Genomic DNA, 60,948 nt, shown 5'->3' on the forward strand with positions numbered 1-60,948 from the left:
CCCTTCAATTCCAGCAGTAATTCTCATATTCAGCCCAATAAAACTTGTGTTTGGCTAAAGCACATCTTCAAGAAAGGCATCCAATTTTTATCTGAAGACATCAAGAGATGCAGAATCCACCACTTCCCTTAGTAGTTTGTTCCAATAGTTAATCACCCTCACTGTACAAAATTTGTGCTTATTTCTGATTTGAATTTGTCTGGCTTCCAAACACTAGCTCTTATTATGCCTGTCTTTGCTAGATTAAAGAGCCCCCTAGTACCCAGTATTTTCTCCTCAGGAAGGTACTTATACACTGCAATTAAGTCATCTCTCAATCTTCTTTCTGATCAGCTAAACAAATTTCCTAAGGCATTTTCTTGAGCCTCAAATAATTTGTATTGCTCTTCTCTGCATCCTCTCCAATTTTGCAACATCATATTTTTTTAAATGTGGACACCAGAACTGTCCACATTACATATTCCAGTATCAGTCTCATCAATGCCATATATAGAGTTAAAATCATTACTCACTACTCCATTCTTGATCATACATCCAAGGACTGCATTAGCCCTTTTTGCCATAGCATGGCACTGGGAGCTCATGCTGAGTAGCTTCTCTGCTATGACCCCTAATTGGCCCAATTTTAGTTTGCCTTTGACTTTAAGAAAAACATCAAATGTAGAGAGACTCACAATAAAATGGTGAGAGTTGGCCACACTGACACCAGCTCATCACCATGGTATTTGAAGGTCTGCTTGGCTCCTTTAGAAAGCAGGCTGTGTCTGTCCCCCAAATCTCTGCCTAAAGTGGGAGTGTCTCACGTTAGAGACCTAGCACTCAGTCCCCTCAAGCCTTCACTTCCCACCAGTTTGCTCTCCTCTGCTCCCTGCATAGCTGCCCCTGCAGAGTCTCCTTCATGTGGGGTGGACAACACAGCAATAGACTTTGATGTGAATTTGACGACCTTAGGTACCTTTCACTTACCTCCCTGTGTGGTAGGAACATGGCAGTGATGAGCTCTGAGGGCTGTGAAGTGAAAATAACTAAACCCAGTCCATTTCACAATGGAATCTGTTGTGGTGCTATAAACCTAGCACAAAACAGACTCTGTTGGAGCAGACTCTGTGAAAGGGAAAGCAACAGAAAAAGTAGAGAGGGAGGAGGTAAATGGGGGAGGGGAAGGGATAGCTGGGGGGGGGGCGTGTGCAATAGATCAGGAAGAAGGGGGCACATGTGAGTCAGCAGAAAGAAGAAGCTGCTAAGAATATGATCTTTTTTTAAAAAAAAAAAGAAGAAGAAAACAGAAGTATTTGCAGGCAGACAATAAACTAGAGCACTGCCAGCTAGCTCTACCTAATTAATACCCAGTGTTTGCTAGTAGGGAATGTCATGATTTGAGGCTGCTGTAGAAGGAGGAATTTCCTACTACTGTGGCATGAAACCTGCTGCTTGAGATGAACCAGTGGTAGGAAGTTCAGAGTGTGTACGGCTTTGGGTTTTCACCCTTAGAAATTCATTAGATGTTTCAGGTTTGTCTGAAACTGTGTTCTGTTTGAACCTGGCAAATTTTGATGGTTTCATATACAAAAGTGAGAGTTTTGCTCCTCCAGTCCCTTCCTCTTTTCCCCAGCTTCACCTGCCTTCCTACTTACCTTTTTATGTCTCCTTGTAGTAGGGCCAACAGTCTTTCTATGTACGTCTGTCATTGTCTTTGGAATGGGCCGGCTAGCCTCCACCCAATGCTAGATTTTCAGGTGACTGCCCCACCTGTACTTTCCAAGAAGTTGGTAAACTCACCCCAAACACAGATACACACACTATCTTCTAGAGGTAGTTACGTTTCAGCTCCTCTCCTCCATCCTGAAGCAGAGTGTCTGAGAAATGGATTTCCAGCCCCACTGTACTGCTTCGTTCTGACCTCTTTACTTCAGTGTTGAGATATGTACAAATGCACATGCTAATAGGTAATCCCTTCCTGAAAAGATGGAGGGATGAACTGTATCCACTACTTACTGTTAGAGAGGAACTAACTGAAAATGTGAAAATACAAGGAAACTTGGAATCAGTGTCCACAGTGTTCTTTCATTTAGCACAGGAAGGAAAGCAGCAGCGCAAGGTATTAGATTCCTTGAAAGCTAATTCTAGAGAATTAAGAAAACCACTGAGTAAACTGCAATGGGGAAGAAGCATCTGCCAGTGTAAAAGAAAGCTAGAAAGCATCTTAGACATTGGTCCAGATCATACACACGCCCAGAGAAGACCCCTTTTATGTGGCTCACTTCAGCCTGGATGGAACTGGGGGTCAGAAGCTTCCATGATGCTATCCCCCTGGTTTCTGTGGAGGAATGGAGAAGGGAGGGAGGGTTGGGGAATGTTTATAATCCCATCCATCAACCTGCAGAATCCACTGAACAGTTAATATTCCTTGAGAAGATTTCTTCAAGGAGACTGGAGGAGTATTTGACAGTGTCGCTCCAATGGAGCTGCACTGCCAGTAAGGGGAAAGGAGGTACCTTCCCTAGAACTGTTTTAGTGGCACTTAAATGCATTTAATTAGAAAAGGAAAAATCAACAAAACAACAGAGACAGTTAAAGCTCACAAAGATGGGTGCCAAAAATAAAATGGTTTGAATGAATGTTAACCAAATAATTGAAGAAAAATTAAAGTATGTATATTATTTGTAAGCCTTGTGGCCTGAAGCCCTAGAGAGCAGGGAGATCACTATTGACACCTGTTGGTTAACAGGGTGAAAAGTGGCCCAGAGCTGCTTGCGAACACCAGGTTGACCAAGCCTCTGCAGGGAAGAGAGTTCTCCGCTGCCATCTATTGGCAGGCAAGGGGAAATTACTGAATGGGCCAGGCCTTATTTGCATTTCTGTTATGTGGCAGTTTGGTCAAAATTCAGTTAAGTTCTGGGTTTGAGGGTAATAAAACGTTATTATCCCTGTCAGATAACGAAAGACAAGACAACCACACCAACTGTGCCTGGGGTGGAGGGGTCACCCTGACCAAAGCCACAGACTGGTATGATTGGGTAGGAGAGCCTGGCCAAAGCTATAAATAAATCAAGAAAAAAAATTAATTGTTTTGTTACAATAGTGTATCCTAGATGGCAAGGATTCTGTTTGGGTCCTGAATACTGCTGATTCTTCTCTGAAGATTTTATAAAGGAGGGGTATAGAGATAGTTCTTTGCTAAAGCTAAAATAGAATCTAGTAGTATAACTGAAGAATTCCACTGAGAGCCCTTTTATGTAACAATCAATAACAGCTGTGATTACTACTATTGGATTAGGTAGTAGACTAGCATTTACCTTAGAGGCTGGAGACAGACCTATCCAAATTCTGGACTCCACAAACCTTGGACAACAAACAGTGAGTGAGGGGTGGAAAGTGGCTCTTGCAGGAATGTTTTACCTGTTGAATGCTTACAATCTGAATAGATACATACAGATATTGTTGATTAATTATTATTGGTTTTCCCAAGTTTATTCTATGCCCCTTTTCCCCCAGTGAAATGTTCTTTGTTTGTACAACATACTCAGTGCTTGTGCAGGGGAAATATTGTCTATCAAGGATGTTTGGGGAGGGGAATAGGGGTGGAGAAGATATTTAATTTTCCCAGGTTTAGGGGCCAGGGCTCAAGCCAGTGTTGTTCATTAAGTTTTCAGACAGAACTACTTGATAATTGAACCCAATCCTTTTTGCTGTTGACAACAGCTGGCAGAAGAATTTTAATGTCATGATAAAAAAACATACAAACAACATACAGAAAAAGAACATTGTGGTTACAAAATCAGGCACTGAAAACTTACGAAATACCAGACATAAGGCTGCCCCTGCCCTAAACCTTAATTTCCCCCCGCCCCCGTTTGTATGCATTATGATACAGTCTTTAGTTACATGCTCACATATTATTTTCTCCACAGGACTCCTACTTTATTCATTGAACGGGGGGTTCAATTTTTTTTTATCCTTAGTCAATGTGTGTGATCTCAGGACTTAATTACCACATAATATTCAAACCTTCCACAATGCAAAATTATTGATTTCCTCCTGGATGTTGCTATTGTGTTCTCACCATAGTGTCTGAGCGCTCCACAAACATTCATCAATTTAGCTTCACAACAGTCCTGTGAGAATAGCTGGTGTTATTATCCCCATTTTACTGACCGTGAACTGCAGCATTGAGGGCTTGATTCACAAAGGTGCTTTGGCATCTAACTGCCTCTTCAGGGGCCTCAGTACAAAGAGAGGAAGAGATTGACTTTATAGCCCAGTGGTTATGGCCCTCACCTGGAATGTGGGAGTCAGGTTCAAGTTCCTGCTCCAACTAATATTTAATTATTTATTCAAAGTGCAACAGCTCGAACAGGAGAGATTGAGCGAACTCGCCCAAGAATAGCCAAGTTTCAGAGTAACAGCCGTGTTAGTCTGTATTCGCAAAAAGAAAAGGAGTACTTGTGGCACCTTAGAGACTAACCAATTTATCTGAGCATGAGCTTTCGTGAGCTACAGCTCGATGAAGTGAGCTGTAGCTCATGAAAGCTCATGCTCAGATAAATTGGTTAGTCTCTAAGGTGCCACAAGTACTCCTTTTCTTTCTTCAAGAATAGCCAGTAACTCATTCACTCACCTGGGATGTAGGAGACCTGAGTTTAAGTCCCTCCTCAAATCAGGTAAAGCAAGAATTAAAATCTAGGTCTCTCACATCTCAAGTGAGTATCGTAACTACTGTGCTATTGGCTATAATGGGGTAGGAGTCTCTCTGTTTATTCATGAGAAGGGACTGACCTAGCTTAAGCACCTATCCCCAGGAGAGGGGTCCCAGTTGAGAATCCCAAGCAGAGATAGTAGTCTGCCTTATGCCTGTCAGTCAGGTGTCTAAGGCCCTGATTAGTGGGAATTAGGCACTGAAGGGCCTCTGTTGATCTGGGTCCTAAGCCCCATACTTTTCTTTTGCATTTCTTACTGGTTACATTAGGCAGCTCCCCACTCAGCTTGCTGGCTTCTGAGAATCCCTTTCTTGAGAGTCTAACTCTCCCCATACATTGTATAGAAAGCCTGGGCACCTAAACTGAAGCTGAGAATTCTACTGGGTAGTAGGGCACCTAGAAGTTAGACTGAAGTCCCTTTGTGAATCTAGCCCAGAGAGATTAAGGCTAACTTGTTAAGTGTCCACTAATTTTGGATGCCCAATTTGAGACACCTAGTCTCTGATTTTCCAGAGTACTTAGCACCTTATGTTCAAAGCACAGCTCACATTGACTTCAGGTTTAGTTGTGAGCACTCAGCACTTTGCAAATCTCGCTCCAAGTGTCTCATGTTGGGCACTGAGAAAATGACAAATAGACAATTAGTGGCCAACTGTGAACATTTTGGTTTAAGCAACCATTATTGCCAACCTCAAAGCGATCAAAGATAATGAGTCAGAACTCCAGATTTTTAAATTGGGTTTTTGTTTTTATCTTTTGATTTTTGAACTCCACATGTCCATCCCTAGTGTGCGTGTGTGACAATAAGTGTTGCCCACTTTTCCAAATGTATAGGGTAAGATGATTTTGGCCACTGCTGAAAAACCTCTCACCCTCACAACTGGCCATCCCCTGCCTAGCAATTAATCCTGTCCCCCCAGTCGCACCTACCAGTTCTGTCCCCACCCCAGTCCTCCCCTCCGTCCAACCTCCCCAGCTCCCATCACTTCAGTCCTCCCCACAGTCCCTTTCAGCCCCCTACCCAGCCTCACCTCTGCTCCTCTTAAGGTTCTTCAATGCCCCCCCAGGCTGGTGGGGCAGCAGTTGTGTCCCCTCTCCCCCTTCCCAGGCTGCTGGGCTCTTTGCTAACTCCTCGTCCTCCCCTCCCTGCTCCCATGAGAATGGGGAGTGGAGGAAAGAGACTCTGCTGGCTACTAGCAGGGCTGAACTTCATGAGGGGGCCGGAGCTCCTCACATCATCATGAGACAAGCCCCAGCCCTGTCTGAAAACCCATTACTTACAAAAAAAACCCCAAAAACCAAAAACCAAAAAAAAAAACAAAAAACCAACAACGCTGTGAGAGTTGGCAGTACTGAGTGACCTGCCCAGCATCACCCAGGAACTCTGTGGCCGAGGCAGAACCCAGGATGGCATTCTATTGTCTTAACCATGAGACCATCCTTTCTCTTCCTCCAAATCCCTGCCTCATTCACCTTCCAACTTCTCCAAGAAATGAGTACATACAACAGCTTCATTCATTATACAACCCTGATTAAATCCCAGATTACTGTCCATCCTCTGCACTGAATGAGGGAAGAGTCCTGTAGAAAAGAAGTATGGGATCATGTAACTGACTGTGTCACAATACACATGTACAAGGGGGCAGAATTAAGGTTGCATGGACAGCCTTAAGTCTAGCATTTCCTAACTTTCCAGCACTCGACTTTGCAACCTTCACGTTCCTTTTAAAATAAGGGTTTTTATGTAATTTCATGAAACAAACCAAAACACAGAATACAAAGCTGGGAAACGGAAATCCATCACCTGGAATGATATTAACTCCCAAATGGGGTCATCAGCAGTGTTTGCATGTTTAGCCACAACACAGAGCTCTGCTACTTGAGGTAACTGGTAGCAGTAGTAGACTGTGTATGTGCATCAATACATCTTGCCAGTGGGTTTCACAGCTACTTACTGACAGCAGAGGAATGTAAATGCTCAGCACTCCTTGGGTTCAATTCCAGGTTCCAGAGGGGAGCATGCTGTAGTGGTAATATATTATTATTAATAATTATTATTATTTTGTATTTCTGTAGCATATAGGAGCCCCAGTCATAGACCAGGACCCCACTGTGCTAGTCAATGTACAGATGCAGAAAAAGAAGATGGTCTATGCCTCCCAAGGACTTAAAATTTACTCTTTACCCCTGACCTCCACCCCCTTCCAAAACTGTCTCTGTTCCTTTGTCCTCCTACCCTCCCTACCTGCACCCCAGCTCCTGCCCACCTCCCACTCTGCCCCTATCTATCCGCTGGCTCCTGCCCTCTTCCCCTTATTTGTGCCTCCCTATAAACCTTCCAAACCCTTCCCCTCTCACTGCCTTTTACCCAACTCTCGCCTGTTCCTGTACCTTTCTCACTCTACTGCCTTCTGTTTCACACTGCTTCTCCCCATCCCCATTGTGGCTAATGCTCCCCCTGCATCCCCCATCCCCTCTGCTTTTCTTCACCCCTTGGCTCCTGCAACCCCCTCTCCCCATATTCCTTCCTGCCTCACCCCACTTCATTCTAAATCAGGCTGCTTCTTCCTCCTCCTCACTGCCTCAGCACCAGCAGGAGGAAACTTGAGAGCACAGGAGAGATTGTTTGGCCTGCCCTAAATGTTGTTGGTTGGTGCTACAGTGACCCAGAGCAGCCAAATCCAAGGAAAGTCCTGCTCAGAGCCCTGGACCAGTGCTCTCTAGGGATGGCACCTATACAGTCTAATCAGCAGGTAGGAACTGAGAGGGGCTGAAGCATGCTTAATACAGACAGAATCGTCAGAGAATTTAACAGCCAAACTCTAAAAAGTCTCTACTGAGCACCTACAAACTGATTTGTCAAAGGATCATAACTTGGCCAACTCCCCTTCCCTTCCCTCCCCCTCCCCCCCCAAAGGAACTTCCCTTGACCTTAGGATGACTTTCCCCTGCCAAATTTCAAGTCCCTGCTCCAAAGCATGGAGGCACTAGAGCTTCTAAAATAAATTCTTACAACCAATTCATTAATTTGAGGAAAATAACACATCTCACTCTTGGAAACAGCTCAACAATTTTTGCTGAAACTTTCCAAAAATATTCAGACACCCAGCATGTAAAATTTCAGCCTAAATGGTTAAAGTTTGGCAAAGTTATAAGCAACTGAATACAGGGTTCTATAATGGGAAATATCTGGCAACCTTAACTGCATCACCTATAATATCAGGGGAAAGCAACTGATGTACTATTGGCAATTTAGGTCTACCAATGAATATAGAGAGGCATGAAATTAATGACTTGGATATACCTAAGAGGACAAACTTATTTTTAAAAATTCATCTTCAACAAGAAGAATAAAGAAACAATTAGAAAATTGACTTGGAGGAAAACCTTATTAAAATAGTTATTCATTAAAAACTAGGAAGAAGACTGCTTGGAAATATAAAGATACAGACATCAGCCTCCACAAATATGTATCATAATTTATTAAGGGAGTTAGGAAATTAATTTTCTGTAGCGCAAGTAATTGTTTTTTGACAAGTCATGGAAGACTGGTGAAAAGGAAATGTACCAATCTTTAAGAAAGGGAAGAAGAATGATGCTGGCAATCACTTCCCTGATACTCTTATTTCCCCTATTAAAATAATTTGACTAATATTAAGAGGAAAAAATTTAGAGAAGAACGTAAAAGCAGGAGGGCTTATAACTGTAGATTTTCCTGGACAGATCTAAGTTGTTTTTTAGACAAAACTGCACAATTAATGGAAGGAAGGAAACCAGTAGCAACAGGTTTGGATTTTAATACAGCATTTGATTCAGTGTGTCCCAAAATCGTACACTCAAAATTAATACAAACTGGCTTGCATGTGAATACTCATATGGATTGAAAATTGCAAAGGGCTATAACATAATTATATGTTATATAACTTCTGCCAAGTATAGTATAGAGTTGAGGGGTGTTGTAAGCTCTTTGGAGCAGAGATCATCTTTTTGTTATCAGTGTGGTCAAAGACTAGCACAATGGAGACTACTGTAAAAATCACCATCATCTTCATGATTTAGAAAAGGGCAAAAACAATATGCTAATGAAATTTGTAGATAGACTCCAGATGTGAGTTGGAATATTGATGTCTGAGTGGTCAGCAATAATGTAATATTTAATGATGCATTAACTCTGAAGCCTAATGAGAACATTTGCATATCAAAAGAGTTCACTGTTTCACTACTGATCATTTTAGTAGAAACAACTGCTACTTTGGTATTGTGGATTTAGTTTGTGATTGAGGAAAGGGCACTATTACATTTTTTTCCCTGCTCTGACACCTGTGAAGTCCAGAGCCTTCTTCAAGGTTCACAAAAAAATTCAATGCAAAATTTTGCAAAGTTCAAACCAGTACCAAAGTGTTCACTGGCAGAGAATGCCTCATCTTAGAACGGAGGCATGTTATCAGTACCTTGGTACTCTTCAGCAGGGAATGCTCTTAAAAGAAATTAACTGTTTGTTTGCCAGAGTTCTCAGTGAGTTGAGGTGTAGCTGGACATCAGATAGGAATAACAGGTGTATAGGCCAAGAAGAACCACATTCCAAGTGGGTCAGGCCTTGAAGTGCAGAGAGCAGTGGAGGGCCTGAATAGCCCACATCTGGGATACGTTAGCGGCTTGATACCTGGGGACAGGTGGCAGCAGGTCAAAGTAGATGTAGGTTCACACTTCTACCTCCTGGGGAAGTAGAGACATAAGAAGGGGGTAATGAAGGGAAGGGGAGACACGAGGACCTTGTCTTCACTACATGGTTTTGTCGAGAAAAGTCAGCTTTTGTCAACAAAACAGTGGACGTGTACATACTTCTCTCACCGATGTCACTCTCCTGCTAAGCCAACATAATAAAACCACCTTGACAAGAGGCATAGAGCTTTTTGCGACATAGTTAGACTGATGCAGTGTCAGTATAGATACCCCAATTGGTTATGTCGCCCTAATAGGCCTCCAGGAGGCATCCCACAGTGCTCATCATGATACCTCTGGTCAGCGGTTTAAACTCTGCTGCCCTGAAGCTACACAGGTATGCGCCCCTCCACCGTTTAAAGGTCCAGGAATTTTTGAAATTCCTCTTCCTGTTTGCTTGGCCTGAGAAGTTCGCAACGCGTCTTCCCAGTTGACCATGCTGGCTTTCTGCAGCAGATGCGCTCCTGAGTGGAGCACACCAAAGTTGTTGGATCTGCTGAGTATAAGGGGAGAGGAGGCTATGCAGTTGCAGCTTCGCACCAGCCATAGGAATTTTGATACATGAGCAATGACTTTGGACGTAGTCAGCTGACACAAGGAGCATTGTGTGGACATGCTCCACAGATGTTATTAAAGCAACTTATGATCATCAACAAAACTTAAGTTGATTTAACTCTGTAGTGTAGACATGGCCTAGGTGGCAGAGCAGTAAGGAGGAAGTGGTGGGGAGTGAAGTGATATGAAGAGTAGGTAAAGGATGAGGATGGAAGAGGTCAGCAAAGTGGGAGACAGAAGCATTGATGCAGGGGCAACAAGGACAACACTATAAGGATTTGGGGGATGGGGGCAGGAGAGACAGATGGAAAAGCTCAGCAAGGGGGAAAGGAGAGACATGAAGGATATGTCTACACTGCCCACGTTACAGTGCTGCTGCAGTAGCGCTGTGACATGGTCAGTGTAGTCACTCTTTATCGCCAGGGGAGAGCTCTCCCGGCGATAAAAAATAACCACCTTGAACGAGGGGTGGTAGCTTTATCCCACTCCTGGTGACAAAACACTGTCTATACGGGTGCTTTTCAGGGCTAAAACTTTTGTCACTCAGGGGTGTGTTTTTTTCACACCCCTGAACTAATAAAGTTTTAGCGCTGAAAGTGGCAGTATATTCACAGCCAAAGACAGAAACAGTGACAGTAGGAAGCTGAGACAAGAGATGGGGCAGCAAAGGGTTAAGAAGAGGCAAAGAGAAGGCAGGAGAGAAGGCAAAATTTGTGGATAAATTGGAGAGAGTCCAGCGAAGGGCAACAAAAATGATTAGGGGTCTAGAACACATGACTTATGAGGAGAGGCTGAGGGAGCTGGGATTGTTTAGCCTGCAGAAGAGAAGAATGAGGGGGGATTTGATAGCTGCTTTCAACTACCTGAAAGGGGGTTCCAAAGAGGATGGCTCTAGACTGTTCTCAATGGTAGCAGATGACAGAACGAGGAGTAATGGTCTCAAGTTGCAGTGGGGGAGGTTTAGATTGGATATTAGGAAAAACTTTTTCACTAAGAGGGTGGTGAAACACTGGAATGCGTTACCTAGGGAGGTGGTAGAATCTCCTTCCTTAGAGGTTTTTAAGGTCAGGCTTGACAAAGCCCTGGCTGGGATGATTTAACTGGGAATTGGTCCTGCTTCGAGCAGGGGGTTGGACTAGATGACCTTCAGGGGTCCCTTCCAACCCTGATATTCTGTGATTCTGTGATTCAGGCAGTGAGGAGGGGCAATGAGAGGGGAAGCAACAGTGAGATAAAAAGAGATATAAGGGCAGGGAGTGGGAAAGAGACACCTGACACAGGAGCAGCAAGGAGGAGGGGAAGGAAAGAAGGAAAAGTAGGCAGAACATAGAGGAGAAAAAGGCCTATTTATTATTACATGACAAAAAACCCTCCTATCAACATTGCCCTGAGTGCTGTACAAACACACAGGGCTTTCCCTGAATAACTTAATACATTGGCCAAACCGTACAGTCTCTATGTAAAAGAATAAATGGACACAAATCAGATGTCAAGAATTATAACATTCAAAAACCAGTGGGAGAACACTTCAATCTCTCTGGTCACTTGATTACAGACCTAAGAGTCACAATTCTTCAACAAAAAAACTTCAAAAACAGACTCCAATGAGAGACTGCTGAATTGGAATTAATTTGCGAACTGGACACCATTAAATTAGGCTTGAATAAAGACTGGGAGTGGATGGGTCATTACACAAAGTAAAACTATTTCCCCATGTTTATTTCCCCCCCTACTGTTCCTCACACGTTCTTGTCAACTGCTGGAAATGACCCATCCTGATTATCACTACAAAAAGTTTCCACCCCTGCCCCCCGTTTCCTGCTGGTAATAGCTCACCTTAACTGATCACTCTCGTTACGGTGTATATGGTAACACCCATTGTTTTATGTTCTCTGTGTATATAAAATCGTCCTACTGTACTTTCCACTGCATGCATCTGATGAAGTGGGCTGTAGCTCACAAAAGCTTATGCTCAGATAAATTTGTTAGTCTCTAAGGTGCCACAAGTACTCCTGTTCTTTTTGCAGATACAGACTAACACGGCTGCTACTCTGAAATTAATCTAAACTATTTATTCTTATTTAGTGATTTCAGTCGATGCTACCACGAGCCTGTGAGAATGGTTAAAGGAGAGAACAGAAGTTGATTTTCTGAAGGACTGGGGCTCATGCAGCTCCTATTGTCCACGTAGGGAGCAGCTGGGTTGACAGCATTTTTGAAAATCAGGCCACATAGTTAGGTGCATAAATGTGATCGCAGAAGTCTAACTTTATGCACCTATATTTTAAAAGCTTGGTTTTTGGGCACAGTCAGTTTCACTCTTTTCCCAGTGTAGTCAGTCAGTTTCCCCTGTTTGTGAAGGTTTTTTAAACAGCAAGAGGAATAAAAAAAAAAAAAAAAAAAGTTTTTTCTAACATAGGAAAATGCGGATGCAAATACCACAAAATTTGGCAGGATGACCCACGGGCATGGGTAGGACATCAAAGTCCTTTTCTCCCCCCCCTCCCTTTTTTTTTTAAAACATTGATTAGATTTCAACTCGTCCTTGTTTTAAGATAGTGAAAGTTAATGTAAGTCACAGATGGTTTTTATGTTTTATCATATTCTTTTAGCAGAAAAAAATGGGCCTGGATCTGCTCTCCCACTGGTGCAAATCAGGAAAGAAGCTACTGAAATCAGTGGATTTACACTCGTGTAAAACTAGGCCCAAGTTGCCCCTGTGGTGTCAGTCAGGCAGGACGCGGGGGAGGGTGTCCCTTTACCCCCAGCGGATTGCAGTGGGTGTGTGGGGGGAGGGGCCAGTACACGAGCGCAGAACCGGGCCCCAGGTGGGGCAATAGCTCTTGTCCTCGTGGGCCCTCGGGCTGGGTCAGTTCCGCTGAGGCGCCTGGCAGGGGGACGCGCGCGGCTCGCGCACTCCCTCCTCTGTAACTTTCCCTGCCCCGCGCGGAGCTGCCCCCACGGGAGGCGGGGCCCGGGCACTCCGGCGGCGCGGCCCCTTTAAATGCTAATGAGGCCGCCCCGGGCTCGGGGCTGGCCCTCGCTGACTGTATTAAAAACTTCGGCGGGGCCATTTTGGGGGCAGTAAGACCCAGCGCGGAGCCCGAGCGACCCAGCCCGAGCGCGAGACACCGACCCACCCGACGCGCCACGCGCCAGCACGCGGCCACCACCGACCGCCCCGGAGAGACGCAATGAGCGAGGCGGCGCAGACCAGCCCCGCGGCGGCCGCGGCGGCCCCCCCGCCTCCCACCGGCCCCCCCGCCGCCGCCACGGCCTCCCCGGCCCAGGACGCCAAGCCCAAGAGCCCCGCTAGCCCAAGCGCCCCGGCGGGCAGCGCCAGCGGAGACGCGGCCCCCGCCAGTGACAGCAGCAGCGCGACCCCCGCCGCGGACACAGAGAAGAAAGTTCTGGGTGAGGCGAGGCCCGGCCCGGGGGGCGCGCGCGCAGGGGAACCCAGGGCGGGGGGGCCGCTGACAGCGACAGAGCGGCCCGGCCCGGTCCGGCCCCGCCCGAGCGCTCCGCCTGGGGTGGGCGCGACCCTCCACCCGGGGCGCGGGGGTCCCTGCCCGGCCGGCCGACCGACCCGGGGTGAGACCCGCGGCTGGGAGCTGCCCCCCCGGGGGTGAGCTGAGCTGGGCCGGGCCGGGCCGCCCTGCGCACGTGTAGCGGGCCGGGGATCCCGCCTGGCCCCCGCGGCTGCTGTGGTGTCCGAGGCTGGAGCGCGTGTCCTGCGCCCCGGCTGCGGCGGGTTCGCTGAGCGGACGGGTCAGCTGCGCTGCGCTGCGCTCCGCCCCTGGGACTCGCGGCCGCGACCTGCCCCGCTGCGCGGCCAGCCAGGCCCTGTCCTCTCCGCGGCGCGGCCGCGCTTCCCGGGCGGGGGCGCTCACGAGAGCGTCGGAGAAAGTCTCCGTGTAAACAGGGCGCGTCTGAGGCTGAGCTGCGCAGCGCGCGCCGGGCCCAGAGGCCAACGCTCCGCCAAGCTGTGGGAAGCACAGTGCCCTTCCCGGGAGCCGGCTGCTGCGCCCGCGCTGCGCTGTGGGAAGCCTCATGCTGTCAGCAGGGACCGGAGTGAACGCCACGGGGGCGGCTCTACCTGTGTCTGAGATCGGGCGGGGGAGGGGGCGGCGCTACAGTTGTTTGCTCTATTGTTGCAGCGTGTTGGTCTCAGGGTATTACAGAGGCAACGTGGGTGAGGTAATAGTTTTTTACTAAACCAACTTCTGGTGAGTGGGACAAGTTTTTGAGCTACCCAGACCTGAAAAAGAGCTCTCTGTCGCTTGAAAGCTTGTGTCTTTCACCAGCAGAGGGGTCCAGTAAAAGATATTACCTCAACACTTCAGCGTTTATAGTTGATATTAAACATCCGTTTGCTAATGGAGACAGACTCGTGTAAAGGAGGTTTCATGGTGGGAGGAAAAGATTCTGGTGTTGGGAGATCTGCTACTTCCTCTCACAAGTAGCTTCTGTTGCCCATCATTCCTTTCAGGAAGATAGTAAGTGGCCTGCCAGTCACAGTGGGCATCAGAAGTGACCCTGTGGAGATGCATGCTCCTGTTTCACTTGACTCACCATGATCTGACACACTTGGTCACGGACTCTTGTCTGTTGTTTGTCAATAAATTCCTTAAGGACTTCTGAATGTCCTACGTGAAGGATGGTGATTCCCTAGCACCCTAGTGCTGAGAGAGGCCAGTACTGAGAGAGGACCAGGAGCATGGCCTGGTGGGTGGGCTTTTTGAGGATATTAAATGTGGTGGTAGCAGCGGGGAGAGAAATAAGGAGCAGGTGGAATTAAAGCCAGGTCATTTGGGAGGTCAGCTACTGATATTGGTCATCAGCTTCCTAAACTTTGTTTTTCAGTATTCTGTGTTTCCTTTCATAGTACTATATTGCATCCATTTTGAGTAGATCAGCAATATAGTGTGGAGGTATGTCAACAGTGTTCTAGGGGTATTTTAGCCATGCTTGCAGTAATTGTGGGATAATTCATCAGCATTCTGGAGTATAGTTGCTCTAGTAGTATTGGGTTAAGGTTCTTTTGCAATATGCTGTCATGGGCAAAGATGCACTGAAACAAGAACTCCTAGATCCAAACACCAAACTTTGTGCAAGTTTGGGTTCTGAACTGGATTTCATGGTTCAGGCACACCTAGGATACCTGACGGGTATATCAGCAGTTATGTGTTCTGGAGTACTTCTACTGTTGCTATCTATTCCAATTTTTACTGGATAGAGTAGCTTGTAGGATGGCTTAAAAAGTACTAATGTATTTTAGGAACTACACTGTCACATGGTATGTTTGCACTAGGGAAGTAAAATGTTAACTGGTTAACTGATAAGCATCAGTCTTACCGGTAATGCATTCAGTTAATGTTTAAATGCCTAATGTGCACATTAAAAACATCGTAGCAATACCATTTCATAGTGTATGTGGAACTAAGTTCTATATTGTTAGGAGTTGGGACCATTGCTATGGAACTGATGTCATATTTGCGGGGTGTGCTGCAGCACCCCCATGTTTTACGTGGCAGCTAGCTGCCGGGACCCCGGGTAAAACATAGGGGTTCTGTAGCACCCCTGGTTCCTGCACCTATGTTGTGAACTTGTTAACGGTTAAATATTTAACCGAAGCAATTTTAATAGTTTAAATGTTTACTTTTTTTTTTTAAAAGCTATTTACATCCCTAGTTTGCACCTTCTCCAAAAAGAAACAAATGAGGAAACCATTCTGTTGTGAAATTACTCTGGTTCTGTGATATTGCGTTATCAGAAAGGACAGGATTGCAGCCTATAAATCCCTTAAGTAGAGCAGTTTAAATGGAAGAAGGGAGAGATGTTTTCCCAGTCTCTGATGGGAGGACGATTAACACAATAAAGCTGGGGCTATGAGACTAACTAGTAGGGAAAGGCCTTTACACTCATAGGGACTGAGACACTTGAATACGCTTCCCAAGAGAAGCTTTCAAAGTCCTATGGTTACTTATATACAGGAACAGATTGAAAAAAATGCCCTTGGGAATGAGGGTGGAAAGAGTCTTTCAAAATGCAAGGGGGAGAACATCATTGTGCATTCCCCCACTTCCCTTGCCCTCTGATTCATCAAGAGCAAGTCCGTGCATATCAGTAGCCATTAGTACACTGTGAAGAAGTAGCCGATAAGGTGTAATATCTTTTTATTGGAGCTTCAAAATACAGTTATAATTAAACCTTTCCTGACTGGAAAGATAACTTGTGCCTTTACTACTTATTTTTTTTCTAATAAGAATGATAAAATCTTAAATTTGGTCTGATGTCAAAACATTGCTGTTGTCTGCAAACCAGCCTTATTGCTAGGTGTTTGTGGTTTTTTTGACGCAGGGAATGTAAAGATGGTGGTTTGACTGCGTTGGTTGAAATGGTCTCTTGGGCAAGTCTTTTTATTTATTTTGTTAATCTCAAACTTCCATGTTAATGGCTCTGCAAATACATATGCTAAGTTTCTGATCAAAAAGGAACCACCCAGCCAACTGCCCCTGAAAGCATATTGTAACACATGGTGAGACCACCTGAATTTGATGGACAAATAGAAAAATTAGTTACCCACCAATTATTGTTGACTCTTGAAGAAAAAAATAAAACTTTTTTCTGAAGTTCCCTGGGATAACTGGTCAGATTTGTGAAATTATTGGTTTCAGTCTGAGAGCTTTCCATGGACCTGTTGAAATGAGAGGTCTAATTCAATTCCTATTGGGACAGGTGTGCATACCACAAAAATCACCTCCATGATTGGCACTTATTGATCCCCATTTTGTCAGACTAACTGGAAAGACCAGGGTACTGAACTCTCATCCCTAGAAATGATATCTCCATGGTGGGGATGAGATACATTTGTATGAATAATGACAACTTCCTCCGTTACATTAGACAGATTTTAAAAAAGTATAAGTAGTCTAGACCATCATGCTTTAAGACTTAAGCCCATTACTGACTGCCTAGAGTTAGGTAGAGGTATTCCCTGGTGGCAGCTTATTCCATAATTGCTAAGGCACCACTTAACTTGTGATATTGCGGAAAATACGGATTCCACAATTTTAGGCTTCCATTGCAATTTTGACAGCAGGAGCCCTGCCGTGTACGTGTCAACCCTGAGTGGCCGAGAGTGGAAAACTGCTGAAAAATAATAATGGACTTAATAAATCATTTATTAATAATTAATTATTAGTAGTAATAACTGAAAATGTCCGTTATTTTTTCACAATTTTGCATGGCTTGTCCACTACTCAGCTGCAATTGTTTGACAGTCATCCCACAATTCATGTAGGGCCTTAATAATTGCCCATTTTGGGGTTTCTTGTGCCTTCCTCTGAAGCATGAAGTACTGGCTTTGGCCACAAGATGGGGTGGGGTGGAGGCCTGGATATTGATAGACCCCTGCTCTGAACTAGTATGGTAATACCTGTGTTCCTATCATTCTAGTTAAGGGTTTTGGCCAATTCTCTGTCCAACTCCCTTTCTTTTCCTTGTTCTTTGAAGCAGGTATATTCAGTACAGATAAGATAAATATTAGAAATGAAATTTCAAAGTGAATTTTATCCTTTAAAAATTCTGAAATTCAAGAAAGTCTGTTACTATTTTAACATACATGTTTGTCTGTTTATTATATCTGGCAAACTTATTTGGTTGGGGGAACATACCATGCTACAGGAGAGTGGATCTCAAACTTTTTCACTGGTGACCCCTTTCACACAGCAAGCCTCTGATTGCGACCCTCCCCCAATAAATTAAACACACTTTTTAATATATTTAACACCAGTATAAACGCTGGAGGCAAGCGGGGTTTGGGGTGGAGGTTGACAGCTCGTGGACCCCCCCCCCCCATGTAATAACCTTGCAACCCCCTGCGGGGTCCTGACCCCCAGTTTGAGAACCCCTGCTATAAGACCTGGTGAAACTTGTTCCTCCAAGATAGTTTAATAGAGTCCATGTGAAGGAGTGTGGTTGGGGACTGTTAGCAGAATGTTTCAGATCAAGAGCTGTCGGATTTTAGGGCTCAAGATTGTGCTGAGTTCTCAGTAACTGTGGGAGTCGGTGATCATGGAAAAAACAGAGAGAAGGAGGAAAACATCAGAGACCAATAGATGAGACTCAGGCCATCTGTTTAGAGGTTCCCTGTTTCACTGGTATAATCTTCCTTTTGATTTTCTAGAAAGAAAGGAAGAATTGGCCAAGGAGCGGATATGGTTATATCTGTATCCATAGAATGTAAGAGTTAGTATAAGAAAAAAGCTGTTTAGGGAAAACCAAGAGGATCTGTAACTAGAGATAAAGGGGTGAAAAAGAGCAAAGGGTGAGCATTTCCAGTGGGATATCAGAAAATATTTCCCTAACAGTAAGAACTATCAGCCTGTGGTATAGTCTCCTTAGGGAAAGTGGTAAAAGCCCCCTGCTCTAGTGATGCCAGAAAAGACCTGTCAGGTCAGGTCCTGCCTGTTACCCACACTCCAGATGATCCAGCATGAGGTTAGGTTCTCTGTGCTATTTTGCTGAGTCTACTTCTAAATGTCCTGAGCAGGCACTCCTGCCATGTTTGCTTTTTGATAGCTGAATACTAGAGTTAAACACAACTAAGTGGTGCCCCAATCTGGCAGCTGGATTCTCTGTTTGTATGTCCTGCATCTTGCCACAGCTTATGCTCAAGCTAGGGATCGCACATGGGGATCAGTAGGCAGCAGCTGGGTTGTAGAGGTGGGAAAGATGTGATCTAGTGGTGAGAGAATGGGGCTGGAAATCAGAAAATCTGGGTTCCGTTCTTGTCTCTGCCACTGACGTGCTGTGTGACTTCAGGTCAGTGGTTCTCAGCCCATGGGCCGCATGCAGTCCACTTAGCACACAGCTGCAGCCCAGCTCAGCTGTGTTCTAAAGATACTGCCAGGTTCCTGGCTGCTCAGAGCAGAGGGGTCCAGGCTGCAAGTTCTGGGGGCTGGGGCAGCTGTCCACCCCCGGTCCGGGGCAGTCGCGTTGTGGGGGTCCCGGGTCGGGCTCCGGGCTGTCGCTGCCCTGCCACCTGCGGGCTGTCGCTGCCTTGCAGTCCAGGTAACACATTGTGGACCACTGCTTTAGGTAAATTACTTACCCTCAGTCTCCATTCCACATCTGTGAAATGGGACTACTCATTTGTCTCCAACTGGGTAAAATAAACGGATAAAACTAAAAAAGTGCTATGTAAGTGTAAAGTATTATAAGGGAGACTTTCTTTGACTATAATAGGGCTGCGCTATGCATTGGCCTGTCCTAAATAACTCAGTATAGCATTTGCAGGTGTAAAGGAAGGGGAACACACATCTGTTGCGTTTGATGCAGGAAGCTACTAGATGTGTGTTACTAGAGGGTGACTGATATTAATTTACTTTAATTTTCAGCCACTAAAGTTCTTGGCACTGTCAAGTGGTTCAACGTCAGAAACGGATATGGCTTTATCAACAGGTATGTTTGTTGTTATTGATAAATTTGTGCAACACTGCAGTTCACATGCTTAATGGATCTATTAACTCTTGAGTCTTCAAAATCAGGCTAGAAATCTCACAGGAAGAGGGGGTTTTCTGAGATTTCTGGTATTTCCTGTTTCTGGTTGGGTTCAGAATACCACAAGGTTGGCCTGTGATGCCGCATTTTAGCTCTGACTGCCTGATAACCATTAAGGTTCTGAGTTAAAATCAGATGATAGGTGGATGTGGGAGGAAGTTATTGAGCCTTTCCAAACGTGTGTGTTGTGGTAGGGAGGGGAACAGACTTGAGCTTTGGAGAAAGTTTTGGTAAGGGTGTTCTTATTTTCTGTCCAAACACGTTCACTCATCCCAATTCCAATCTCCCCTAACATTCCACAGTTCTGTGTTTTATAGTTATAGCTGGTCACAGATTTGAACGTGCAGAAGTTATGGGGTATTCCAAAGCTCAAGTCCAGATCCACGTCTGAATTTTGGAAGTGGTCCCTCTCTCTCTCTCCCTCTCTCTCTAATAGGTCAAACCAGAATTCTAGCTCGACTCTCCCACATTGAATTCTAAGAAACTGCATCTTGTACTCTCAGTCCACCCTCAAAGGCATCTTATCACCCGCTCATGTGGGTTTCTAAACTGTTTCTAAGTGACTTCAAGCAAAAAATGGGAGAGCTAAAAGCTAGTGGTACATGTCTTGCTCATGAAAACACTGTGATAAACTTAGTTGACAAGCTACAGAAACTTGCTTATTAATATTATTTATTTTTTAAAATAGTTTTCAAACTTTTTTTTTTAAATCCTCTGTCAGAAAATGGATATAGCAAAAGAATCCACACAAGCTTCAGTTCAGGGAGTTTGATAACTCAAGGAAATCAGAGAAGGGAGACACACAGTCTTTCACATCATAGAAACCATTTCCAATACAACACTGTATTGTGGCGGACTCGATGTCTGTGATGAATTAGAGAATGAGGATACCGAACCTTTCAGTGCAACCACAGCTCATTGAGGCTGGCTGCTCCTCGAAAAGGGCACTGATATTGGGGAGGTGGAGAGGGGATCTGATTCATGTTGAGGGAGCTCTATATCCCCTTCTAAAGCACATTTTCCAAGGTCGTGCAAGATCAGGAGGTTAATGAATGGCTTGGAGTTAAGGAAAATAATATCAAGCCTTCCATCTCTAGGTCGTTGGTTTTACTTCAGCCCCTCAGAGGTAGTGATTGTTTCCAATTATGTTCTCTCAGTGAGGTGAATTTTCTGGGTCTCAGTCCAGTGGGAGAAGTCTCCACACAAAAAAACCATTATCAAAATTTGCACACTTAGCTCTGGTCTACACTGGGGGGGGCAGGTGTCAACCTAAGATATGCCATTCGCATATCTTAGGTCGACTTACCTGGCCATGAGGACAGCGGTGATTCGACCGCTGCCGTTCCCCTGTCGACTCCGCTTCCACCTCTTGCAAGCTGGAGTTCCGGAGTCTTCGGGGAGCATGTTCGGGGATTGATTTATCGCATCTAGACGAGACGCAATAAATCGATCCCCAATAGATCGATCACAACCCACCGTTCCGGCAGGTAGTGAAGACCTGCCCTTATTCTGTTCCGCTACTTTCCCTGATCCACCCATTATCAGTCCCAGTAGGGAAGCCAAACTGTTGAATCGGCCATGGAGACTTCCCTTCCTTCCTGGGAACATAGATAATATACCCAATAGTGCTTCTAATTCAGTATCCTGACTCTGACGGTAGCCAATGCCACATGCTTCAGAGGAGGGTGCAAGAAACCATGTAGTAGCCAATTATGGAACAACCAGCTTACAGAGGAAGTTTTTAACCCCTGTTAGTGCTTGACTTTTATGCCTTGAAATAAAAAGGTTTATATTCTTATACAATTCTACCTTCCTAACTCAGGAGGAGCATATTTGGGAGAAGGGCATGGGGGAGTCCCTCAGATTTCTTTACTGAAAACCTAGCACCTTTTCATAAGCCACAGAATTAACTTCAAGTACCTGTGTGTAAACAGTAGAGTGGAACTGAAATTGTTTTGGAGTATTTAAGAGTTCCTAGCTTCTGCATCTGTGTGTGCGCACTGGATGTGAGTTTCTCAGATATGTCAACCTGTATCACATGCAGAATCCTGTACTGGCTGGAGGATTGTCTAGACAACCTAGAAAGTGGGGTTTTTTTGTTTTTGGTTTCTTTATTTCATATGTAGCTCTCCCCCTCCCAATGAGTATTCCTAGTCCCTCCTCTCCTGGGCTGTGTTGGGTTTCAGTGTAAGGGGAGCTATGTTAACAGCTGTGCCCAGTCCTGTTGACAGTCTCACTTGACCTGTGGGATAATGTGCTGGGAGCTTGAGTTGCAGGTCCTGTGGTCATGGAGAGGAGAGGGAGAGAATATAATAGTCTTGCTGTCTATGTCAGACTACACCTTGGATGTCTGCCCACAGATTACAGGGTGGTCCCTGGGGAAGGTGGACAATCCCCTCCTGTTGGGGAAATGATACAGAGCGAATTCACAGCCAGGTCTGGATGGAGAGGCAGAGTAGGTTTGTACTGCACATGGAATCCCAGGGGGTGTGTGCCTTATGGAGGCTTCAGGAGATGTATTTCCAGGTTCTGCTCCTCCTCAGAAGAGGTGCATGGACTGGTGAGCTGAACCCCAAGGACTATCTCCCGTAAAGCCGCAAGCCTAAATAATCAGATGTCCCATGATTACATCTCTCTCTTCACACTTTTTCCACAGAAATGACACAAAAGAAGATGTGTTTGTTCATCAGGTGAGTGAGAGGCAATGGACTGTCTTTTTTACATTCTATACATTGTAAAACTTGTTGCTATGTACTGTTCATATTCATCTCTCAGCCCTAGTTTCTCCTTACGAGTGCTAAAGGGGTCATTCTGAACTGATTCAGCCCCACATGTATCACTGACAAATTTCCTTCTCTTAGCCACTCTCATTATATGGAGTTAAAGGGGGTTGTCCTACTCGGAACTCTCCCAGCTTCCTCTGTATGTAACCGTGACAGATTCCCCTCTGTCTTTCAGCTCCTTCTGTCTTCTCTTGCCCACTGTGGTTTAGGCAGGGGGCTTTTTTCTTTCCAGCAGGGTAACTGCTCAGTTGGTGTTGGGGAGGGAGTATCTGGCTCAAATAAAGTTAAATGAACCTTTTTTGCTGTTTTCTACCTCATCCTCCCACCCTCCTTTTCTGCACTAGACTCTCTCCTGTTCATACTCCAGGCTTCTTTTCCAGTCCTCTCAATCTTCTTTTCTCCTTTTCATTCTCAGCCCTATTCCTCCTCTTGCTCCACTATCAATCTCTCTTTCTGTCCCCTTTCTTGCCATTTTCTTGAAGGAAAAGGATCCAGTCTGGTCCTTAACCAGCCTGGACATTATCAGCTGTCACAATGTGAGACAGCTGCAACCAAGAATGACAGGCAAGAGGGAATGCACCAGTTGTGACTGGGCAGGGAGTGGTCAACAAGAAGCCTGCTAGTGCACATGGGGTTCCCTGAACCATCAGCAGGTCATGCTTTTAAAGTGTTTCCACATAACCTGGAACTTCTGTTCTGAGAATTGAGGATGGCTGCCATATCCTGAGGGTTAAATGCTCAGGAGCTATCTGTATTTACATCACACTCATTACTGTAATATCTGAGAGATGCACATTTGACCAAGAGGTTGTTACCCACACAAAATTCTGTTACACACTTTAGGGGAACCCACCTTTACTCGGTTCCTAGGGCTCAAGCATAACCCTCATAATTCAGGCACCCCTACCCTTTCCCTGTTCCTAGGGCTCAGGTATAACCTTACGCTCTAGGACACCCACCCTTCCGCCATTCCTAGGTCTCAGGAATGATCCTGTTAATTTAGGCACCCACCCGTACCCTTCCGTGGGCTCAGGGCATAACCTTACACTCTGCAGGTTTGCAGGGTCTTTTACCAGTGAAAGAACCTTACTCAGTAATAGCCTACTTAACCTCTATTTATTAACAATTCCCTCCAAAAAAGAATGCATACGCTAAGCATACAGTGCTCACTGCTTCCAGTCCCGATAAGGCAGATGAACTTTTCTTGATGGCCAGTCAGGATCAGGTCATCTGGGAGACTCCAGCTTCCTCACGGAGTGGTTGGCAAGGTGTTGAGGTCTGGCAGCTCTGATCTTGGGGTTGTGTCCTGGAGTTGGCTCCCAAGAACTTCCTTTTGGACCCCAGTTTATATAGTGAAACTTGAGTCCTGCTTAGCCAATACCATAACCAGTCATTTTACTAAAATATTACAAAACAATTTTCTAACCAATCCTAGCATATTGTAAAACAATTCTTTAACCAAACATACCTCACCACCTTAATTAATTTACACCTGGCAAAATTAATTATGTAACAGACAAAAACAATCAACAGACAGAGACCCTGCAGATAAACAATAGAGAAATGGGGGACCATAAAGACAAAACAATAAAGTAGGGATTTCACAACCACAACTTGTCGATAAATGATTTCTTGCCAGACAGAATGTCATCAAGCAAAGTTTTCTTCAACCATCTTAAGATCGGTTTCTTTGTCTGGTGATGGTGGTTGCTATTAGGACAGGATCGCCTTCTTAACAGCCCGATATTACATTGTTTTAATGTAATTTAGATGGAATGTAAGGATGTGACTTTCTGCTTCTTGGCTAATGGCTGCTGCTCTTCTAATGTGGCTGCAGAGAAAGGCCTTAGGCCTTACAGGGTTACATGCATTCCCTGTTGGGAAGCTTGTCCTAAACGCCTGAAAACAACAAAATTTCAAATGCTCCCTGATGAGCTAGCATCTTGTATAGCGCCTGGAACTTTAAGCACCAAAAACACAGGCTTCTACCACTTAAAACTAAAGGAGTAACTCCATCAGCTGTAAGAGGTCATATCCTCTATGTGACCCAGCCACTAGAAGCAGATGAGACACACACACAGCCTGCATGTTAAACAATGGTTAGTGTGTATTGTATATAACATTACTGATGCTAAGGATGCTCTGCTTAGTGGTGTGACTGTTCCTCAGGGTGATAGGAGTCAGAGTTCACCTCGCAGTTTTAAGAGTTTGTGAACGTGTTAATGAGAGATGAGACACCAGGGGTGCTTGTGTGTAATTCATTACAATTTATATTGCATTAGGGTTTATAGCCTCATGTGCTAGTCATTGTACAATATCTCCCTGTCCCAAAGAGCTGACCGTCGTAAGTGCCAGGCAAAAGGCAGCAGGTGGATACAGCTAAAAGATGTGGTCAGCACAAGGGAACAGTGAGATGATATTGGTCATGGTGAAAAAGGTGATAGCAGCAAGTGAGCTGCCTAATCATTGTCAAGTTTTAATAGGCATCATGGCAGTGAAGTATTTTTAAGGGGAAATTTTAAAGAAGGACAATGAGGTGGCTCTACAGCTATTTACAATGGTGTGGGAGTAGGCACAGAGGTGCTTGTTGAAAAGTTTTTAAAATGGGCAATCAAGAATGGCATTGGTAGCATTCTTGCATAAAAGATGATGGTAGATGAGGGTTCTTAAATGTGAAGAATAATTGTTTTGATGTAGCAGAGTTTCTACCCACTCTCTTTGTCACCTCTTTGTTCCTGTTCTCAGAGAAGGGGAGATATTTGATTCCCATATGTAGATTAAAGAGCTATAGTGGGAAGATGGGGGAGAATTTTTGTCCTTCCACAGGTCAATATATGGTAAAGTGGATGGTCAAAATCCTCTAGGAGTGTGCCCTTTGAGCAAAAGTCAGGCCTGATGTAAGTGAGTGAAACTCCATTTATTTCAGATGTCTGTTTACTCTAGGATTAAATATGTCCCAATGTTTCAACATCCATAACTAGACCATTCTGGCTGGTCTGAGACTTGGTCCAGGATTTGATGTTCCCAAATTCATGCTTCCTTCCCTTTCTTCTGTTGTCCCACTACCCTGTCAGGAGCCCTAACCAAATGGCATTTGAAACTCTGAAGGACTGACCACCTTCAGGCAATACTAGGCAGTTGGAGTTGGTATTGATTCAGTGGGAAGCGATATCCCCACTGCAGTAGTCTAGGTTTTCCTGGTAGGATTCCCAACCAAATACAAACTAAACCAATCCCTGCTGAATTTATGAGAGATGGGAGGGATCTTAGCATCCCCTTGGGATGGTACAGTGATTCAGTCAAGCAGATTGGGGCCTGCCTGAGTGAGAAGGAAAGGGAACAGTCAGGCAGGGAGTGGCAGTTACAAAGTCCTATCAATCACGTACACAAACATCCTGCTCTGAACTGCCTCTTTCCTCTGTGGGTAGTGACTGTTCCCTGCCACTGTGGACTCCTCCCCCAGCATTTGGGGAGTATGGAGGAGGGGCTGGATTACACATGTAATCTCTTTAGAATAAGGCTGACCTAGTTGAAGGGACACACCCACCCTCCACACGCACACAGTGGGAGGGGAGCAGGCAGATCTCATGATCAGGGTGAGGGTTAACACTCTTTATTTGCTGCTATTGGATGCTATTTATATATACACAGAGCATACAGATTAAAATGCTTCTCTCCTTAGAGCATATGTGGCTGCTTTGTATTAACAGTTTCTCTCTTGCCATGGCTCCAAATCATGTAGAATCTGGAGCTAGAAAGACCTATTTGACCTCATCTTGCTTATCTTTCCCTGCTTTCTTGGACACAGCCTGATCATTCTTTGCTGTGTTATCTAGGTCTCTTGTCTATTACCAGTTATAAATGACCCAAGTGATGTGCCTCTACCATTCTCATTGGGAGGCTATGGCTATTCCAAAATGAAATAAACGATGAAATATTTCTTGGAACTTTCCTCCTGAAATTTCAACTAATTTCTTCTAGTTGCAGCCCCTTTAGCACCCTTAAAGGTCTCTATCCCTCTTTGGCTGTACTGGGTCAGACCATTCTTATGTTCTTAAACACCAATCATCCATCTAGCCCAGTATCCTGTCTTCAGACAGGCCAATGCCAGGTGCTTCTGAAGGAATGAACAGAATAGCAATCATTGAGTGATCCATCCCCTGTCATCCACTCCCAGTTCTGGCAATCAGAGTCTAGGAATACCCAGGGCATGAGGTTGCATCCCTGGCCATCTTGGTGAATAGCCATTGATGGACCTATCCTCCGTGAATTAATCTAGTTTTTGAACACTGTTATAGTTTTTGGCCTTCACAACATCCCCTGGTAACACGTTCCACATGTTGACTGTGCATTTTGTAAAGAACTATTTCCTTTTTGTTTGTTTTTGTTTTTAAAACCTGCTGCCTCTTCATTTAATTGGGTGACTCCTAGTTCTTGTGTTATGAGAGGGGTAAATAACACTTCCCTATTCACTTCTTCCACACCATTCATGATTTTATAGACCTCTATCATATCCCCCTAGTCATCTATTTTCCAAGCTGAAAAGTCTCACTCCTTTTATTCTTTCCTCATATGGAAGCTGTTCCATAGCTCTAAACGTTTTTTTGTTGCCCTGCTCCAATTCTAACATACGATGGGACAACCAGAACTGCATGCAGTATTCAAGGTGTGTGCACTGAAATGCAGTTGCTTCTTGGATGGAGCATGGCTATTTTTTAACATGTCATAGTAACATGATATGACTATCATCAGAGGATACATGAAGAAGACTTCTCCAAATAGGCTTCTCTTTGGAAAAGGAAATCCTGTTGTACAAGCTTTTAACTATTGAGTGCCCAGTGTGTCTTAATTTGTAATGCTCTCACCTCTGAGATGGAAGGGCTGAGTCAATCTTGGTTTCACACCTGTTGCTGATACTGCACAGCAGTAAGACAGGACAGTGCTGCTACTCATCTTTTGAGGAAGACTTCTTGCCTGTTTACATCAAATTTTAGAGCCTAGGGAAACCCTTGAACATAAGAACGGCCATACTGGGTCAGATCAAAGGTCCATCTAGCCCAGTATTCTGTCTTCTGACAGCGGCCAATGCCAGGTGCCCCAGAGGCAATGAATAGAACAAGTAATCATCAAGTGATCCAACCCCTGTCACCCATTCCCAGCTTCTGGCAAATAGAGGCTAGGGATGCCATCCCTGCCCATTCTGGCTAATAGCCATTGATGGACCTATTCTCCATGACAGTTTATCTAGTTCTGTTTTGAACTCTGTTATAGTGTTGGCCTTCACAGCATCCTCTGGCAAGGAGTTCCACAGGTTGACTGTGCATTGTGTGAAAAAATACTTCCATTTGTTTGTTTTAAACTTCTGCCTATTAATATAATTTGGTGGCCCCTAGTTCTTGTGTTATGAGGAGTAAATAACATGTCCTTATTTACTTTGTCCACACCAATCATGATTTTTATAGACCTCTATCATATCCCTCTTTAGTCGTCTCTTTTCCAAGCTGAAAAGTCCAAGTCTTATTAATCTGTCCTCATATGGCAGCTGTTCCATACCTGTCATCATTTTTGTTGCCCTTTTTTGAACTTTTTCCAGTTCCAATGTATCTTTTTTTGAGATGGAGCGACCACATCTACACGCAGTATTCAAGATGTGGGTGTACCATGGATTTATATAGAGGCAATATGATATTTTCTGTCTTATCTGTCCCTTTCTTAATGATTCCGAACATTCAGTTATCTTTTTTGACTGTTGCTGCACATTGAGTGGATGTTTTCAGAGAACTATCCACAATGACTCCAAAATCTTTCTTGAGTGGTAACAGCTAATTTAGACCCCATAATTTTATATGTATAGTTGGGATTATGTTTTCCAGTGTGCATTACTTTGCATTTATCAACATTGAGTTTCATCTGCCTTTTTGTTGCCCAGTCACCCAGTTTTGAGAGATTCTTTTGTAGCTCTTTGCAGTCTGCCTGGGACTTAATTATCTTGAGCAGTTTTGTATCATCTGCAAATTTTGCCACCTCACTGTTTACCCCTTTTTCCAGATCATTTATGAATATGTTGAATAGGACTGATCCCAGTACAGACCTCTCAGGGACACCACTATTTACCTCTCTCCATTCTGAAAACTGACCATTTATTCCTACTCTTTCTTTCCTATCTTTTAACCAGTTACCAATCCACGTGAGGGAACCTTCCCTCTTATCCCATGACTGCTTACTTTGCTGAAGAGCCTCTGGTGAGGGACCCATCAAAGGCTTTCTGAGAATCTAAATACACCATATCCACTAGATCCCCTTTCTCCACATACTTGTTGACCCCCTCAAAGAATTCTAGTAGATTGGCGAAGCATGATTTCGCTTTACAAAAACCATGTTGACGCTTCCCCAACAAATTATTTCATCTGTGTGTGTCATAATTTTGTTCTTTACTGTAGTTTCAACCAGTTTGCCCAGTACTGGTGTCAGGCTTACCGGCTGTAATTGCTGGGGTCACCTCTGGAGCCCTTTTTAAAAATTGGTGTCACATTAGCTATCCTCCAGTCATTTGGTACAGAAGCTGATTTAAACGATAGGTTACAGATTACAGTTAGTCCTGCAATTTCACATTTGAGTTCCTTCAGAACTCTTGAGTGAATACTATCTGGTCCTGGTGACTTACTGCTTGTTTGGCTTATCAATTTGTTCCAAAACCTTTTCTAATGACACCTCAATCTGGGACAGTTCCTCATTCTTTTTAGGTGACAAATCTGGCTCAGGTTTCGTAATCTCCCTCGCATCCTCAGCCATGAAGACTAGTGCAAAGAATTCATTTAGTTTCTCTGCAATGGCCTTATCATAAATCCTTGAGTGCTCTGTTAGCATCCCTTAAGGTTATTTCAGCAGAGGTCCTGAACTGTGAACTGTTCCTTCATGTACAATCTGTGTGTTTTACTTTGTTTCAATTTTGAATTCGTTCAAAATTAGTTTTGTCTCTGTGTAGTATATCTCCCGAATCTGTTCATGTATAATATATTTCTATTATCACCTTTTTCTCTAAGTGAAATATTAAGAATTGCAATCTTTCTATCCATAAATCTCATAATACCACAAACTATCCAGTCTGTCCTCAGTCACCATAGCATCTGGGCACCTCACAGATTTGAATGAATTTATTCTTACTGTACCCCTGTGATATAGGTAAATCTGATATTAGATTCCTCATTTGACAAATGGGAGTAGGCTAGGAGAGACTGAACCAGATGAAATGATGTGGCCACAGTCACACAGAAGTCTGCATCGAAGGCAGGAACTGCACCCAAATCTCCAGAGTCTAAATCCAGTGCTGGTATCAAATTTTCCTGGTTTTGATCTAATCTGTGTCCAGGTTTGTTAATTGTGATACCTAGCTCTTATATATAGCACCTTTTTTTTCATGTGAAGATCTCAAAGTGCTTGACAACACTTCTAGGTATACTTAATCCTGCCTCAGCACCAGAAGAAGGCCTAGATGACCTCTTGAGGTCCCTTCCAACCCGACGTTTCTATGATAGTGCTTCAGTTAAAATCTTTGACATTAATTGCATTAACTTTAGTAGATGTAGGTGTAGCCCACTAATTGCTCAAGGAGCCTTTCAATGAATATGGGCTGAGCTTTGATAGTGGAACAGAGCCCAAAGCCAGAAGTTTTGCATAGTTTCAGATTTTGTTGCAAACATCTTGCACAGTTCTGCGTTCCCTTTGTTGAAACTTTGGGGGCAGTACTGGATATGGGGTGGGGTGGTGGTCTGGGTAGAGGGATGCACAGTTAATATTGTCATCCATCAAGAGATTTCAGTTTAATTCACATCTGCCCATCTCTCCTTTGCTGTCCACAGAGAAGAGAAATTCAAGATGTTGTCAAGGTCGTGTGGCTTTTTGGACCTCTGTCCTCTATGGTCTCTGAAAGGACGTCAGGTCTTGGGCCTCCTGCCCATACTTGTGTCTGTGTGGAATTAGATCAGGACCTAAGTACGCTATCCCACGTATACAAAACACTTATCACCATGCAGGTCCAAGTGGGTTTCAGGCACTTGTCTCTTCCCTTTGAGGACTTGCGACCAATGATGGTGTCCAACGACCTTCTTAAGACAAAGGACCAGAGCATTAGAGGAAAAAATGGCATATGGGCATATTTAATCTAATCTAATGCTTCACCACAAGCAGTTAGGTGAACTTCCCTCCTGAGTTACAGGAACAGAACTAACTTGTATCTGTTAGCAAGTTCAGATCCTTCTGTGACTCTGAGCATCTCTCAATCTGATTCTCTCTCTGACTTACCATGTTTGAACTTTTTGGTGGGGGGGGCAGGGGTGGAGGATGCTGCTTAGGAAAAGGGGTGGAACCATTAATGCTACTTGGTCTGGCATTATTAATGACCTGTTAAGTGACTTTCAGAAAGGGCCTCCTCTTCTTGCCCTTGGTTCTACTACCCAGACAAACACCTAGGGTAAAATATTCCTTCCATTATATAATACAGAAACACCACTGTCATGACAGCATTAAGAGCCTTTGTCACAGATACCATGGTACTCTGAACTATATGGGGAGAAATTGCCAATGTGGATGCCAGTGGGGTTGTAGGGATGGTCTGGAGCGTAAGAGGGTAAGTTAGGACTCGGGAGACCTTGGTTTGGCTCCTGCCGTGGTTCAATCCAGCAGACTTCCTGTGTGACTTTGGGCAAGTAACTTTATCTACTTAGTGCCTCTGTTCCATGTCTAAAAATGAGAATAATATCTCTCACTGTACTCTGAGGTAGAGGTTATGCTCTGCTAAGGATTGTATGGTACTGAGATACTAAGTTGCTCAAGGTCATTTAAATCACTAGATAGTGCCCTTTCTGAATAAAGCAGTGAGGCTGTACATGAATAGTCTGAGATTTGGCAGAGGCAAGGGATAGCAGCCACTCTGTCTCCTTGCTGCCAGCCACTAACTTGCTAACAGGGGAACTGCTCTGGGAGAATCTGATTTCTGTTGCATTCCACCTCTGACTTTTGATCAAGATGACTGTTTTGTCTCTTTAAAGACCGCAATTAAGAAGAACAACCCACGGAAATACCTGCGCAGTGTTGGTGATGGAGAGACTGTAGAATTTGACGTGGTCGAGGGAGAGAAGGTGAGAGAATCAGAGAGAGAGAGGCCTAAGTGGTCTTGAGTAGTCCATTTCCACCTTTCTCCCAATGGGGGTGGATGTAGGATCATTCCTTTGTATATGTCCTCTAGTGCTCTGTCCAGTCTAGTGATAAATTACTCTACTGATGGAGCTTCTGCTATTTTCCTTGGGAAACTATTGTTCTGTCTAATAAATCTTTGCAAAATATATCAGGATCTCCACTTTGAAATTGTTTCTCTTGAATGTCATCCTATTACTCTTATGGGCTATAATTTTTTCTTAAATAGGAGGGCTGTGGGTCTGTACATGCACATTTTTGTTCCCGCTGAATAATTCTCTCTGTCCTTGGTATTGGTACCCTTCAAATACTTGTAGATTCATGTTCCTGTTAATTGTCATTTAGCTAATCTGTAGATATTCAAGGGTTGTTTTGATTTGTGGTGTGTGTGTGGTTTATTTGGTTGGTTAGGGGTGTTGTTGTTTTTGTTCCTCATAATTCAATTCAATTTTTCTGGCCCTCTGATCATTTTGCTGATCTCTTCTGAACTCCCTATAGTTTGTGAATCTCTTTCTGGAAATGAAGTTGAGAATACCTGGCCTGCTTGTGCATTCTTGCCATATGCAGCTTGTGAGGAATGGAAAAATAAGCAGCGTCAAAGAAACCTGCTATTTGGAGGGAAGACAATCACCTCTTGCCTTAATTCTGGAAACAGGGAGGTGTTTTGATTCCCCATCTTGCTTCCTTTTTCTGGGTCTGTACACCTTCCACTTGGTTCTTGTTCTCTTGCATGTTTTTCATCACGTCCTTTCTCTCTGTTTCTGTCTCAGGGTGCAGAAGCAGCCAATGTCACTGGTCCAGATGGAGTCCCTGTGGAAGGCAGCCGTTATGCTGCAGACAGGCGCCGTTACCGACGTGGCTATTATGGTAGACGCCGTGGACCACCTCGTAATGTAAGTTGGGCTCATTTTTAGTTCCAGCACTCCCACTTCAAACCCAGATCCTGAGATTCCCTGCATGAGGAGTGGGGAATTCCAAGTTAAGCTCTATGTCATGATGAACAAATCTAGCTGAACTTGGAGGCAAGTGGTATGTTCCTCCTGATGTACCCAGAGGGGAGAGGTTAACCGGCCACTATCTTCTACCATTATTATGTGTCCACAGTGTTGGAGCTGACATAATACACTCAGCCACTTGAGCTTTTCTGAAGAGATCCCTCTCTGGTGTCTGTCTCTAGGAGGATGTGAAAAGCGGCTTTTGGTGGTGAAAATATTTTCCGCCTTAAAAATGTGCCTGTATTTCTTTGCACAGTGAAGTGCTCACTCTATTCTCTTCACTCACTCCTTTTTGGTTCTGTCTACGCTGGCCTAAAAAGTGATGGAATAAACAGTTGCTTTCCTTGCCCGTACAGGGACCATGTTAGGCCCCTATCTGTGCAAGGGCTTCAAGCAGTGCACCTTTTGCCCGGTGATTATGCCAAAGTCTGATGCCCATGTTTGGTGCCTCCTGTGCCTGGGTAAAACCCATTCAGTAAAGCATTGTGCAGAGTGCTATACTTTCATTCCGTGGACCACATGGGAGATTGAGATGAGCCTGCAGCCTCAAATCTGAGCCTACAGCCTGGTAACCTGACAGGTCTGCCAAAGGTATTCAGTTCAGCCTTTGTGCTGAGGTCCTCTGACACAGGGTCCAAGACACACACTTGGGAGCCCTGAGGCCAGAACAACCTTCTATCATGGGCCGAAGATCGGAATTTCCTTGGCTCTGTATTGGGTGTAAATCCGTCACAGGTGCCACTTTAGATTTACACCGTGGCAATATCTGCACCAATTGCTAAGATTTCAAACCTTAGCATTGACAGAGGAGGCAGCAACAACAAAGAGAGAGGAAGCCACATCCCTCTCCTTTATTCTCTTCAATCCTTGAGGGCCTTGAAGACTCTTATGGCATTGCCGTCGCCTGTTCTCCATGCTTCTCAGGAGCTGTCATAACTAATTTGGATTCCTCATTGGTTCAGTTGGCAGTGTTGCCTTTTGATATCTGTGCGCCTGAGTTGGCGGGGGGGTCCACTGTCAAGGCAACTAGCCACCCCACAACTTGCTTTTTTTGCTGTTTGAATTCTGTGCCTGTACTGATTTCTCTTGTCTTAATCCAGAACTACCTTGGGGGTACCTTTTAACCCCTTCAGAGATTAACTTGGAGGGTCTCCTGACTCAGCCTCAGGACCCTGGTCATCTACCTCCACCTCAGATCAAAGTATCATGGAAGGATATCTTGCAGGGCCATCTTCAACTTGTGTTGCCCTGTGTACAGGACTCCATGAAAGCCTTGCTGGAGGTTGAGGCCAATCTCTGCACTGGCACCAGTGACCCTTCCAAAACTATATCTTCTCTCTGCACCAATGCCCTCACAGGCACCTATTCCTCATCTGCCACTGACACAGCCTGTCTTTGCTGACACGGATACCAATAAGAGACCCCTTAGATCTATCCACATCTGTGGAATAGTATGAGATTCCTTCAGAGGAAACGTTCAAGTTCCTTTTGTAGGCACATACGAATAGTGTCTCATCAGAAGAACAAATTCGTGCTTCATCTGTTTCCCTCCTTACGAACAGATACTGTTTCAGTAACTAGTGGGGAGAATGGCAAGTGTTCTCAAGCTGCAAAAAAGGTTATGGCACCAGAGATATCAATCCCCTGTTTATCAGATTCCAGATGCAGACCAGGGACAAGCTTGCTCTGCCTACAACTGTGCCTAAGGATATCTGGCTCTCTTTGTTCTCATTTCCAAGAGAGTAGACAGGGTTTATGTTAAACTACGTGAAGGACATCAGTTATAGTGTTGCTTGGCAAACTCCATGCTGTTACCTGCAGCACAGGAAAGAAGGGTCAGTAAGGTGTTCCACTCTACCCTCTCTGACAGAGGGGATATTAACTGGATATTTTGGTAGATGTTCCTACTTACCTGTCTCACTAGGATTTTGGGTGGCCAACTGTAAGCCACATGTCCCATTACAGTTATGCCCTGTGGATACCACAAGACACATCCTGGAGTTTTTTCCTGAGGAACAGAAGAAATGACCTAGGACACTGGTTGTTGAGGGTCATGTGCTTGCTAAGTGCTCCCTAAAAGCAGCATATGATGCCTTGCACAGAAGTCAAGGATGGTTGGCCATAGGATTGTACTCCTTTGAGGGCCTGGGCTTCTTTAATGACAAAACAGATGAAGCCCTAGAGAACATTAAGGCCTCTGCCTGCTCTTGGTGGCTAGCAGTCCTTTTCCTCAACTTGGAGGAGGTCTGCCCTTCCTACTTTCAAAGTCAGGTTCCCTCACAACACCAAAACATACAGCCCCAAAGGTGATATGCTCCACCTCCTTCTAAACTTGCTACTTGCCTCAGCAGTATAGAATCAGGTTTCGTTGCCATTGGATAGAGTCAGCATTGGCCTCTATCCAAAAGTTTTGCGAGGTGTAGTTGAGAGCTGTGCACCAATTTACATCTTGTCTCCCTATCCTTTGGATCCAGTCTTTCTTTCTACAGTATCTAGTATAGGATTTCTTCCAATTTCTGGGTACTGGACACAGTCAGTGACAAATACTCCATCCAGTTCTTCATTGTGCCCCCTTGCCACCTCCCTCTTCAGGGACCCATATTCTGAGACAGTTCTGTCAGAAGCGGTGGATTCTCTTCTCAAGAAGAGCTACAGGGGAGTTTCCACAAAAACGCTGAAGGGAAAAGATTTTATTTTTTCTCTTTCCTGATCCCTGAGAAGAATGATGGCCTGAGACCCATTGTGGACCTCAGAAACCTCAACAGGTACATGTAACCATTCACATTCAGGATGTTCATGATGGGGGGCATTTATGGCTTCCTTAAAGAACACCTGCTTTCATGCAGCATCCAAATGCTTGCATCAAGTTCTGAGGTTCTGTGTGGAGACAAGGCATTAGAGTCCTTCCTTTATCACAGCCCTGTGAGTGTTCACCAAGTGCTTCATAGTGGTTGCTGCACACCTCAGACACTAAGCAATATTTGTTTACACGTCTGGTTGACAGGCTCCACAGGACCTCTCCTCAGCAGTTCAGTATGTATTCAGCCTCTTCCAGTTTTTGGGATAGTTGGTTAATTGGAAGAAACCCACTTTTCAACCTGCACAAAGTATCACTTTTTATCAGAGTGGTCCTGAATGCCAGTTGGGTTAGAAACTTTCAGGATGGTACCTATTGCTTCCCAACTCAGCATAGTTGCCCCGATGCCTTCGATCTTGACTAGGGTGTGTATTGCCAAGGCCATAAAAGACAAGACATATGGAACACGTGGGATTCCAGACAGTCTGTTGATGTGGGATTCCAGACAGTCTGATGTGCTCCATCCAGGTACATAAACAGGACAGTGTAGTGCTCCTAAATACTAGCAGAAACCATTCAGTCTCTCATTAAATCTAGCTGCTATATGGGAGGATTGGAGGGTGACGAGATATATATTTTTTTTAAAAACGGCTCAGTGATCTGTGAAACGATAGGTTCTATAAGCTGTACGTCTGTACCTGGTAACCTGGCTGAAACAATAACTAAATATAATCTTCCAGATGTTTTATTACAGGGTCTACTCACTACAATTCTTGCAAAGGAAAATAGATTTAGTGCAACACTATTAAAATTCTTTGGCCTTGTTAATGAAGTAGTGGACAAAGCAGAACCAGTTGAAATAATTAATTTAGACTTTCAAAATGTCTCTGACAAAGTCTCTTACCATAGGCTACTAAAGATGCTAAGTATCATGGGGTGAGAGGCAAAGTATTGTCATTTGATCAAAAACTGGCTAGGAGACAGAAGACAAAGTAGAATGGTCAACTTTCATTTTGGCAAAAGGTTGTGGGATGACTCAAGTTTCTGTACTGGGTCTAGTGTTTAACAACGAAAAGGGCAGTTAGGTAGCAAAATCGGCAGGTAACAGTTATTTAGGTTAGTCAGAACTAGAGAGGACTGTGAGGAAGTACATAGACTCAACCAAGCTAGGTAAATGGGCAACATGAAGACAAATGTTAATTTAACTATCCTACACAAGAAAAGGGCCTGGACATCATTGTAGACAACTCAGTGTAGACCTCTGCTCAGTGTGCAGCTGCAGTCAAAGGAGAACAAGATGCATAAGAAATGGCATATAATGCCATTACATGAATCAGTGATCTGTTTAATCTGGAATTGTAGTTGCCCTGGCCCTCGGACTAGCCCCTCCTGCAGTTTCAATCAAGAGGGATAATGTTAAGGCCTGCAGCTGTGATGCAGTAGCATAGAATGCTGTCCTTGGAGAGAGACTGGCAATGAGAGAGCAGGGAGAGGGGAAGGAGTTGGAAGGTAGTTAAAGAAGGAGGAGACAAAAAGAGGCGGTGCTGGGATAAAAAGGGGATTTGCCAGAGGAAGCTAACTGTCTGAAACACAGTGTGCAAGGAGCCTGGATGTGAGGGGCATACCTCCTTGTGAATGATGAGGTTGACCACTGGGACATTGACAGGGAATACAGTCTGGGCGCCTTGGGAATGAGTGTGGCTATCCAGGTAGAGGAGTGGACCTGTAGGAAAGAGATGTGGTCATTGGAGTGTCAAAGCAAAGGAGCGTCGCAAGCCAGAGAGAGGTGAAGGTGGTGGAATAACTGGGGTGAAGCTCAGGGAGAGGAGGTGCTGATTCTCTCTTGGGGTGACACAACATGGTGTTAACAAATTTCTTTTGTGATGGTAATTTACAGTTTATTTTCCTAAGCAAGTATTTGTTACTTTATATTAATGTTCTGTTATATATATCTTATTGTCCCTACCAAATTTCTGGGTGTTTCCTTTTTAAAGTTTAACATTTAAGATTATCTCCCTTGTATTAGCTTGCCTCTGTCTTTCTGCACAGTAGGAATAGCCTAGCTGAGAACTGGGTCACTTCAGAATTGTGCATGCAGTGTAGGTCACCTCACCTCTAAAATAATATTGCAAAAATACAGGGGCTCAGTGAAGAGCAATGAAAATGGATAAGCATGGAAAAGACTGTCATATGAAGAAAAATTAAAAGATTTGGATGGCTTACCTTAGAAAGAAGATGACTAAAAAAAGACATGATAAAAGTATATAAAATGGTGTGTGGGTGTGTGTGTGGGTTAGAGCTTCTGTTTTTCCCTGTCTCATAACAGAAAAACAAGGGAATGTTGAAATTGAAAGGTGGCAAATTCAAAACTAACAAGAAAATATATAATTGGACTTTGGAACTTGCTTTCAGGGGATGTTCTTGAGGCCAAAAACTTAGAAAGTTTCAAAGAGGGATAGCATTATAGGGATAAGCCTATTCAGAGTTATAATAATTAATGCTCAAAGGAAGGTCTTGAAAGGGATAAACAGCTTCATGATTAAAGCCAATCTCTGACTATTAGGACAAGGTCTTCATGGAGGCCTTCCCACCCCAGCTGCAGGGTTCTTAACCTTTTTTCTGAAATATCTCATACTGGCTAGTGTTAGAGACTGGATACTGGACTAGATGGACCTTGAGTCTGAAGTAACTGGTATATTCCTGCAAAGGTGGAGAAATTAGACTTGTCCGTCCGTCCCCGTCTCTCTCTCTCCTTCCCCCCCACCCCCAAGCTTTATAATCTATAGTGGGGAGAAACCTGGAGGAATATTTTAAAATGTTTTTGTCTTTCCTGACCCCTGCGCAGTGTTTGTGTTTTTTTGTTTTTTTTTTTAATATTAGGAATTCAGGTATTTTCTACTCCCTCCTGGAAGACTTTATAGATGGCTAAAGAACTGGTAGGATTATGGCATCCAGGCTTCAGTCTCCTGTGGAACTGTGAGGGGAAAGGATTTGATTTGATTTTATTGTCTAAAAACACTAATACACTTATTTCTTAACTCTGCTAAATCATTTCCATGTACTCTTCACCTTTTCTGAAGTCAGTGGAGTTACAATGGCATAAACATGGTATAACAGAGTGGAGAATCCAAGGTGTGAACGGCTTGTCAGGAGGAAAGAAAAACCTGAGAAAAAGATCTTAGTGAAAAAACACAAACACCCAATTCCTGTCAATTGCAGGCTATAAAGGCTACCACTCCTATTCACTGGTCCTTGTGGTAGTGCTCTAGCAAAAACCAGGGAAGACCTGACTTGATTGTCTTGATGTTTCAAAGCCCAAAAAAGAGAGAAAATCCACTTTGGAGAAACACACACTTTCTTTGTACTTCCACAGAGAAGGAAAAAGGAGACTTTTTTGCATGTCACTTCTATTATGTAGAAGAGGTAGTAGTAAGTGTTTGTAGTAAGTTTTCTGCCATTGACTTCACTGATAGTAGGAACAAACATTTAAATGGTCAACTCTTGCGGGTGAGTGTGTAGGATACAGCTCATTCCCTACGGTATGTTTGTAAATCTCCATATAAACAGTTGATGCCATGTATGTGACCATATGGTCAACTGTGTGCAAGCCACAGAAGTCAACAGACAACACAACATATGTAGGGAGACCTAGATGAAGATTCTGTGATAAAATTTTGTTTTATTTCTTTATCATTTAGTATCATGGTGTCGTGTACCCCCTGATCAAGGCCCCAACATGGTCAGCTTGACCTAAACTATAGCAAAATCCTGGATTCCATGTCTAAACTAGAAATTCTCTGGAAGCTGCATTTAAATGAAAAGGGGGAGGATTTTACTGAATTAAATTCAAATGAAAAGACCAATTAGTATAGTATTCCCTCAGTTATTTATTTGGGTATTCAATTCACAGGTTTTACACTGCCCCTAAATTTTCTTTCTTCTATATGCTGCAAGAGTTTTAAATTAAATTGCATTTTGGAAGCTGCCATGGGGAAGATGGAGGCTTTGGCAGATAAGTAGGCTATTGTAGGACTTTTCTGCAGTCTCAAAGGCTCAGGAAATGGTTTGGGATTGTGGGCCATGTATATTGGCTGGAAGCTATTGCTAAAATGATCAGTTGAAAAATTTGTAGCACTAGTGATATTGTCATAATGGGATTTCAGTGGCAGCCGCAGGGACGTGCTAGGGACATTGGCTGGGAATGGTGAACCGCAGCCACTGTTGGAGACGGTCAACGTTAGCAGAATGTCTCGCAGGCCACAGGTTCCCCACCACTGGCATAGAGCGTCTTCACCAGAAGCGCTACAGCATGCAACTGCATTGGTACAGCTGTGCTGATGCAAGTGTATACCTGCCCTAAGCCTGGTAAAGGGGATTTCCTGTAGTTCAAATGGTACAGGCCTATATTGTTCAAACTGAAGGACTAGGGTTCTAGTCTTGGCTTCTCAGAGATGTGGGGGAGTGTGACTTTTCTAGTAATCCTCTGTCTACAGCACACACATCCATTACAGTGGGTATGGGAGGGGCCTGCTGATCTGGATTGGGCTTTGCAGTGCAAGGGAGTCTTGAGGAGAAATTTGGTAGGTATGCATGCTAGGATAAGGGAGTACAATGCAGGCCTGTGGCTAGCATGGAAGAAGGCGCAAAGATCAGAGTAGGCAAATACACAAAGGGAATGATGAAATGGTATTTGCTTCCAATCATGGCCTGTGGTACCTCCCTCTCCCTAAAATCAGTTCCTGCTCCTTGATGTTCACGTTATGCCCCTCCCCACTGTTGAGTTGTTCCTTAGATAGGCTGCATGTCATCTTTTGCACCTTCCCTCTTAAATCAGACCTTCCAGCCCCTTCATCATTCTTGTTTTGTTTTTGTTTTTGTTTTCTCCTCATTCCCTTCATTGTGACTGCATCTTCTGGCACTGCAGTGCCTGGAACTGGATGTTGCTGACCTGGTGCATTCGCACTGGAGTCACAGAAAGGGACTGTCTCATCCCTGATAAGGTGCTCAAGTGTGTGCAGTCTAGAATTACATTGGTTTTGTGTAGGGGAGGCCTTGGTTTGACACCTGCCGCCGCCTCCTCCTCCTCCTGGTTCTCACTCTGTGTTTCTTTGCTTCGTCAGTACCCGGGTGAGGAGGAGGAGGAGGAGGGGAGCGGGAGCAGTGAAGGATTGGATCCTCTCATCACCGAAGGGCATATCCCAGGGTCACGGAACCAGCTGCGCCGCCCACAATACCGGCAGCGTTTCTTCCCACCTTACCGCGCAGGACAGACCTTTGACCGTCGCTCACGGGTCTATTCCCATGCTGCTGATGGCACGCAGGTAAAACAGCGTCTGGAAACTATGATTACCTCCCTGCCCTTCGCCCTTCTCCCTTCTCCCTTGCTGACCCATCTGCCTCTACGTCTGTGAACTTGCTTCTCAGTGGAGTCACAACTGTGTCTGAACTTCCAGGTTGATTTTCTGCTGGTACACTTCCATCCTCATTAAACAACAATATAATTGTCCCTCAAAAAGGTATAATCCAGTTACATTATTCTGACATTCAAATGGTAATTGCAGGGTTTGGAGGACTGAGGCAGCAGGATTCAGCTTTCTCTGATGAAGAGGTGATTGAGAAACCCAGTAATCTCTATTGCAATGACCTGTGGAGTTCGCTGGAGCCATGGGACACTTGTTGCCTCTCTATGCATTTGTAGTATTCATATTTCAGTAGTTCTCCAACTTTTCATTCTTTGTGGACAAGCCAGTAACTCTCCATCCTTCCCGCCATCCCCTTTGCCTATTCTGAAAGATGTCACCTGTTGTGGATCATCTGCTGTTCAACGGATCTCGCTTGGAGGAAACTATTGATCTAGAGCTGTCTGTCTTAACTCAGTCTGTGCCCAGGCATCATCCACCCCATGAAACATAAGAAAGTAAAGAAAGAAAGTAGGGGGGAAGTTCTGAAACTATGGGATTATTTTACTGTCACCTGTTTTGTAGCATGTTGCAAGCCTTCTGATTCCAAAAGGATAAGAGTAATAGTTCTATCTCAAACCACTCTAAATGTCCAAGTTGTCTTTCCCTCCTGGGTGTTCACACCTTTCAGATTGTATTTGATTACCCCTACCAGTACTATCCATTTAGCCAGCATTTGATGGAGATTCCTCTGGTTACTTTTCTGTTTGTCAGTTTTTCCACCAACAAATGGCATTACCTGATGTGCTGTTTTCTTTCACATGCTCTCTCTCTGTTTTTTTTTTCTTTGTCTTGATTCTACTCCCTACTTTTCTCCACCCCTCCTCCACCCCAGCAGCTGCCCCTGTCAGGCTGCTAAAAATAGTTGGCATAGCTATATGCAGGCACAGTATGTGAAACTGCAAGTGTCTTTAGAGCAGCTCTGTGTCTCTAGGAAACTTTGGAGGCAGAAAAGCCCCAGGAAGGACCTGATATATATCATACCCCCCCCTCTCCCCCCCCGTGATGAATAATACAAGAACACACGGTGCCCAGGATTGGGGCACTCACAAGCATGTGTCAGAAGCAGTTTTGGTAAGGTTTCTGCCTCTCTGGAGCAGTGAATAAGCATCCTAAGGTGGCTTTTCTACCATCTGTTTCCTTTGAGGAAGGGGAGGGGCATTGCTAGCTCGTGTACTTCCAGTTTTCTTCTTTGTCAGAGTAAGAGCCTTCTGACCATGTTGTTCTTCCTTCTTTGGTACATAGGAATTGCCATACAGACCACTGGTCCATCTGCCCTGATATCTTGCTCCTGACAGTTCTGCTTGTTGGTCCATATAGTCCAGTATAGTGCCTCACATATTAAATATTCCTTCAATTCCAAAAAAGGAAAAAACCCTGTAATGCACTTGGCTAATTGTATAATGCTTTGAAAGCTTCTGTCCCCTGCAACTGATTATTTTGCACCTTGAAGTATGAGTTCTCAGTTCCTTTAATGGACAAAGGTATACAGTTTTCTTTTTAAAAAAAAACTTGCCATATTTGTTGACTGACGCCCTGCAGCAGTGAGTTCCACAGGTCAGCCAAATGCAGCATGAACATACATTACCTTTTGATTTTGTTCTAAATTTACTGGTTGTTTAATTTTACCATGTTCCCCTTTGTTCTCATATCATGTCCCATGATCAGAAGAGCAAGGACTAGCTGGCTTTCACTCCAACCGTCTGTAGTTTAGAAATCCTCCATCAGCTGCCAACGTGTCCATAATCCTTTTGTTTGGTCTTAGGGTGGTGATGGGGAAATCAAGGATGGGGTCCCAGAAGGAGCACAGCTTCATCAGCAAATCCATCGGAATCCCTCCTATCGCGCGCGTTATCGCAGGTATGTACCATACACTCTCCCATATCCAAGCTACCACTGGATTGAAGCTGTCACAGTGCCTATATAGTACCTAAGAACATTTTGGTACAGAATCCCCAAAACTCAAAATACTTTACAAAGATTTGTGGGTAAAAAGCGTTCTCGCCATTTTACAGAGGGGAAGCTGAAGGAGGGGTGATGGGATTTGCCTGCAGGTGTGAGAATGTGTGGAACTAGGGTATGTGATTCCTCTTCCCTAGTCTCTGGTGTCTCAACAATTGGCAACGTTCTGAAATTTGTCACACATTACCTGTTTTCCTGTATGACTACACTGCACCCAAAAAACCAACCAACAGCCCAACGCAGCAGCGAAACTCGGGCTGGTGCCCAGGTTCTGAGACCCTACCCCTGTGCTGGGTTTCGGAGCTGGGCTCCAGCTCAAGCTGGAACAGCTACACTTGCTGTTTTTTTTTTTTTTTAGCCCTGTAGTGTGAGCTCCACAAGCCAGAGTCAGTTGACCTGGGCTCTAAAATTTGCTGACTGGGTTTTTTGCAGTGTAGACAGACTATTTGAGTCTTACCTTTCAAGATCTAAAAGGACAGTTGCATTGCAATTACTCTGTAGCATCCTGCTGTTCGGACACTTTCTGCGGGAACTGGGGGGGATTGGCTAGGTTTGAGGGAGGACCTCAAGATTAAGGACTTGTCTGCATGGGGGAAATAGCTTTTCCACAACAGTTTTCTAGTGTGTACACTTATTCCAAACTGAGTGCCTCCATGTGGTTTAGCTTAATCCACTTCCAAGTCTTAAATTAAGTCCACTTGGATTAAGCTAAACTGCACAAAGGCACTCTTACTGTGGAATAAGAGTCTGGAATAGCTATTGAGCTTTAAATTCACACTTCAGCTTATTCCACAGTGTCTTCTCTGTATAGGCAAGCCTAAGGGCTTGGCTGTACTTGCGAGTTAGAGCGCATTAAAGCAGCCCTGGGTGCCCTAGCTCATTACCTGTCCACACTGGCAAGGCACGTAGAGGGCACTCTGACTCCACGGCTAGAGCACTTCTGGTACTCCACCTCAGTAAGAAGGTTAACTCTTGTTGCGCCTTGGCTGAAACACCTGGGCGTCAGTGTGAACAAGATGTTGCATTCCTGCGCTCTGATTGGCCTCCGGAAACGTCCCATAATCCCCTTAAGACAAGTAGCCACTCTTTTCATTGTTTTGAACTCGCTGTAGGAATGCGGATGTGCCCTTTGAAAGCTCCATTTCTGACAGCCAGCTGCTTATCTGCCCCGAGACAAAGCAACCATTACTGTGGAATGCTGTGTGTGAGAGAGAGGCGGGGGAGAGGTGGGGTCTGCTGCTGTCTGAAATTACAAGACAGCATGTTGACATGCTCTCAGCCCCCCAAAAACCCACTCTCTCTCCCCCCACATACACAGAACACACTCCCTGTCACACTCCACCACCCTCCCCCATTTGAAAAGCACATTGCAGCCACTTGCATACTGCGATAGCTACCACAATGCACTGCTCTCTGTGGCTGCTGCAAGAGCTGCTAACGTGGCCACGTCAGTGTGCTTGTAGCTATCAGTGTGGACAGATTGCAGCACTTTCTCTACTGTGCTCTCCAGAGGCTGGTTTAACTCAAAGCGCTCTACATCTGCAAGTGTAGCCATGCCCTAAGTTTCTTGAATGCTCAAGATAACTGGCTGGGTAAAGGAGAGTATTGCAGAGTTATTCTTGCCACTCCTGTAAGAAAATGTGGTGACTTTAAAGGGGGGGGGGGGGGGGAACTCATCAGACTGCTTTTGGGAGGGGTTAGAGAACTTCTCCCTTCCTCCCCAGAAAGCAAAATGACTGGTTAGATGACTGGGATAAAAATAACACAGTGACAGGTCAGGTGGATTTCACATGAGCGCTGGTGCCTTCCAACAGCAAGTTCATGGACTCTCTTTGGGTTACATGTTTTACATCCTCCACTGGCAATATAGGATTGTTCCCTTCACTCAGCAGGAAATTCTCCAGTCCTCCTGTTAAATGACTCACAATGGAGCTTCCACCACATCGGTTGTGGAGATCTCTGACCTCTTTTTGGTTTCATGAGTAGGACTGGTACACAGAACAGGTTTAGGTAAAATCAGGACTTGCCTAATTTTCATCCGAGGCTTGAACCTGGAAATCACCAAACTTTTTTTGAGACTTGGCCCCACTTCTAATGAACTAAGCCCCTCCAATTTGAAAGGACCATTCAGATGCTTGTCCTGAATGTGTCTCATTCATCCCACAAAGAGGGCATGAATGGTGAGTGTGAGATAAGGTACCCTGAACTGCATTCATCTGGAGTAAGGTCAGATCTTCTGCTCAGCTGTAATGACTCCACATTCTTCACACAGACTCTGCATAAATCACACTCATTCTGTTAGAACTGGGACTAGACTCATTATCCTTTAGTGCCAGAAACACAAGCCTTGTGCACCTTGACTAATAAGTCCCATATCCCCTCTGTGTGCTCCTCCTATGGGGATGACATCACTCACTTGTACATTTGAAGCCAGTGAATTACATACTGTTTTCTGTGTGAGATCAGTGGGCAGGATTTTGCCCTGCTGTAAATCCAGAGTGACTGTGGCTTTGCTGTTTAAACTTCTATTTTTGGAAAGCTGTATTGGCCCCTAGCTCCTACGGTGAGGGTCAGGATGGCTTAAGCCACATAACTAATGGAAACTGGGTGGTGGGCAGTAAGTTTTTTGGTCACCGTTTTCAATTGTATTGGCTTGACACTCTCCGAAAGTGTTCTTGTAGGGTAGGAAAGGAAGCCTACAAAGGGTTGGGGTGGGTATCTTGTCCTTTGTAGCTGCAGGGAGATAGATTGGATGAATTCACGGGTCTGCACCATCTCTGATTCACAGCTGAACCCAGTTCAAGTTTGGTCTGCTGGAGTTGAAAGGGAACTTGTTTGAGATGACTCTTATCACTTGGGGAGGTTCTACTGGTAACAATTACTGATTTTTTTTTTTTTTTTTAAATGCCTATTTTCTCTGCATCTCTTCCTGTTCAGAGGACCGCCACGTCCACGCCCTGCACCAGTGGTCGGAGAGGCTGAAAACAAGGAGAACCAGCACGAGGCTAATGCTATGAGCCAGCAGCCATCCCGTCGTGGATACCGGCGCCCATACAATTATCGGCGACGACCCCGCCCGCCCAATGCTCCATCCCAAGATGGCAATGAGGTGAGAGCATCCCTGGCAATGGGGAGAGGTATATTGAGTTCTGGGACTGGTGCTGCCAACATGCACACCTAAGACAGCTCTGTAGCTATTAGCTTCCCTCTCCTGCTGCCCGTGTGCCTAACCCTGTGCTGAAAGGCATGGGCAGGGGATGTCATAGGTAAGTGTTGAGGCTGCCAAAACTGGTGCTATATGTGAGGGTGGTTGTATTTGATATAATCACCTGTCCTACTAGAAACTTGCTCAAGAACCAACTCATTTCACACAGGATGGTAAACAGCCATCAGATGGGAATAACTGTTGGCCATTTCTGAACTGGATCCAGTGTCCTTGAGGTGATGGAACTCCATTGCCTTTCCCCATTCCCTCTGAGCCATCCATCTCTCTTCAAACAGGGTCTGTATTGGAATCAGTGCCCTGGAGGTGAAGGCTTCAAATCCCATTCCTTGATTGTTTTGAACCAGTCAGTCCCAATGACCTAGTTGCAGAGTCCAGCAAGAAGCTTAGCGATGAAAGGCACTGAGTCTCATTCCGCAAACCACATGAGACAGCTGATCTCCTCCTTCCGTGCTGGAGCTGAATTGGAAGTAGTGTGCTAAAGGCAAAACTCTACTATGGTCAATGTTTGAGGATTCATTTTTCTTGGGATTTCCAAGCCTCAATTATTGATACTAATACTGAATAGAGGAAGGGGCTGGAAATCATCACTTTACCTATTCCATGCAACTATGTTCTTTCAGACCAAGGTGGCCGAAATACCTGCTGAGAACCCTGCTCCAGTGACCGAGCAGAGCAGTGCTGAATAATGTCCGGCTCCCGAGGCACCTTTACCATCCCTCAGGTAAGGAATATAGGAAAATCCAGAGTTTGAGCGAAATTTTCTCCTTCGCTCTATGGCATTGGTTACCAACTGGTCAATCCTAGAGGATCTTCCAGTTGATTGCGATCTCCGGCAGGGCTGCCGCTAAGACAGGCTCCCTGCCTGCCCCAGCCACATGCCGCTCCTGGAAGCAGCCAGCACGGCCATGGAGGTGGCGTGGGGCCAGGGGTCTCCCTCTGCGCACTGCTCCTGCCTGAAAGCACTGCCCCGACAGTTCCCATTGGCCGGGCAGGGGGAGCTGTGGCCAATGGGAGCTGCGGGGGCAGAGCTTGCAGAGGGGGCAGCGCATGGAGCCATGTACCACCCATCCCAGGGGCAGCAGGGTGCGCTGGCCCCTTCCGGGAGCAGCATGGGGCTGGAACAGACAGGGAGCCTGCCTTAGCGGTAGCCATGCTGCACCGCCAACCAAGAGCCGCTGGAGGTAAGTGCTGCCTGGTGGGAGGCCACACCCCAGCCCTGACCCCCTTCCCAGAGCCCTCACCCCATCCTGGACCCCAACCCCCTGCCCCAGGCTCAGCCCAGAGCCTCCTCCCACACTGCAAACCCCTCGGCCCCAGCCCAGAGCCCATACCGCCTCCTGAACCCCAACCCCAGCCTGGTGAAAGTGAGTGAGGATGGGGGAGAGCGAGTGACAGAGTGTGCGGGGGATGGAGTGAGTGAGGCAGGGCTTTGGGGAAGGGGCAGGACCTCGGGGGTGGGGCAGGGCAGATCCTGGGTTGCACTTAAATTCAAAAGGTGATCTTGGGTGTAAAAATGTTGGAGACCACTGCTCTATGGCCTAGTAATTAGCAGGCCACTACCATCTTAATTTCTCCTTTGCACATTGACAGGGCTGTCTGTCTCCATGACAGGCTCACAAAAGTCACCTGACAATATCCTCTCAGACACTGCAGCTGGAGGGAGTTGGGTTTATTTGATGGCAGCCATGGAACCTTGGGCAGCCGGCCCCACAATTATATTCCATAGCACAGAAATGATTCTCAAATCTTCAGCAGTTCCCTTAGCTGTGTGTGCAGGGTCCACTGCCCCAGTCCCAGAGACATTTCTAGGTGGAGGTTTCCTTTTCTTGACACTTGAAGTCCAACCTGCTCATCCTTATTTTCCATTTTTTTTCCCTCCCTAAAAATTATTTTTCTGTTTTTTGGGGTCTGCCCCCATGCTCATATCCAACCCACACTTCATCTAGGACTTGGGTGTGGGCGGAAGACCAGACATTAGGAATAGGGGTGAGGAACATGGCTGCAAGAGAGACTTCATCCCAGAATAGAATGGATCAGGAGCAATCCCGAAGATTTTACTTGGGGCTCAGCCTTGGGGCCAGATGACATCCTGGCATAACTCCATTGATATCAAAGGAATTGCATCAGAGATGGATTAGGCCCCCTGATATTTAAAGGCCTGTGTACCATAATTGCATAACATGAGACCATGCTTTTTCTTCCCATCCATACAAGGAATATCAAACTGTTTTTATGATTGTATTGGGATACAACTGTGTTAATCACACTGTTCCAGTAAAGTCAGTTTTCCATCAGACAATTTTTAGATGATATGCATATAAGACTTAACAGTATCTTTGTAACTAGGTCATGAGACATGCAGCTGAGACAAACCTGGGTGAGCTGTGTCCATACATGAGCATTTTTCATGACACAGCCATGTGTCAATGGTGTTTGTGTCTGTACTTGCTACACTACTTCACTGTGTTTGTCAGTGCATTTTGGGAATATCTGGTACTGTCGCAGAGCACCTCAGCAGGGGGCAGAGTGCCTGGTGGACATGCACGTAGAGCAACACCAGCAACTTGGAATGCAGTGCACTGCAGGATGACCACGTCCTCAAAGTTCTTGGAGGACGGTGGACCAACTGGTTATACAAGCATTGTTGGGAAGTGGGGGTCCGTCTACATTGCAAAATAAGTGAAATTTAACTGGTTACAAGTAGACAATCATGTCCAGACAAGATCACTGAGAAGGGAAGCACACTGTGACTGGTCACAGCTACTAGCCATGTTGTACAAGGATAAAAAATGTTCTTAGAGCCAATAGTCTTACAGGTTTATTGTTTTATACCACATTCCTTGCTGTTGTAGCTACAAACTTGGTTAAAAGTTAGTGGAGACAAGGCCTAGGAGTTAATGGAGGGGGGATATTTGAAGAATTAAATAAAGAAATCACTTGTTCGATTTGACCTTTTCTACAGGTGTCCTAAAGTGTAATTACAAAAATAACACCAAAGAAAGATCCAAGCAATAAAATGAAAACAAGTGACGAAAACAATGAAGATTTGAAACATCGGAACTTAAGAGAAATAAAAAATATACCAGCAGCCGAGATCCAGGGAACGCCTGCAACAGACGCATAGAGAGAGAGAGAATGAGAGTCAGAGCGACCTCCCCAGCTTCCACGGCAACTGCGGGGATTTTTAAAATGTCACCATTTCGCTATTATATATATTTTTTTTTCCCCTCCAGTTTTTCTTTTGGTACCAAACTAAGAAAAGAGAAGGTGGGGGGGAAAACCCCAACCAAAGAAACGAAATTTTAAGTCAAAAGCTTTTTTACTGGACGCTGGTGCTAAAACCTCCCAGGTGTGATGAGGGATTTTTTTTTTTTTGTTTTTTGTGCCAGTCCTGCTTAATTTCAGGACACGGGGAGGAGAAATTTCTGCTTTCCTTTGTAAGATCTATAAGAAAATGTGCAGTGTGGGTGACGTTCCTCACAAATAAAAGTGATTTAACTTCCAAAAAACAAAACAAATGAGAGGTAGAAGTGTCTCTTCCATGATTACTTTTAAAACAGCTGAACTACAATATTTTGATCTTTCAGCACATAGATAACAAAATGATAGCTGCTGTTATGAATACACTTGATTTGTTTATAGTGCCCAAAAGCATGCTGGACACTACAGAAAAATTCAGACATGCTTGTGTTGTGTCAACTTTGTGCCAACACAGCCAGTGTACGGTGGTCACAAAGCAGCTGTAATATGCCCTCTCTGAGACTACCCTCCTGCTTTTGCAACCAGTGTAACCAAACTGTGTGTCCCCTTCTCTGAGTGATTTGCACATTCCACCATTGTGTGTACGTGCCCCACCTGCAGTTGTCGGAAATTTTTTTCCCTCAGTGGTATCCATCAGGGCAGTTCGAGTGCCCTCTTCTGCATGCCACTGTATGCTGGTATAAAGGGGTCCAGGCTTCCCAAAGCCGCCTCAGTTGCTTCTTACTGCCCATGACAGTCATTGGAATTGCTTGAAGTGCCTTAGTAAATGCTCTGTGTATTTTTCTTGAAAATTTATAATAGTTTTCTGGTTTTATAGTAGATAGGATTAGTTTCTTTTTTGGTCCCTGGTTTGGGATTTCCATTTCTCTGTGCCAAGGGATGCTTCAGTCACCAGACTTCAACCTTGTATCTCTTGTGTTAGGCCAATGCCTGTGTGCAACGCACACTCAAGCTGCTTAAAGTGTTTAGGGGAAGCTCATATTCTGGATCGTTACCTCAAGTCAAGGGAAAAGGCTGTTCTCACAATGGTCTTTCTGCACAGATGTATCCAGATAGACCTATTTGCGACCAAAACCAACAGGAAAGGCCATCATTGTTGCTTCCTAGAAGGTCACAGTCCCAGCTCTCTGAGGCTTTCCTTCTACCCTGATCAGACAAACTCGGCTACACTTTTTCCCTGATCCCACTCCTACACAGAGTGTTAGTATAACCCGAGAGCATGGTCCCATCTGATCTTTACTAATAGCCCCAGCAGCACTAATTCTCCACTCTACTGCATCTGCCAGTGGAGGTTCCAATTTTGCTTCCATTGGACCTAGACTTAATCTCCTAAAATCACAGTCAGCTGCTCCATCTGAAACTGAAGGGGCTTTATTTAACAGCTTGGAAGCTCTATGGGTAAATCCTAAGGAGGAGTCTTGCTCAGAAAAAGTTTGCAGTGTCTTGTTAAATAGTAGAGAGCCCTCCACCAGGTCTACTTACATGTCAAAGTGGAAACATTTTTCCCTCTGGTCTCGTTAATCTGGAGTTTCACCAGTGCAGTCCTCAATCTTCCATAGCCTGGACTATTACACCTAAAACAGCAATGGTTGGCAGTTATTGCTTTCAAGATCCACTTGGCAGCTGTATCAGCTTTCCATCCTCATGGACAACTGTTTATGTATTTTTCTAACTATGAAAGTCAGATTTTTGAAGGGCCTGGAAAAGTTGTACCTTTAGCTAAGGCACGGGTGGGCAAACTATGGCCCGCGGTCCGGATCCAGCCCCTCAAGGCTTTGGATCCGGCCTGCGGGATTGCCCTCCGTTGGGCTGTGGGCCCCATGCCACTCTCAGACGCAGCCAGCACCACATCCCTGCTGCCCCTGGGCAGGTGGGGCAGAGTGCTCTGTGCATTGCCCTTGCCTCCAGGCACCGCTCCCCGCAGCTCCCATTGGCTGGGAATGGGGAACCGCTGCTAATGGGAGCTTCACGGGAGGTACCTGGAGGCATGGCAAGGGCAGCATGCGGAGCCCCCTCCTGTACCCCAATCCCCTGCCGCATCCCTCCTGCACCCAAGCTCCCCGCCCTGAGCCCCCTCCCGCAGTCCACACCCCTGACCTAAGCCCCTTCCTGCACCCCAACCCCCTGCCCCAGCCCTGCATACAATTTCCCCACCCAGATGTGGCCCTTGGGCCGAAAAGTTTGCCCATCCCTGAGCTAAGGGAACCTGTCTCCCCTCCTCTCCCCCTGGGACTTGATCTTAGTTTAGTCAAGGTTCCTGGGGCCTCCATTTTGAACCTCTAGCAACATGTTCCTTGCTTTATCTATCACTAAAGGTGGCTTTCTTAGTAGCCATCACTTTGGCCAGGAGAGTTGCTGAGTTGCATGCTCTGACATCCACACCACCTTAAGGATAAAATACATTTGTGCTGTCATGTGAGATTCCATTCTAATGTATCTAATTTTCATATTAACCACTTGATTTACTGACCTACATTTTACCCAAAACCACATGCCAGTAGAGAGGCGCAAACTCACACACCCTAGATGTTAGAAAAGCTTTGGCATTCTATGTAGACAGGACTAAACCGGTCCATTTGTCAATCCAACTATTTGTGGTAACTGCAAACCATGAGAGTGGAATGGACATGTGAAATACATCTTGAACAACACTGGCTACATAACATTAGTAACCATTTTTTACCACAGGAGCCCCTGGTTCAAGGGGCATGCTGTGAATGGGAGGGGGAAACCAGGATACCTATTCCATCAGGCTTTGGCATTAAGGCCTAAATTTACAAGCTCGCTGTCACTTGGGAGAGGGTCTTACAACTGCAAAGGTCCCTGAAACAAGCCTCCATTCCAGAGCAGCAAGATAGGTTCTGTTAGCCCCACAGGATCTCTTTATTTGAAATCAGTATAAGATTCCTGACTGTAATGGCTTGGGACAGAAAAGTTCTCATTCTCGTGTGGGTTGGTGGTTGAACTTTATTTAGCACCTCCACCCAGCATGTGCTGATCCTGCTGCTAATGTTCTCAAAAGAGCTGCCTGATCACTGCCTGCAGCCAAGCTCAGCCACATTCCCACCCAGTGCCCGTCCTGATTGCCTGACTCCTCTCTTGCAACTGCCATGACTCCACTCCTAGCAGCCAGGCTCCTCCAGAATGTTGAATACTCCTTGAACCACTCCATCCCTCTAACTGTACCACTTTACAGTTTCCTGGCTGTTTTAGCTGGCAAGTGCTCCACCTACTCCACCCTCTGTCCCCCTTTACATATTAGACTCATAGACTTTAAGGTCAGAAGGGACCATCATGATCGTCTAGTCTGACCTGCACAACACAGGCCACAGAATCTCACCCACCCACTCCTGTAATAAACCCCTAACCTATGTCTGAGCTATTGAAGTCCTCAAATCATGGTTTAAAGACTGCAAGGTGCAGAGAATCCTCCAGCAAGTGCCCCATGCTACAGAGGAAGGTGAAAAACCTCCGGGGCCTCTGCCAATCTGCCCTGGAGGAAAATTCCTTCCCGACCACAGATATGGCGATCAGCTGAACCCTGAGCACGTGGGCAAGACTCACCAGCCAGACACCTAGGAAAGAATTCTCTGTAGTAACTCAGATCCCACCCCATCTAACATCCCATCACAGGCCAGTGGGCATATTTACTGCTAATAAAGATCAATTAATTGCCAGAATTAGGCTATCCCATCATACCGTCCCCTCCACAAACTTATCAAGCTTAGTCTTGAAGCCAGGTATGTCTTTTGCCCCCACTGCTCCCCTTGGAAGGCTGTTCCAGAACTTCACTCCTCTGATGGTTAGAAACCTTCATCTAATTTCAAGTCTAAACTTTCTGATGGCCAGTTTATATCCATTTGTTCCTGTGTCCACATTGGTACTGAGCTTAAATAATTCCTCTCCCTCCCTGGTATTTATTCCTTTGATATATTTCTAGAGAGCAATCATATCTCCCCTCAGCCTTCTTTTGATTAGGCAAATTATTAAACTGTTTGTCTGCTTCCACGTGCTTCCTTTTGCTAGCTGCAAATCTTACCATTTCCCTTCTATAAAATGCTGTAAATAGAGAAGGGGTTAAAGGGTTAAAGTCTTACCTATGCCATCTGCACATCTATGTGATTAAGCAGCATGGAGCATTGTGGGGGGTGGTTGTCTATGTCTCCTCTTCTGGTTTCCTTGCTGTTACTGGGGCCCTGTATTGTGCAGGCAGCTTAATAATTAAAAATCATATCAAGTTCTGGGGGGACCCACTTCTTTGGTTTACCCACCTCCCAGCACATATTTGCAGTACAGTAAGATGCAGGGTGTCAGATGGGAAAGCTGAGATCCAAGGCATCTTGTTTCCAGCTGCAGTGCAGGTAAGTTAATGGTATTCTATATTTTCTCTGCCCCACTTGCTCCTTCTGTCACTTCCTGTGTGTGTGAATGTGATGGAATCTACATTGGAACTGAAAAGCCAGCTGCCCTCTGCTGATTGCAGTGGAAATTCCCTGTTCACTTTTGGGATTTATTATTAAGTCTCATGTTGAAACACCCTAAAAAGGAAAACTGCAAGCTCAGTGCAGGGAAGAGCTGGAACTCTTGTTTCTTCCTTCTGATGAATCTCCTTCCTTAGAAGTTTTTAAGGTCAGGCTTGACAAAGCCCTGGCTGGGATGATTTAATTGGGGATTGGTCCTGCTTTGAGCAGGGGGTTGGACTAGATGACCTCCTGAGGTCCCTTCCAACCCTGATATTCTATGATAGTTTTCCCAGTTTACCGCAGTCCTGACCTGTAGCACTTAATGCTGTTCAATTATATTAGAATCCCTCGCTCTGTCAGTGCTCCCACATACTGACCTGCAGAGCCTCATGCCACTTACCTCTGGGGGAAAATGCACCTTAATCTTTGACCTGTATACATCATCATGGCACCACTGCCTGTGGGCTGCATTTTAGGGCTGTCGATTAATCACAGTTAACTCACGCGATTAACTCAAAAAAATCATGATTAAAATTAATCGCTATTAATTTCAGTTTTAATCGCACTGCTAAACAAGAGACTACCAATTGCAATTTATTAAATATTTTGGATGTTTTTCTGCATTTTCATACATATCTTGTATTTTGTGTTGTAACTGAAGTCAAAGTGTATATTTTGATTACAAATATTTGCACTGTAAAAATGATAGAAGAAATCGTATTTACCAATTCATGAGCATTGGCCTACTAAACCCAGGGTTGTGAGTTCAATCCTTGAGGGGCCATTTAGGGATCAGGGCAAAAATTGGGGATTGGTCCTGCTTTGAGCAGGGGGTTGGACTAGATGACCTCCTGGGGTCCCTTCCCACCCTGATATTCTATGATTCTGTAGTGCAATCTTTGTCCTGAAACTTGAACTTACAAATGTAGATTTTTTTTGTTACATACGTGCACGCAAAAACAAAACAATGTAAAACTTCAGAGCCTACAAGTCCACTCAATCCTATTTCTTCAGCCAATTGCTAAGAAACAAGTTTGTTTACATTTGCAGGAGATAATGCTGCCCTCTTCTTATTTACAATATCACCAGAAAGTGAGAACAGGCATTTGCATGGCACTTTTGTAGCCAGCATTGCCAGGTATTTACGTGCCAGATATGCTAAACATTCGTAGGCCCCTTCATGCTTCGGCCACCATTCCAGAGGACGTGCTTCCATGCTGATGAGGCTCATTAAAAAAATAATGGGTTAATTAAAGTTGTGACTGAACTCCTTGTGGGAGAATTATACGTCCCCTGCTCTGTTTTACCCGCGTTCTGCCATAGATTTCATGTTATAGCAGTCTCGGATGGTGACCCAGCACACACTGTTGTTCGTTTTAAGAACACTTTCACTGCAGATTTGACAAAACGCAAAGAAGGTACCAATGTGAGATTTGTAAGGACCGCTACAGCACTTGACCCGAGGTTTAAGAATCTGAAGTGCCTTCCCAAATCTGAGAGGGAGGAGGTGTGGAGCATGCTTTCAGAAGTCTTAAAAGAGCAACACTCTGCTGTGGATACTACAGAATCTAAACACCAAAAAAGAAAATCAACCTTCTGCTGGTGCCCGCTGACTGTCGGGGGAGGGAAGAGGGATTGTTCAGTGGTTTGAGCATTGGCCTGCTAAACCCAGGGTTGTGAGTTCAATCCTTGAGGGGGCCATTTAGCTATCTGGGGCAAAAATTGGGGATTGGTCCTGCTTTGAGCAGGAGATTGGACTAGATGACCTCCTGAGGTCCCTTCCAACCCTGATATTCTATGATTCAGATAATGAAAATGAACATGTGTCAGTCTGCACTGTTTGGGATGGTTTTCGAGCAGAACTCATCATCAACATGGACGCATATCCCCTGGAATGGTGGTTGACATATGTACATCTGGCACAAAAATATCTTGCGATGCGGGCTACAACAGTGCAATGAGAATGCCTGTTTTCACTTTCAGGTGACATTGTAAATAAGAAGCAGGCAGCATTATCTCCTGCAAATGTAAACAAACTTGTTTGAGCGATTGGTTGAACAAGAAGTAGGACTGAGTAGATTTGCAAGCTCTAAAATTTTACATTGTTTTATTTTTGAATGCAGTATTTTTGTACATAATTCTATATTTGTAAGTTCAGCTTTCATGATTAAGAGATTGCACTATAGTGCTTGTATTAGGGGAATTGAAAAATACTATTTCTTTTGTCTTTTTACAGTGCAGACACTTGTAATCAAAAATAAATATAAAGTGAGCATTTACACTTTGTATTCTGTGTTGCAATTGAAATCAATATATTTGAAAATGTAAAAAAGCATCCAAAAATATTTAAATACATGGTATTCTATTATTGATTAATTGTGATTAATTTTTTTAATTGTGCGATTAATCACAATTAATTTTTTTAATTGCTTGACAGCCCCACTGCATTTACATGTCTGTTCGGTGTAGTGTTTCCCCCTGCACTTCTTGCATGCTAGGGCCAGAGTCTTGCATTAATTAAGATAAAAATATTCTTACTGATTTCTAAAATCTAATTTTAAGGACTGATCCTATGAGATGCTGAATGTCCTTAACTTCCATCAACCTCAATGGGAGTTTGTTCTGTGGCTCATATGGTCAGGTCCTTGGCCTATAACTTCTCCCAGGTCACATAGTGAGTCAGTGGCAAAACCAGGAATAGAATCCAGGTATTTGAATTTACGGTCCCCCCAGTCTAGCATATACCCTGTGACTGACTCAGTTGTAGGGATGTCATTTTCCTGCTGTTTCAACAGACAGATTTATCCCAGTGGGCCATCTCCTTGTTAGGACCCCTGCTGTGGAATGAGGCACAGACTGAGTTACTTGCCCGTGGTCTCACAGGCGGTCCACGGTCGAGCTAGGAAATGAATGTGGGTCTCCCATATCCCAGGCTAATGCCCCAAGCACTGGGCCATCCTAAGTGACTCATAAGACTTCGTGCTTTATCACCTTCTATCTAAGGATCAAAAATGCTTTAGAGCCACTAATGAACTAGGCCCTGATTCAGCAGTGCACTTAAGCATGTTCTGAAATTTTAAGCATTAGAGTCCTCTCCCTGAAGCCAATAGGATTACTCATATATTTGAAGTTATGCATATGCTTTGCTGGACTGGAGCCATAGGGGAGTGGTGTCAACTTCACAACAGCCCCATGACGTGGGTACCACTTCCTCTGTTGCTTTGGGCAGGGGCAGATATATTTGGGCACCTAATGACTTTACCAGCAGAAATTTCAGGTACCCAGGAACTTCAGGTGCCTATAGAGTTAGGTGGCAGTCGAGTGTGGGGTACCTAGCTGAGGATCTCATGGGTACCTAGTGTTAACCTTAGGGGCCTAAATGGCACTTTGGCACCTCTGTCCCTTTGTAACAAGGTATTCTCTCCCCTTGCCCCTTATATAGAATACTTTGCAATAATTCTGTACATACCTCATGCCTAAATAGCCAGGATATCAGCCCTGTTCAGAGAGTCAAATGTATGCTTCATGCAGATGAAGGCAGAGCAATCAGAATGAAGATGTAATTGAGGTTTCAAATGCATTAATGAAATGCGCAAAACAAAATCTTTCATCAGAAAAAGGAGAGACTGAAAATTTCCTTAAAATTAATTCTGAATAAAGAACTCCCTCCAAGTCAGAAAAACTTGACAGGTCACTGGGGAAAGATTTTTGGGTCTCTCAAAAACATTCCAGTCAGTCAGAGGCTGAATAAGTAACAACACTTTTCTTCTATAGATTTCAAAAGTGTTTTATAAAGGTGGCTATATGAAATTATCTCTGTTTTACAGAGGTGGAAATTGAGGCACAAAGCCTCAGTTCCACACATGGATATAGGTGTTGCAACACCTAACTTTTAGGTGCCCAGAAAATCACTGGAACAACATAGCAATCCACAAAGCCTGAGTTAGGTGCCTTGGCTCCCTACGCAATGAATGGGGAGAGACAGGTGCATTACGCTGTAATTCACGAAGTTCAGCACCATAAGTGGGGAGCTGCCTAAGGTAGCCATTGGGAGAAGTTGATGAGATGGGTTTGTCTTAAGCCCCATGCCTCAGTTAGATATAAGGGCCAAAGGCCTTGTCTACACTAAAGAGTTTTGTCGACAAAAGGCAGCTTTTGTTGACCAAACAGTGGAGGTGTACACACTACAAAGCTGCTTTTGCCGACAAAATAAAACCACCTTGACAAGAGGCATGGAGCTTTTTGCAGCAAAGTTAGATTGATGCAGTGTCCGTGTAGACACCACGCTTGGGTTTATTGCTGTAAATGACCTCCAGGTACACAGGCATCCAGCCTGCCCCTTCTAAAGGCTCAGGAATTTTTAAAATTCCACTTCCTGTTTGCTTGGTGTGGAGAGCTCACATTGCATCTTCCCAGGTGACCATGGTGGCTCTACACAGCAAATGCTCTCCCGCTTGGACCACAGCTGAGTTGTTGGATCTGCTGAGTTATATGGGGAAAGTAGGCTGTCCAGTCCCAGCTGCGCTCCTGCCATAGGAACTTTGATACCTGTGGGCAGAGAACTACAAATGGAACACGAAGTGCCGAGCTCAGATAAAGTAGCTGAGGCAGGCATACCAGAAGGCAAGGGAAGCAGACGGTCACTCTGGTGCTGAACTGAAGACCTGCCACTTCTATATGGAGCTGGACATCATCCTGGGCAGTGACCCCCACTTCCACTATCAAGAGCCCTGTGGATACTTCAGCAGGGCTGGACGGGGCAGACAGTGGACCTGACGCCAAGGATGAAGTCATGGATGAGGAGGTCAAGTTGGAGGACTACGTGGAGCACACAGCAGAGTCATCCAGTGGCGCAGTGAGTCAGGACCTCTTTTCCACTCCAGAGGGATCTAGTCCATCTTGGTGAGACAACAAACATGTCACAGCACTGAGTGCTCCTTTACTGCATTGCATCCTACAGAGCTCAAAAGGTCAGGACTAGCTACAAGCTCCATTCGGGTACATCTTGCCGGCATTGCGGCATTCCATCATAAGACTGATGATTGTTCAGTATTTACCTACATGATAACAAAAAGATTTCTCAAGGGCCTTCAAAACCTGTATCCTGAAGTCTGAGATCCCACCCCACCTTGGGTTCTCAGCATAGTCTTACGTTGCCTCACCAGCTCCCCATTTGAACCCATGGTGACCTGTTTCTACGTACAGCTATCCATGAAGACACACTTTCTCATAGCCATCACATCTGCTCGACGGGTAGGGGAAATAGAGGCCCTCCTGGTGTACCCCTCCCCCCCATACACAATCTTCTTCAAGGATAAGGTCACATTACAACCACATCCAAAATTCCTACCCAAAGTACTGTTTCATCTGAACCAGCCTGTTCACCTTTCAGCCTTCTTCCCCAAACCACAAGAAAATAAGTGAGCAGCCACATTTCACATCTTAGATGTTAGAAGGGCATTGATCTTCTATCTCAAAAGAACTAAATCATTCAGCAAGTTGCCATGATTATTCCTGTCTACAGAAAGATCAAGAGGATCTGCCATATCCAAACAAAGGCTTTCAAAATGGATTTCTGAGTACCTTCATCTTTGCAACCGGCCGCATAATCTACAGCACCCACCACAAATTCAAACACATTCTACTCGATTGTTTTCCACTTTGATAGCCTTCCTGAACAATGTGCAATTACAGACATTTGTAAAGCAGTCACCGTGGGCATCAACGGACATATTCATACAACATTACGCGATCATCCAGGACTCAGCATCAGATACTCTACTGGGACAGACTGTTCTATCCTCTTTAACAAATCCAACTCCGAAGCCCTAGGGCACTGCTCTACAGTCACCTAAAATGGAGCACCCACAGGGACACTACTCAAAGAAGAAGGAAATGTTACTCACCCTGTACAGTAACTGAGGTTCTTCCAGATGTGTGTCCCTATGGATGCTCCACAACCCGACCTCCTCCCCTCTACTTTGGAGTTCAAACATGTACTGTGTGGTAGAGAAGGAACTGAAGGTGGTCAGACCACACAGTACGATATAGCTGCTGCTCGCAGCACAAGACAGGGAGGAACACATAGCAGTGGGCACTGCTACTGAAGATCTCCGGTCCTAGATGCAGGGACACAAGCATATCTAAAGTGGAGCACCCATGGGAATGCACACCTCAAAGAATCTCCATTACTGCACTGTGTAATAGGCTGACCAGATAGCAAGTGTGAAAAATCGGAACCGGGGGTGGCGGGTAATAGGAGCCTATATAAGAAAAAGCCCCAAATATTGGGACAGTCTCTATAAAATCGGGACATCTGGTCACCCTACTGAGTAACCTTCTTTTCATTCCCCCTTGAGACTGTGATACTTCTATGTACATGGCTATGGCTCATTATCCCCTGATGCAGCACGGGAGTTTCACACATGAACGTGTGCTTAATTTTCATTTCTCCCAAAATCCAGCTATGAATCTGCTGGATTTTCAATGTAATTAATTTTTCATATCTTGTCTCATCTCTTGAAGCCTGCTTTTTCTCTAAAGGTTGCCTTTGTATCATGCAATGCACTTCACTGCATGGTATTAACTACTTTCCAGATAGAACCTCCTTGCCTGCCATTTTTACTTCTGGTGCCTGTTTTAATGTTTTCTAGGGTCTTACATGGCAGAAATTCTTCTTACCTTAACTGATTCCACAGCCAGGCTTCTTACTTGCAGAAGGTGCAGTCTAGTGCTTCTCAGCTGAAGGAATGTTCATTAGGATTTGGGGTCTTTTGATGTTGGTGAGGCAGGGGAGAGAAATCAAAGTTCCTGTAGGAGTTCAAGTACTGCTCAGACACAATCAAATGCAATTCACTCACACATACACATGACTGGGAGAACCACATGATGACTTGCCTGCCTGGTGCAAAGGTAGTGGATCTCTTGAGACCTCTAGATAGGCTTATGGGTAGTGCTGGGGAGGAGCCGGTGGTCGTGGTACATGTAGGTACCAATGACATAGGGGAGGATAGGAGAGAGGTCCTGGAGGCCAAATTTAGGCGGCTAGGTAAGAGATTGAACTCCAGGACCTGCATGGTAGCATTCTCTGAAAGGCTTCCAGTTCTACGCGCAGGGCCAGTTAGACAGGCAGAACTGCAGAGTCTCAATGTGTGGATGAGTGATGGTCTAGGGAGGAGGGGTTTAAATTTATTAGGAACTGGGGACATTTTTTGGGAAAGGGGGAGCCGATACAGGAAGGATGGGCTCCACCTAAACCAAAATGGAACCAGA

At 44.9% G+C, this 60,948-nt stretch overlaps 1 protein-coding gene across 3 annotated transcripts; it reads left to right on the plus strand.

Moving 5' to 3' along the window:
* Positions 1-13,031: 13,031 nt before the first annotated feature.
* Positions 13,032-49,470, plus strand: YBX3 (Y-box binding protein 3). Of its 3 annotated transcripts, XM_077823947.1 has the most exons (10): positions 13,037-13,388; positions 19,376-19,439; positions 22,195-22,228; positions 31,369-31,458; positions 32,284-32,406; positions 40,426-40,626; positions 42,530-42,624; positions 45,664-45,835; positions 46,573-46,673; positions 48,915-49,470. In XM_077823947.1, the coding sequence occupies exons 1-9, from the start codon at positions 13,169-13,171 to the stop codon at positions 46,636-46,638; spliced, it is 1,065 nt and encodes a 354-aa protein (XP_077680073.1). In that variant the 5' UTR covers positions 13,037-13,168; the 3' UTR covers positions 46,639-46,673; positions 48,915-49,470. The 3 variants fall into 3 exon arrangements, with proteins under 3 accessions (XP_077680081.1, XP_077680073.1, XP_077680092.1); XM_077823955.1 differs by lacking the exon at positions 31,369-31,458 and having other exon boundaries at positions 13,032-13,388; XM_077823966.1 differs by lacking the exon at positions 40,426-40,626 and having other exon boundaries at positions 13,042-13,388.
* Positions 49,471-60,948: the final 11,478 nt, after the last annotated feature.

The sequence above is a fragment of the Eretmochelys imbricata genome, chromosome 1, assembly GCF_965152235.1.
Source record: "Eretmochelys imbricata isolate rEreImb1 chromosome 1, rEreImb1.hap1, whole genome shotgun sequence".
NCBI lineage: Eukaryota > Metazoa > Chordata > Testudines > Cheloniidae > Eretmochelys > Eretmochelys imbricata.

Bases quoted from the DNA above. Each gene is read 5' to 3' on its own strand.
- YBX3 (XM_077823947.1), top strand. From the start codon at position 13,169: ATGAGCGAGGCGGCGCAGACCAGCCCCGCGGCGGCCGCGGCGGCCCCC. The intron at 19,440-22,194 runs GTATGTTTGTTG...CTTTTTCCACAG, and splicing joins GGATATGGCTTTATCAACAG to AAATGACACAAAAGAAGATG. The intron at 42,625-45,663 runs GTATGTACCATA...CTTCCTGTTCAG, and splicing joins TATCGCGCGCGTTATCGCAG to AGGACCGCCACGTCCACGCC.